This window comes from Moschus berezovskii, chromosome 8, assembly GCF_049115385.1.
Source record: "Moschus berezovskii isolate FMDL1 chromosome 8, NW_MosBer_1.0, whole genome shotgun sequence".
Taxonomy (NCBI): domain Eukaryota; kingdom Metazoa; phylum Chordata; class Mammalia; order Artiodactyla; family Moschidae; genus Moschus; species Moschus berezovskii.
This window is the reverse complement of record NC_142467.1, coordinates 25,432,706-25,504,794: the sequence shown is the minus strand read 5'-3', so window position 1 is coordinate 25,504,794 and position 72,089 is coordinate 25,432,706.

The window sequence follows — 72,089 nt, the reverse complement described above, 5'->3', positions numbered from 1 at the left end:
CACACACAGAGAGAAAATTACAAGCCAATATCACTAATGAACACAGGTGAAAAATCCTATGAAAATATTAGCAAGCAGAACTCAACAATATGTTAAAAGGCTCATACGTCATAAACAGTTTGGTTTAACCCCAATGATGGAAGAATGGCTCAATATCAACAAATTAATCATCATGACACTGCACATTAACAAATTGAAAAATCAAATAAAAATGATATGATCATCTTGATAGATGCAGAAAAACTGTTTGACAAAATTCAACATACATTTATGATAAAAATTCTCAACAAACTGGTAGAGAAGAAACATTCCTGAACATAAAAAAGTCTATACATGACCAAACTACAATGAACATCATACTCGCAGAAAGGATTGAAGCATTTTCTCTAACATAGGGAACAAGAGAAAGATGCTGCTTTTCACCACTTTCATTTTATTTAAATACTCTTTACTTAGTATTGAAAGTCCTGGCCAGAGCAATCAGATATGGAAAATAAATAATATAAATAAAAATTTCCAAACTGGAAAAGAAGTAAAACTGTCAGTGTTTTCAGACACTATATTTAATAAATCCTGAAGACATCACAAAAATGCTATTTGAACTAATCAAAGAATTTCAGAAAGTTGAAGAATAAAAACATGATCCACACAAACTTGTTGTATTTCTATACACTAACAAAGGGTTTCCCTGGTGGCTCAGAGGTTAAAGCGTCTGCCTCCAATGCAGTAGACCCGGGTTCGATCCCTGGGTTGGAAAGATCCCCTGGAGAAGGAAATGGTAACCCACTCTAGTATTCTTGCCTGGAGAATCCCATGGATGGAGAAGCCTGGTAGGCTACAGTCCACAGGGTCGCAAAGAGTCGGACACGACTGAGCGACTTCACTTTCACACACTAACAAAAAGTATCAGAAATTAAGAAACAATTCCATTTATCATTGCATCAAAGGATAAAGTACTTAGGAATAAGCCTAAAAATGAGGCAAAAAAGTAATTACTTCAGAAACTATAAGATGCTGATCAAAGCACAAGCAAATGGAAAGAAATAACTGTGTTTCTGAACTGAATGAATCAATATTGTTAAAATGACCATACTTCCCAAGACAATCTACAAATAAAATGCAACCCTTATGAAATTATCAGTGGTATTTTTCACAGAACTAGAACAAATAATTCTAAAATGTATATAAAAACAAAAAGACCCCAAATAGCCAAAATGATCTTGAGAAAGACTATAGCTGGAGGAATCACTCTTCCAGATTTCAAACTATACAAACTCTAGTAATCAAAATAGGACAGTACAGGTTAAAAAATGGACATAAAGATCAGTAGAACGAAATAGAGGAGAAGGCAATGGCAAGCCACTCCAGTGCTCTTGCCTAGAAAATCCCATGGATGGAGGAGCCTGGTAGGCTGCAGTCCATGGGGTCACTAAGGGTCAGACACGACTGAGTGACTTCAGTTTCACTTTTCACTTTCACACATTGGAGAAGGAAATGGCAACCCACCCCAGTGTTCTTGCCTGGAGAATCCCAGGGAGTGGGGAGCCTGGTGGGCTTCTGTCTATGGGGTCACACAGAGTCGGACACGACTGAAGTGACGCAGCAGCAGCAGCAGCAGCAGAACGAAATAGAAAGCTCAGAAATGAATCCACTCATATAGGCAATTCATACATGACAAAGGAGGCAAGACCATATCATGGGGAACAGATAGTTTCTTTAATAAATGTTGTTTAGAAAACTGGACAGCAGTATGCAAAAGAATCAAACTGAACTACTTTCTCACACCATATACCAAAATAAACCAAAGATGAATTAAAGACTTAGAGTAAGACTGTAAAGAACAAAGCTGCTTTCCTAGTAGAAAACATAAGCCATGCACTCTGACATTGGTCTTAGTGATATTTTCTTTTGGATTTGTCTCCTCAGGCATGGGATAAAAGGGGAAAAAAGTTAAACAGGGATACATTTAACTAATAAAAAAACTTTTACATAGTGAAAGTAACTATCAATAAAATAAAAAGGTACCCCACTGAATGGGAGAAGATATTTACAAAGAATCTACCCCTTCATCTTCAGGTTCACCTCTTACCAAGTTGATAGCCTCATGGGGAAAGTTTTGCGAGTACAACATGTGGAAAGATGTGACTTGTGTTCTTATCAAATCCAGATCTTCAACCAATCCTCTGGACAATACCTCACAGACAGTCCCTCAAGACTTCAATAGGTAACTTTTCACTTAATTTTCTAGAGACAGAAAAAGTTATGCAAAATGATAAAACAGTGGAATTTGTTTCCACTGAAAGAATAAGGGGGAAAAAAAACTGAAAAATACAATTAGTGAAACAGAAACAAGTTACCAGCTAAAGAGTTTGAAGCATTAGTAATAAGACTACTGATTGAATTTGGAAAAAGAAGAGAAACATCATGAGGATTTAAACAAGGAACTAGACAAAAAGAAGAAACAGAACAGAAGACTACAATAAGTGAAATTTAAACAGTCAAAGAAATTAACAGCAAAATATGTAATACAGATGAATGCATGAGTGCTCTGAAAGAAAAATAATAATAATCACCAACCAAAATGGCAAAAAAGAAAATAAATGACAAAATAAAAACTGCTTAAAAGATTTCTGGGATAACAATAAGCATAGTAACACTTGCATCAAAGGGGTCCCAAAAATGAGAAGAGAGAATGGGGTCAATAATATATTTGTTTTTTATTTTTATTTTTTAAATTTATTTATTTTAATTGGAGGCTAATTACTTTACATTATTGTATTGGTTTTGCCATACATTGACATGAAACACTCAACATTCAGAAAACAAAGATCATGGCATCTGGTCCCACCACTTCATGAGAAATAGATGGGGAAACAGTGGAAACAGTGTCAGACTTTATTTTTGGGGGCTCCAAATCACTGCAGATGCTGATTGTAGCCATGAAATTAAAAGACGTTTACTCCTTGGAAGGAAAGTTGTGACCAATCTAGACAGTATATTACTTTGCCAACAAAGGTATGTCCAGTCAAGGCTATGGTTTTTCCAGTGGTCATGTATGGATGTGAGAGTTGGACTGTGAAGAAAGCTGATCGCCGAAGAATTAATGCTTTGGAACTGTGGTGCTGGAGGACTCTTGAGAGTCCCTTGGACTGCAAGGAGATCCAACCAGTCCATTCTAAAGGAGATCAGTTCTGGGTGTTCATTGGAAGGACTGGTGCTAAAGCTGAAGCTCCAATACTTTGGCCACCTCATGCAATGAGTTGACTCACTGGAAAAGACTCTGATGCTGGGAGGGATTGGGGGTGGGAGGAGAAGGGGATGACAGAAAATGAGATGGCTGGATGACATCACCGACTCGATGGACATGAGTTTGAGTGAACTCTGGAAGTTGGTGATGGACAGGGAGGCCTGGCGTGCTGTGATTCATGGGGTCGCGGAGAGTCGGACACGACTGAGCGACTGAACTGAACTGAACTGACATGAATCTGCCCAGGGTGTACATGTGTTCCCCATCTTGAACCCTCCTCCCACCTCCCTCCCCATCCCATCCCTCTGGTTCATCCCAGTGCACCAGTTCCGAGCACCCTGTATCATGCATCGAACATGGAATGGTGATTCATAAACATTCTCCGACATAAATCACAGCAGGATCCTTCATGACTCACCTTCCAGAATATTGGGATAAAAAGCAAAAGTAAACAAATGGGACCTAATTAAAATTAATAGCATCTGCACAGCAAAGGAAACTATAAGCAAGGTGAAAAGACAGCCTTCAGAATGGGAGAAAATAATAGCAAATGAAGCAACCGACAAAGAATTAATCTCAAAAATATATAAGCAATAATATACTTGATGAAAAAAATTTAAATAATATATTTGAATATATATATATATATATATTTCTGAAATTATTGCTGAACAATGACCAACTTGAAGAATGAAACAAATATCCAAGTACAGGAAGTACAGAGGGTCCAAAAAATGATGTATTCAACGTTGCTGCTACTGCTGCTGCTGCTGCTAAGTCACTTCAGTCGTGTCCCACCAGGCTCCCCTGTCCCTGGGATTCTCCAGGCAAGAACACTGGAGTGGGTTGCCATTTCCTTCTCCAATGTGTGAAAGTGAAAAGTGAAAGTGAAGTCGCTCAGTCATGTCCAACCTTTAGCGACCCCACGAACTGCAGCCTACCACGCTCCTCCATCCATGGGATTTTCTAGGCAAGAGTACTGGAGTGGCTTGCCATTGCCTTCTCCGGTATTCAAAGTTACAACAAGACGTATCATAATTAAAATGGCAAAATTTAAAGATAATTCTAAAAGCAGGAAGAAAAAAAGTCATGTACAAGAGAACTTGTATAAGATTATCAAATAATTTGTCTGTAGAAATATTGTAGCCAGAAGAGAGCTTGGTAATAGAAAAACCTGCAACACATGATATTCTACTCCAATAAGATAATCATTTCGAATTGAAGGATAGATGAAAATAAGCAAACACTAAAAGAACTGATCAATATGAAACCTATCCTAAAAATGTTAAGGGTCTTCTATAAGTGGTGCTCAAGTAGGAAGTCAAGAAACACCTGGAGTAACTGGCAAATTTGGCCTTGGAGCACGGAATGAAGCAGGGCAAAGGCTAATAGAGTTTTGTCAAGAGAATGCACTGGTCATAGCAAACACCCTCTTCCAACAACACAAGAGAAGACTCTACACATGGACATCACCAGATGGTCAACACCGAAATCAGATTGATTATATTCTTTGCAGCCAAAGATGGAGAAGCTGTATACAGTTAGCAAAAACAAGACCAGGAGCTGACTGTGGCTCAGATCATGAACTCCTTATTGCGAAGTTCAGACTTAAATTGAAGAAAGTAGGGAAAACCACTAGACCATTCAGATATGACCTCAATCAAATCCCTTATGATTATACAGTGGAAGTGAGAAATAGATTTAAGGGACTAGATCTGATTGATAGAGTGCCTGATGAACTCTGGACGGAGGTTCGTGACATTGTACAGGAGACAGGGACCAAGACCATCCCCATGGAAAAGAAATGCAAAAGAGCGAAATGGCTGTCTGAGGAGGCCTTACAAATAGCTGTGAAAAGAAGAGAGGCGAAAAGCAAAGGAGAAAAGGAAAGATATAAGCATCTGAATGCAGAGTTCCAAAGAATAGCAAGGAGAGATAAGAAAGACTTCCTCAGCGATCAATGCAAAGAAATAGAGGAAAACAACAGAATGGGAAAAACAAGAGACCTCTTCAAGAAAATTAGAGATTCCAAGGGAACATTTCATGCAAAGATGGGCTTGATAAAGGACAGAAATGGTATGGACCTAACAGAAGCAGAAGATATTAAGAAGAGGTGGCAAGAATACACAGAAGAACTGTACAAAAAAGATCTTCACGACCAAGATAGTCACGATAACGTGATCACTGACCTAGAGCCAGACATCTTGGAATGTGAAGTCAAGTGGGCCTTAGAAAGCATCACTACGAACAAAGCTGGTGGAGGTGATGGAATTCCAGTTGAGCTATTACAAGTCTTGAAAGATGATGCTGTGAAAGTGCTGCACTCAATATGCCAGCAGATTTGGAAAACTCAGCAGCGGCCACAGGACTGGAAGAGGTCAGTCTTCATTCCAATCCCAAAGAAAGGCAATGCCAAAGAATGCTCAAACTACCGGACAATTGCACTCATCTCACACGCTAGCAAAGTCATGCTCAAAATTCTCCAAGCCAGGCTCCAGCAATATGTAAACCGTGAACTCCCAGATGTTCAAGCAGGTTTTAGAAAAGGCAGAGGCACCAGAGATCAAATTGCCAACATCCGCTGGATCATGGAGAAAGCAAGAGAGTTTCAGAAAAACATCTATTTCTGCTTCATTGACTATGCCAAAGCCTTTGACTGTGTGGATCACAATAAACTGTGGAACATTCTGAAAGAGATGGGAATCCCAGACCACCTGACCTGCCTCTTGAGAAACCTGTATGCAGGTCAGGAAGCAACAGTTAGAACTGGACATGGAACAACAGACTGGTTCCAAATAGGAAAAGGTGTACGTCAAGGTTGTATATTGTCACCTTGCTTATTTAACTTATATGCAGAGTACATCATGAGGAACGCTGGGGAAGAAGTACAAGCTGGAATCAAGATTGCCGGGAGAAATATCAATAACCTCAGATATGCAGATGACACTACCCTTATGGCAGAAAGTGAAGAGGAACTCAAAAGCCTCTTGATGAAAGTGAAAGAGGAGAGTGAAAAGGTTGGCTTGAAGCTCAACATTCAGAAAACAAAGATCATGGCATCTGGTCCCATCACTTCATGGGAAATAGATGGAAAAACAGTGGAAACAGTGTCAGACTTTGTTTTTTTGGGCTCCAAAATCACTGCAGATGCTGATTGCAGCCATGAAATTAAAAGACGCTTGCTCCTTGGAAGGAAAGTTATGACCAACCTTGATAGTATATTAAAAAGCAGAGACATTACTTTGCCAACCAAGGTCCGTCTAGTCAAGGCAATGGTTTTTCCCGTGGTCATGTATGGTTGTGAGAGTTGGACTGTGAAGAAGGCTGATCGCCGAAGAATCGATGCTTTTGAACTGTGGTGTTGGAGAAGACTCTTGAGAGTCCCTTATACTGCAAGGAGATCCAACCAGTCCATTCTAAAGGAGATCAATCCTAGATGTTCATTGGAGGGACTGATGCTAAAGCTGAAACTGCAATACTTTGGCCACCTCATGCGACGAGTTGACTCACTGGAAAAGACTCTGATGCTGGGAAAGGTTGGGGGCGGGAGGAGAAGGGGACGATGGAGAATGAGATGGCTGGATGGCATCACCGACTGTGTGGACATGAGTTTGAGTGTACTCCGGGAGTTGGTGATGGACAGGGAGGCCTGGCGTGCTGTGATTCATGGGGTCGCGGAGAGTCGGACACGACTGAGCGACTGAACTGAACTGAACTGATAAGTGATGCTCAGCCTTCTTTATGGTCCAACTCTCACATCTATACATGACCGCTGGAAAAACCATAGCTTTGTCTATTTGGCTATTTGTCGGCAAAGTTATGTCTATTAACACTATCTGTCAAGGTTTGCCATAGCTTTCCTTCCAAGGAGTAAGTGTCTTTTAATTTTATGGCCACAGTCACTGTCTGCAGAGATTTTGGAGCCCAAGAAAAGAAAATCAGTCACTGCTTCCACTGTTTCCCCTTCTATTTGCCATTAAGTGATGGGACTGGATGCACGATCTTAGATTTTTGAATGTTGAGTTTTAACTTTCCTCTCTCATCTTCAAGAGACTCTTAAGTTCCTCTTCACTTTCTGCCATTAGAGTGGTATCATCTGCCTACCTGAAGTTTCTGATATTTCTTTTGGAAATATTGATTTCATCTGTGATTCGTCCAGGAATTTTTCATGATGTATTCTGCAGATAAGTTAAATAAACAGGGTGACAATGTACAGCCTTGATGTCCTTCTTTCCCAATTTTGAACCAGTCAGTTTTTCCATGTAAGGTTTAAATCCTGCTTCTTTATCCACATACAGATTTCTCAGGAGGCAGGTACAATATTCTGGTATTCCCATCATTGTAAGAATTTTCCACAGTTTGTTGTGACACACACAGTCACAGGCAAAAAAGCAGAAGTAGATGCTTTTCTGGAATTTTCTTGCTTTTTCTATGATCCAGAGATGTTGGCAATTTGATCTTTGGTTCCTCTAGCTCTAAAACCCATCAGGTATATCTGGATGTTCTCGGTTCATGTACTACTGAAGCCTTGATTGAAGGATTTTGTGTATTGTATAACAAGGATGTGAAATGAGCACAATCGTATGGCAGTTTGAACATCCTTTGGCATTGCCTTTCTTTGAGATTAGAATGGAACTTGACATTTTTGAATCCTGTGGCCAATGTTGAGTTTTCCAAATTTGCTGACATACTGAGAATAGCACTTTATCAGAATAAATTGTTAGGATTTTATATAGCTCAACTGAACTGGAATTTCATCACCTCCACTAACTTTGTTTGTAGTAAAGCTTCCTAAAACCCACTTGACTTCACACTCCAGGATGTGTGGCTCCAGATGAGTGACCACACCATCATGGTTAACCAGGTCATTAAGATTTTCTGTATAGTTCTTCTGTATTCTTATGACTTCTTACTGTCTTCTTCTTCTGTTAGGTCTTTATATTTTCTGCCCATTACCATGCTCATCCATGTATGAAATGTTACATTGATATCTCTGTTTTCTGAGGATATCTCTAGTCTTTCTACTGTTTCCCTCTATTTCTTTTCATTGTTCATTTAAGAAGGATTTTTTATCTCTCCTGGCTATCTTCTGTAACTCTGCCTTTAGGTGGGTCTATCTTTCCCTTTGTCCTTTGCTTTTTGCTTCTCTTCTTTCCTCAGCTATTTTTAAAGCCTCTTCAAACAACCACTTTGACTTCCTGTGTCTCTTTTTCTTTGGGATTATTTTGTTCATTGCCTCCTATACAATGTCATGAACCTGCATCCGTAGTTCTTCAGGTACTCTGTCTACCAGATCTAATCTTTTGAAACTATTCATCACTTCCAGTGTATAATCATGAGATTTAATGTGGGTCATAACTGAAATGCCTTGAGGTTTTCTCTACTTTCTTCAATTTAAGCCTGAATTTTTGCAATAAGGAACTTTTGATTTGAGCCACAGTCAGCTCCAGATCTTGTTTTTGCTGACTATATAGAGGCTTCTCGATCTTCAGCTGCAAATAATATAATCAACCTGATTTCATTATTGAGGATCTGGTGATGTCTATGTGAAGAATCCTATCTTGTATTGTTGGTAAAGGGTGTTTGCTATGACCAGTGTGTTCTCTTGACAAAACTCTTTGCCCTGCTTCATTTTGTACTCGATGACCAATGTTGCCTGTTACTCCAGATATGTCTTAACTTCCTACTTTTGCATTCTAATCCCCTATGAAGAAAAGGAAATCGTGTGTGTGTGTGTGTGTGTGTGTGTGTGTGTGTGTGTGTGTGTGTATGTGTGTTTTAGCTCTAAAAGGTCTTCTAGGACTGTATCAGTTCAGTTCAGTTGCTCAGTCGTGTCCGACTCTTTGCGATCCCATGAATCACCTCACGCCAGGCCTCCCTGTCCATCACCAACTCCCGGAATTCACTCAAACTCACGTCCATCGGTGAGGCCATCCAGACATCTCATTCTCTGTCATCCCCTTCTCCTCCTGCCCCCAATCCCTCCCAGCATCAGAGTCTTTTCCAGTGAGTCAACTCGTCCCTTGAGGTGGCCAAAGTATTGGAGTTTCAGCTTTAGCATCAGTACTTCCAATGAGCAACCAGGACTGATCTCCTTTAGAATGGACTGGTTTGATCTCCTTGTATTCTAGGACTGTATAGAACCCTTCAATTTCAGCTTCTTCAACATTTGTAATTGGAACATAGATTTGGATTACTGTGATTTTTGGTAGTATGCCTTGGAAACAAACAGAGATCATTCTGTCTTTTTAAAGACTGTACCACATAATTCATCCTGGATTATTTTGTTGACTGTAAGAGTTACTCCATTTCTTCAAAGGGCTCCTAGCCCACAGTAGTAGGCAAGAATATAATGGTCATCTGAATTAAATTCGCCCAATCACATCTATTTTAGTTCACTGATTCCTAGTATGTCAATAGTCACTTGCCATCTCCTGCTTGATCACGTCCAATTTACCTTGATTCATTGACCTAGCATATCAGGCCCCTATGCAATATTATTCTTTACAACTTCAGACTTTACCTTCAACACCAGACATCCACAAATGAACATTGTTTCTGCTTTGGCCCTGCAATTTCATTCTTTCTGAAGTGGTTAGCAGTAGTACAAATTGAAGAGGAACTAAAGAACCTCTGAATGAGGGTTAAAGAGGAGAATGAAAATGCTGACTTAAAATTCAATATTCAAAAAACTAAGATCATGGCATCCAGTCCTATCACTTCACGGAAAATAGGAAAAAAATTGGAAAATTGGCAGATTTTAGTTTCTTTGGCTCTAAAATCACTCCAACCATGAAACTGAAAGATGTATGCTACTTGGAAGAAAAGCTTTGACAAACCTAGACAGCATATTACAAAGCAAAGACATATCTTTGCTGACACAAGACTGTATAGTCAAAGTTATAGTTTTTCAGTGGTCATGAACAGATGTGAGAATTGGATCATAAAGAATGCTGAGCACCAAGGAATCAATGCTTTTGAAGTGTGGTGCTGGGGAAGACTCTTGAAAGTCTCTTGGGGAGCAAGGAGATCAAACCGGTCAATCTTAAATGAAATCAACCCTGAATATTCATTGAAAGGGCTGATTGATGCTGAAGCCCTGATATTTTGCTCACCTGATGCAAAAAGTTGACTCATCAGAAAGGACCCTGAGGCTGGGAAAGATGGAAGGCAGGAGGAGAAAGGGGTGACGGAGGATAAGATGGTTGGATGGCAACACCAAGTCAATGGACATGAGTTTTAGCAAACTCCAAAATATAATAAAGGACAAAGATGCCTGGCATGCTGCAATCCAAGGGGTCACAAAGAATCAGATATGATTTAGCGACTAAACAACAACAACCACTTCCCCAATAGCATATTGGACACCTTCCAACCTGGGGAGCTCATCTTCCATTGTTGTATCTTTTTGCCTTTTTAAGCTGTTTATGCAAAACTAGTGGTGGTGACGGAATTCCAGTTGAGCTATTTCAAGTCTTGAAAGATGATGCTGTGAAAGTGATGCACTCAATATGCCAGCAATTTGGAAAACTCAGCAGTAGCTGCAGGACTGGAAAAGGTCAGTCTTCATTCCAATCCCAAAGAAAGGGAATGCCAAAGAATGCTCATACTACCACACAATTGCACTCATCTCACACGCTAGTAAAGTCATGCTCAAAATTCTCCAAGCCAGGCTTCAGCAATATGTGAACCATGAACTCCCAGATGTTCAAGTAGGTTTCAGAAAAGGCAGAGGCACCAGAGATCAAATTGCCAACATTCGCTGGATCATGGAGAAAGCAAGAGAGTTCCAGAAAAACATCTATTTCTGCTTCATTGACTATGCCAAAGCCTTTGACTGTGTGGATCACAATAAACTGTGGACAATTCTGAAAGAGATGGGAATCCCAGACCACCTGACCTGCCTCTTGAGAAACCTGTATGCAGGTCAGGAAGCAACAGTCAGAACTGTACATGGAACAACCGACTGGTTCCAAATAGGAAAAGGAGTGCATCAAGGCTGTATATTGTCACCTTGCTTATTTAACTTATTTGCAGAGTACATCATGAGGAACCCTGGGCTGGAAGAAGCACAAGCTGGAATCAAGATTGCTGGGAGAAATATCAATAATCTCAGATATGCAGATGACACTACCCTTATGGCAGAAAGTGAAGAGGAACTCAAAAGCCTCTTGATGAAAGTGAAAGAGGAGAGTGAAAAGGTTGGCTTGAAGCTCAACATTCAGAAAACAAAGATCATGGCATCTGGTCCCATCACTTCATGAGAAATAGATGGAAAAAAAGTGGAAACAGTGTCAGACTTTATTTTTTGGGGCTCCAAAATCACTGCAGATGGTGATTGCAGCCATAAAATTAAAAGACACTTACTCCTTGGAAGGAAAGTTATGACCAACCTTGATAATATATTGAAAAGCAGAGACATTACTTTGCCAACAAAGGTCCGTCTAGTCAAGGCTATGGTTTTTCCTGTGAGATCCAACCAGTCCATTCTAAGGGAGATCAATCCTGGGTGTTCATTGGAAGGACTTATGCTGAAGCTGAAACTCCAATACTTTGGCCACCTCATGCGACAAGTTGACTCACTGGAAAAGACTCTGATGCTGGGAAAGGTTGGAGGCGGGAGGAGAAGGGGACGACAGAGAATGAGATGACTGGATGGCATCACCGACTCTGTGGACATGAGTTTGAGTGAACTCCGGGAGCTGTTGATGGACAGGGAGGCCTGGCGTGCTGTGATTCATGGGGTCGCGGAGAGTCAGATACGACCAAGCGACTGAACTGAACTGAAGGTTTTTATGGGGTTCTTAGGCAAGAACACTGGTGTGGTTGCCATTCTCTTCTCCAGTGGACCATATTTTGTCATAAATCTTCACTGTGACCTACCTTTATGTCTTGGTTGGGCCTGCACTGCATGGTTTATAGCTTCATTGCATTATACGAGCCCCTTTGCCATGACAAATCTCTGACAAACTTTTAGCCAGGTTCATTAATAAAGAAATGGAGGACCTAAATAAATAAATCAAGAAATGAAGGAAGAGAAATAACAAATAGTATCACAGAGATATAAAATCAGAAAAGAATAGTATGAAGCATTATGTGCCAACAAATTGGACAACCTTGAAGAAAGGAACAAGATTCTAGAAATATAGAATCTTGCAAGATTAAATCAGGAAGAAATAGACAATCTGATGAGATAGATCACTAGTATTGAAAATAAATTTGTATTAATAGTAAATAAAAAAAAAACCTCTTAGCAAACAAAAGTGTATGAAAAGTCTTCACAGCAGAATTGTCCCTAAGACATAAAGTTAATACCTATTCTCTTCAAACTATTTCAAAAATATAAAGAAAATGTAACTCTGACAAATTCATTCTGTGAGGTAAAAATTACTCTGATACCTAAATCAGAAACAGATTTTACAAAAAATTATAGGCCATATACATAAATGCAAAATATACATAATATACATAAATTAAAAATCCTTGAAAAAATATTGACACTAAATTCAACCTTACATTAAAAAGTATTATAAACCATGATCAAGTATGATTTATTTCACACATGCAGTGCTGACTTAATATCCACTCAATCAATGTGATACACAACACTGATAAGAGGAAAAATTAAAAATCATGTTAAGATATTACTCTGAAAACTATAAAACATTATGAAGGAATTTGAAGTCAATACAAAGTAATGGAAAGATATCCTATGTCTTTGATTAGAAGAATTAATATTTAAAAACGTCCATATTACACAAATGGATATATAAATTTTATGCAAATATTATCAAAATATCCATGACATTTTTCACAGAACTAGAACAATTAATCTTAAAATTTATATTAGCTAAAAAGACTGCAAATTTCCATAGCAATTTTGAGCAAAAAATAACAAAGCTGGATGTATCACTGTTTTTGACTTCAGACATTACTATTAAGCAACAGTAATCAAAACAGCGCAGACGCGACGCGAGAGACGCCGGCCCGGGCGCAACGAACCACGCAAAGAGGTGCGGCCGTGAGGAGTTACCCCACGCCTGAGGCCAGGGCCGGCGGCCGAGAGGAGCTACCCCACGTCCAACAGGCGGTGGCTGCGTGGGCGCAGGAGGGCCGAGAGGAGCTACTCCACGTTCAAGGTCAGGAGGGGCGGCTTCGAGGAGATACCCCTCACCCAAGGTAAGGTACAGTGGCTGCATTTTGCTGGAGCGGCTGTGAAGAGATTTTCCACGACCAAGGTAAGAGAAACCCAAATAAGATGGTAGGTATTGCTAGGGGGCACCAGAGGGCGGACAGACTGATATCATAATCACAGGAAACTAGCCAATATGATCACATGGACCACAGCCGAATGTAGTCCACTGGAGAAGGGAATGGCAAACCACTTCAGTATACTTGCCTTGAGAACCCCATGAACAGTAACAAAGGGCAAAATGATAGGATACTGAATGAGGAATTCCCCAGGTCGGTAGGTGCCCAGTATGCTACTGGAGCTCAGTGGAGAAATAACTATAGAAGGAATAAAGGGATGGAGCAAAAGCAAAACCAGTACCCAGTTGTGGATGTGACCAGTGATAGAAGCAAGGTCCGGTGCTGTAAAGAGCAGTATTGCATAGGAACCTGGAATGTTAGGTCCATGAATCAAGGCAAATTGGAAGTGGTCAAACAGGAGATGGCAAGAGTGAACGTCGACATTCTAGGAATCAGTGAATTAAAATGGACTGGAATGGGTGAATTTAACTTAGACGACCATTATATCTACTACTGTGGGCAGGAATCCCTTAGAAGAAATGGAGTAGCCATCATGGTCAACAAAAGAGTCCGAAATGCAGTACTTGGATGCAATCTTAAAAATGACAGGATGATTTCTGTTCGTTTCCAAGGCAAACCATTCAATATTACAGTAATCCAGGCCTATGCCCCAACCAGTAATGCTGAAGAAGCCAAAGTTAATCGGCTCTATGAAGACCTACAAGACCTTTTAGAACTAACACCCAAAAAAGATGTCCTTTTCATTATAGGGGACTGGAATGCAAAAGTAGGAAGTCAAGAAACACCTGGAGTAACTGGCAAATTTGGCCTTGGAGCACGGAATGAAGCAGGGCAAAGGCTAATAGAGTTTTGTCAAGAGAATGCACTGGTCATAGCAAACACCCTCTTCCAACAACACAAGAGAAGACTCTACACATGGACATCACCAGATGGTCAACACCGAAATCAGATTGATTATATTCTTTGCAGCCAAAGATGGAGAAGCTGTATACAGTTAGCAAAAACAAGACCAGGAGCTGACTGTGGCTCAGATCATGAACTCCTTATTGCGAAGTTCAGACTTAAATTGAAGAAAGTAGGGAAAACCACTAGACCATTCAGATATGACCTCAATCAAATCCCTTATGATTATACAGTGGAAGTGAGAAATAGATTTAAGGGACTAGATCTGATTGATAGAGTGCCTGATGAACTCTGGACGGAGGTTCGTGACATTGTACAGGAGACAGGGACCAAGACCATCCCCATGGAAAAGAAATGCAAAAGAGCGAAATGGCTGTCTGAGGAGGCCTTACAAATAGCTGTGAAAAGAAGAGAGGCGAAAAGCAAAGGAGAAAAGGAAAGATATAAGCATCTGAATGCAGAGTTCCAAAGAATAGCAAGGAGAGATAAGAAAGCCTTCCTCAGTGATCAATGCAAAGAAATAGAGGAAAACAACAGAATAGGAAAAACAAGAGACCTCTTCAAGAAAATTAGAGATTCCAAGGGAACATTTCATGCAAAGATGGGCTCGATAAAGGACAGAAATGGTATGGACCTAACAGAAGCAGAAGATATTAAAAAGAGGTGGCAGGAATACACAGAAGAACTGTACAAAAAAGATCTTCACGACCGAGATAGTCACAATAACGTGATCACTGACCTAGAGCCAGACATCTTGGAATGTGAAGTCAAGTGGGCCTTAGAAAGCATCACTACGAACAAAGCTAGTGGAGGTGAAGGAATTCCAGTTGAGCTATTTCAAGTCTTGAAAGATGATGCTGTGAAAGTGCTGCACTCAATATGCCAGCAGATTTGGGAAACTCAGCAGTGGCCACAGGACTAGAAGAGGTCAGTCTTCATTCCAATCCCAAAGAAAGGCAATGCCAAAGAATGCTCAAACTACCGGACAATTGCACTCATCTCACACGCTAGTAAAGTCATGCTCAAAATTCTCCAAGCCAGGCTTCAGCAGTATATAAACCGTGAACCCCCAGATGTTCAAGCAGGTTTTAGAAAAGGCAGAGGCACCAGAGATCAAATTGCCAACATCCGCTGGATCATGGAGAAAGCAAGAGAGTTTCAGAAAAACATCTATTTCTGCTTTATTGACTATGCCAAAGACTTTGACTGTGTCGATCACAATAAACTGTGGACAATTCTGAAAGAGATGGGAATCCCAGACCACCTGACCTGCGTCTTGAGAAACCTGTATGCAGGTCAGGAAGCAACTGTTAGAACTGGACATGGAACAACAGACTGGTTCCAAATAGGAAAAGGTGTACGTCAAGGTTGTATATTGTCACCTTGCTTATTTAACTTATATGCAGAGTACATCATGAGGAACGCTGGGCTGGAAGAAGCACAAGCTGGAATCAAGATTGCCGGGAGAAATATCAATAACCTCAGATATGCAGATGACACTACCCTTATGGCAGAAAGTGAAGAGGAACTCAAAAGCCTCTTGATGAAAGTGAAAGAGGAGAGTGAAAAGGTTGGCTTGAAGCTCAACATTCAGAAAACAAAGATCATGGCATCTGGTCTCATCACTTCATGGGAAATAGATGGAAAAACAGTGGAAACAGTGTCAGACTTTGTTTTTTTGGGCTCCAAAATCACTGCAGATGCTGATTGCAGCCATGAAATTAAAATATGCTTGCTCCTTGGAAGGAAAGTTATGACCAACCTTGATAGTATATTAAAAAGCAGAGACATTACTTTGCCAACCAAGGTCCGTCTAGTCAAGGCAATGGTTTTTTCCCGTGGTCATGTATGGATGTGAGAGTTGGACTGTGAAGAAAGCTGACCGCCGAAGAATCGATGCTTTTGAACTGTGGTGTTGGAGAAGACTCTTGAGAGTCCCTTATACTGCAAGGAGATCCAACCAGTCCATTCTAGAGGAGATCAATCCTGGATGTTCATTGGAGGGACTGATGCTAAAGCTGAAACTGCAATACTTTGGCCACCTCATGCGACGAGTTGACTCACTGGAAAATACTCTGATGCTGGGAAAGGTTGGGGGCGGGAGGAGAAGGGGACGGCGGAGAATGAGATGGCTGGATGGCATCACCGACTCTGTGGACTTGAGTTTGAGTGAACTCCGGGAGTTGGTGATGGACAGGGAGGCCTGGCGTGCTGTGATTCATGGGGTCGCGGAGAGTCAGACACGACTGAGCGACTGAACTGAACTGAACTGAACTAATCCAAACAGCATGGTGCTGGCACAAAAACAGGCATGAAGATAAATGGAACAAAAGAGATAACCTAGAAATAAACATACTTATCATCAGTTAATCTTTGATAAAGGAACCATAAAAATAAATGGAATGAAGTCAGTCTCTTCAATGCATCTCTTGGGTAAACCTGACAGCTGCATGTTAAATAATGAAATTGGAGCTTTTCCTCACATCATATTAAACCAAACAAACAAAAAAACTTCAAAATGGAAAAAAGACTTAAGTGTGACCCCTGAAACCATAAAACTCCTAGAAGTGAATATGAACAGAAACTATTTGACATAAATTGTAACAATTGGATGTGAGAGTTGGACTGTCAAGAAGGCTGATCGCCGAAGAATTGATGCTTTTGAACTGTGGTGTTGGAGAAGACTCTTGAGAGTCCCTTATACTGCAAGGAGATCCAACCAGTCCATTCTAAAGGAGATCAATCCTGGATGTTTATTGGAGGGACTGATGCTAAAGCTGAAACTGCAATACTTTGGCCACCTCATGCGACGAGTTGATTCACTGGAAAAGACTCTGATGCTGGGAAAGGTTGGGGGCGGGAGGAGAAGGGGACGACGGAGAATGAGATGGCTGGATGGCATCACCGACTCTGTGGACATGAGTTTGAGTGAACTCCGGGAGTTGGTGATGGACAGGGAGGCCTGGCGTGCTGTGATTCATGGGGTCGCGGAGAGTCGGACACGACTGAGCGACTGAACTGAACTGAAGACAAAAGAAACAAAAGCAAAGTAGAAAAAAATAAGCAAACACCTATGCACCCCTTCAAAAACAAAACAAAAACCTGGAACTTCATTAAAAGCTTTTATGCATCAAAAGTGGAGAAGGCAATGGCAACCCTCTCCAGTACTCTTTCCTGGAAACTCCCATGGATGGAGGAACCTGGTAGGCTGCAGTCCATGGGGTCATGAACAGTCAGACACGACTGAGCAATTTCACTTTCACTTTTCACTCTCACATATTGGAGAAGGAAATGGCAACCCACTCCAGTGTTCTTGCCTGGAGAATCCCAGAGACAGAAGAGCCTCGTAGGCTGCCATCTATGGGGTCGCACAGAGTTGGACACGACTGAAGTTACTTAGCAGCAGCAGCAGCATACAGCAAAGGAAACCATCAACCAAAAGATGAGAAAATCTGCAGCTTTGGAAAATATTTGTGAATGCTATGACTAATAAGAGATTAATGTCTAAAATAGATAAACAGCTGTTATAACTCAAAATAAAAAAAAAAAACAACCTTATTAAAAAAATGATAGGAAGACCTGAATATACTTTTTTTCCCAAAAAAGATACAGTTAATGAACAAACACAGGAAAAAATGCTCAACATCACTGATCAACAGAGAAAGTATCTTAAAACTATGTGATATCAGCTCATACCTGTCAAAATGGTTATCTTCAAAAATTGTACAGATAATAAATATTGGCAAGGATGTGGACAATAGGAAACTCTACTACAGTTTTGAAGAAAATGTTTATATACACACACACACACACACAAACATACACACAATGGAATATTGCCTAAACATAAAAATCACTCTAATGACAGAAAGTGAAGAGGAACTAAAAAGTGTCTTGCTGAAGGAGAAAGAGAAAAGTGAAAAAACTGGCTTAAAACTCAACATTCAAAAACTAAGATCATGGCATCTAGTCCCATCACTTCATGGCAAACAGAGGGGGAAAAATTAAAACACTGACAGACTTTATTGTCTTAGGCTCCAAAAATCACTGCAGACAGTGACCACAGCCAAGAAATTAAAAGATGCTTGCTCCTTGGAAGAAAAGCTATGACAAATCTAGACAGCATATTAAAAAGCAGAGACATCACTTTTCCAACAAAGCTTCATATAGACAAAGCTATGTTCTTTGCAATAGTTATGTACAGACATGAGAGTTGGACCATAGAGAAGGCTGAGGGTCAATGCTTTAGAACTGTGGTGCTGGAGAAGACTCTTGAGTCCCTTGGACACAAGGAGATCAAACCAGTCAATCCTAAAGGATATCAACCTGGAAGGATTGATGCTGAAGCTGAAGCTCCAGTACTTTGACCACCTGATGTGAAGAGCCAAATCACTAAAAAAAAACCTTATTCTAGGAAAGATTGAGGGCAGGAGGAGAAGAGGGCAACAGAGGATGAGTTGGTTGGATGGCATCATCAACTCAATGGACATGAGTTTGTGCAAGATCCAGGAGGTAGTGAAGGACAGGGAGGTCTCACAAGCTGCAGTCCATGGGATTGCAGAGTCAGACAAGACAGAGAGACTGAACAGCAACAAAAAAAAGTGTAATGCTGTCATTTGCAACAACATGAATGGACTTTGAGGGTTATGCTTAATGAAAAGTCAGACAGAAAAGCACAAACAGTTTATGTTATCACTTGTATGTGAAATCTTAAAAATACAACACACAAATGAATATACCAATAGAGATACAGACCCACAGATAAGGAGGACAAAGTTGTGATTAGCAGTAAGGAGAGAAGGGGAGAGGGGCGAGATAAGGTGATGGGATTAAGGGACACAAACTACCATGCATAAAAGAAGTAAGCAACAAGGATATATTGCACAATTTGGAGAAATATAAGTATTATTTTATAATAATTGAAATATAATCTATAAAAATTGAATCACTATGGTATAAACTTATAAATCAATTAAAAAATATATAGTGACAATGCAAATTTTTATTTTTTTTATTTTTTTTAATGTAATTAATTTATTTTTTATTGGAGGCAAATTATTTTACAATATTATATTGGTTGGTTTTGCCATACATTGATATGAATTTGCCCCGGGTTTACATAAGTTCCCCCTCCTGAACCTCCCTCCCACCTCCCTCCTCCCTTTATCCTCCCTCTGGGTCATCCCCGCATGCCAGCCCCGAGCATCCTATAACATGCATTGACCCTGAACTAGTGATTCGTTTCACATATGACAACATACGTGTTTCAATTCCATTCTCCCAAATCATCCCACCCTCACCCTCTCCCATAGAGTCCCAAAGACTGTTCTATACATCTGTGTCTCTTTTGCTATCTCGTATACAGGGTTATCATTTGCATCTTTCTAAATTCCATATATATGCGTTAGTATACTGTATTGGTGTTTTTCTTTCTGGCTTACTTCACTCTGTATAATAGGCTCCAGTTTCATCCACCTCATTAGAACTGATTCAAATGTATTCTTTTTAATGGCTGAATAATACTCCATTGTGTATATGTACCAAAGCTTTCTTATCCATTCATCTGCAGATGGACATCTAGGTTGCTTCCATGTTCTGGCTATTATAAACAGTGCTGCAATGAACATTGGAGTACACGTGTCTCTTTCAATTCTGGTTTCCTCGGTGTGTATGCCCAGGAGTGCGATTGCTGGATCATATGGCAGTTCTATTTCCAGTTTTTTGAGGAATCTCCACACTGTTCTCCATAGTGGCTGTACTAGTTTGCATTCCCACCAACAGTGTAAGAGGGTTCCTTTCTCTCCACATCCTCTCCAGCATTTATTGCATGTAGACTTTTGGATAGCAGCCATTCTGACTGGTGTGAAATGGTATCTCATTGTGGTTTTGATCTGCATCTCTCTGATTATGAGGGACGTTGAGCATTTTTTCATGTGTTAGCCATCTTTATGTCTTCTTTGGAGAAATGTCTGTTTAGTTCTTTGGCCCATTTTTTGAATGGGTCATTTATTTTTCTGGAATTGAGCTGCAGGAGCTGCTTGTATAATTTGGAGATTAACCCTTTATCAGTTGCTTCATTTGCTATTATTTTCTCCCATTCTGAAGGCTGTCTTTTCACCTTACTTATAGTTTCCTTTGCTGTGCAGAAGCTTTTGATTTTAATTAGGTCCCATTTGTTTATTTTTGCTTTTATTTCCAATATTCTGGGAGGTGGGTCATGGAGGATCCTGCTGTGATTTATGTCGGAGAGTGTTTTGCCTACGTTCTCCTCTAGGAGTTTTATAGTTTCTGGTCTTACATTTAGCTCTCTAATCCATTTTGAGTTTATTTTGGTGTATGGTGTTAGGACGTGTTCTAGTTTCATTCTTTTACAAGTGGCTGACCAGTTTTCCCAGCACCACTTGTTAAAGAGACTGTCTTTTCTCCATTTTATATTCTTGCCTCCTTTGTCAAAGATGAGGTGTCCATAGATGCGTGGATTTATCTCTGGGCTTTCTATTTTGTTCCATTGATCTATATTTCTGTCTTTATGCCAGTACCATACTGTCTTGATGACTGTGGCTTTGTAGTAGAGCCTGAAGTCCGGCAGGTTAATTCCCCCAGTTCCATTTTTCTTCCTCAAGATTGCTTTGGCTATTCGAGGTTTTTTGTATTTCCATACAAATTGTGAGATTATTTGTTCTAGTTCTGTGAAAAATATCTTTGGTAGCTTGATAGGGATTGCATTGAATGTATAAATTACTTTGGGTAGTATACTCATTTTTACAATATTTATTCTTCCAATCCATGAACATGGTATATTTCTCCATCTATTAGTGTCCTCTTTGATTGCTTTCAGTAGTGTTTTATAGTTTTCTATGTACAAGTCTTTTGTTTCCTTAGGTAGATATATTCCTAAGTATTTAATTGTTTTCGTTGCAACAGTGAATGGAATAGTTTCCTTAATTTCTCTTTCTATTTTCTCATTATTAGTGTATAGGAATGCAAGGGATTTCTGTGTGTTGATTTTATATCCTGCAACGTTACTGTAATCATTGATTAGCTCTAGTAGTTTTCTGGTAGAGTCTCTAGGGTTTTCTGTGTAGAGGATCATGTCATCAGCGAACAGTGAAAGTTTTACTTCTTCTTTTCCAATTTGTATTCCTTTTATGTCTTTTTCTGCTCTGATTGCTGTAGCCAAAACTTCCAGAACTATGTTGAATAGTAGTGGTGAGAGTGGGCACCCTTGTCTTCTTCCTGACTTTAGGGGAAATGCTTTCAGTTTTTCACCATTGAGGATAATGTTTGCTGTGGGTTTGTCATATATAGCTTTTATTATGTTGAGATATGTCCCTTCTATTCCCACTTTCTGGAGGGTTTTTATCATAAATGGATGTTGAATTTTGTCGAAGGCTTTCTCTGCATCTATTGAGATAATCATATGATTTTTATTTTTCAGTTTGTTAATGTGGTGTATTACGTTGACTGATTTGCAGATATTGAAGAATCCTTGCATTCCTGGGATAAAGCCCACTTGGTCATGATGTATGATCTTCTTAATATGCTGTTGGATTCTGATTGCTAGAATTTTGTTAAGGATTTTTGCATCTATGTTCATCAGTGATATTGGCCTGTAGTTTTCTTTTTTTGTGGGGTCTTTACCAGGTTTTGGGATTAGGGTGATGGTGGCCTCATAGAATGAGTTTGGAAGTTTCCCTTCCTCAGCAATTTTCTGGAAGAGTTTGAGTAGAATAGGTGTTAGCTCTTCTCTAAATTTTTGGTAGAATTCAGCTGTGAAGCCGTCTGGACCTGGGCTTTTGTTTGCTGGGAGATTTTTGATTACAGTTTCAATTTCCGTGCTTGTGATGGGTCTGTTCAGATTTTCTATTTCTTCCTGGTTCAGTTCTGGAGAGTTGTATTTTTCTAGAAATTTGTCCATTTCTTCCAGGTTATTCATTTTATTGCCATATATTTCCTGATAGTATTCTCTAATAATCCTTTGTATTTCTGTGTTGTCAGTTGTGATCTCTCCATTTTCATTTCGAATTTTATTGATTTGGTTCTTCTCCCTTTGTTTCTAATGCAAATTTTTAAAGTCATATTTTTTGACAGCTCATAGTACAGCAGAGGTTAATAATCTGATATTCTCCTCTGTTGTTTTGATTATGTCCAGTAGGAAGCAGGGAGAAGCTGAAGAATGATGCATTTCTTAGAAAATAATGAATTCTTCAAACATGATTCTCTGGAGGAGGAAATGGCAAACCACCCCAGTATACTTGCCATGAGAATCTCATGAACTGTATAGGACAAAAAGATATGACATCAAAAGATGAGTCCCCCAGGTCTGATGCTCCTGGGGAAGATCTGAGAACTACTAATAGCCACAAAAAGTATGAAGCAGCTGGGCCACAGCAGAAACAATGCTCTGTTGTGGATGTATCTGGTGATGAAAGTAAAATCCAATGCTTCAAAGGACAGTTGCAGAGGAACCTGGAATGTTAGGTCTATGAATCAGGATAAATTGGATGTGGTCAAGCAGGAGATGTTAAGAATAAACATAGACATCTTAGGGATCAGTGAACTAAAATGAACAGTAATGGGTGAATTTAATTCAGAAGACCATTATATCTACTACTGTGGGCAACGATCCTATAGAAGAAATGGAGTAGTCTTCGTGATCAACAAAAGAGTCCAAAATGCAGTATTTGGATGTAACTTCAAAAACTACAGAATGATCTCGGTTCGTTTCAAAGGTAAGCCATTTAACATCAGAGTAATCCAAATCTATGCCCTTACCACTGATGCCAAAGAAGCTGAAATTGATCAGTATTATGAAAACCTAGAATTTCTAGTGGAGAAGGCAATGGCAAACCACTGCAGTACTCTTGCCTAGAAAATCCCATGGATGGAGGAGCCTGGTAGGCTGCAGTCTGTGGGGTCGCTAAGGGTCAGACACGACTGAGCGACTTTACTTTCACTTTTTACTTTCACACATTGGAGAAGGAAATGGCAACCTACTCCAGTGTTCTTGCCTGGAGAATCCCAGGGAAGGGGGAGCCTGGTGGGCTTCCGTCTATGGGGTCACACAGAGTCGGACACGACTGAAGTGACTTAGCATCTGCAACAGAACTTCTAGAACTAACACCAAAAAAAAAAGAAAAAAGATGTTCTGTTCATCATTGGAGATTGGAATGCTAAAGTAGGAAGTCAAGAGATACGTAGAGTAAGAGGCAAGTTTGACCTTGGAGATTAAAATGAAGCAAGGCAAACGCTAACTAAATTCTGTCAAGAAAATGCATTGGTCATAGCAAACACCCTTTTTCAACAACACAAGAGACCACTTTATACCTGAACATCACCAAATGGCCAATACCAAAATCAAATTGATACCTTCTTATAGCTAAAGATGGAGAAGCTGTATAAAGTCAGCAAAAACAAGACCTGGAGCTGACTGTGACTCAGATCATGACCTTCTCAAAGCAAAATTCAGGCTTAAACTAAAGAAGGTGGAGAAAATCACCAGGCCAGCCAGGTATGACTTAAATCAAATCCCCTACGAACATGCAGTGGAAGTAAAAGAGTCAAGGGATTAGTACTTGCAGTGTGTCTGAAGAACTATGGACAGAGGTCTGTAATATTGTACAGGAGGCAGAGAATAAAACAATCCCAAAGAAAAAGAAAAGCAAGAAGGCAAAGTGGTTATCGGGAGGGCGTACAAATAGCTAAAGAAAGAAGAGAAGAGAAAAGCAAGGGAGAAAGGGAAAGGTATATCCAACTAAATGCAGATTTCCAAAGAACAGCATGGAGAGACAAAAAGTCCTTCTTCAATGAAGAGTGTATGTATAAAACAATAAGAAAACAACAGAAGGGGAAATACTAGAAATCTCTTTAGGAAAATTTGAGATATCAAGAGAATATTTGCCCAAAGAAGGGCACAATAAAGGACAAAAATGTTAAAGACCTAGTAGATGCTGAAGAGATCAAGAAGAGATGGAAATAATACATGGACGAGCTGTACAAAAAAGACCCAAATAAACCAGATTATGACAATGGTGTTGTCAGTCACCCAGAGCCAGACATTCTGGAGAGTGAAGTCAAATGGGCCTTAGGAAACACTGCTGTTAATAAAGATAGTGGATGTGACAGCAATCCAGTAGAACTATTCAAAATCCTAAAGAATGTTGCCATCAAGGTGCTGTATTCAATATGTCAGTAAACCAGGAAGACCCAGAAGTGGCCACAGGACTGGAAAAGGTCAATCCTCATCCCAGTTCTCAAAGAGGGTATTGCTAAAGAATGTGCTAACCATCAGACAATTGTACCCCTCTCCCATGCTAGTAAGGTTATGCTTAAAATCTTGCAAGTTAGACTTTAGCATTATGCAAACAAAGAACATCCAGATGTCCAAGCGGGGTTGAGAAAAGGATGAGGAACCAGAGATCAATTGCCAACCTTTGCTGGATCATAGAGAAAGACAGGGAATTCCAGAAAAAACATCTACCTCTGTTTCATTGACTATGCCAAAGCCTTGACTGTGTGGATCATAATAAACTGTGGAAAGCTCTTAAAGAAAAGGGAATACGAGACCATCTTACCTGTGTCCTGAGAAACCTGTATGCAAGTCAAGAAGCAACATTAGAACCCTGTATGAAACAAATTATTGGTTCAAGATTGAGAAAGGAGTATGACAGGGTTGTCTGCTATCACTCTGTTTAATCTATAGACTTAGCAAATCATGAGAAATGCTGGGCTGGATGAGTTACAAGCTGGAAACAATATAGGTGGCAGAAATGTCAACAACCACAGATATGCAGATGATACAACTCTAATTCCAGAAAGGGAAGAGGAACTAAAGAGGCTCTTGATGAGGGTGAAAGAGAGTGAAGAGCTGGCTTAAAACTAAACATTAAAAAAAAATAATAACAATATTATGGCATCCAGTCCCATTATTTCATGGTGAATAGAGGAGGATATATGCAGAGTACATCATGAGGAATGCCGGGCTGGAAGAAGCACAAGCTGGAAGAAGCACAAGCTGGAATCAAGATTGCTGGGAGAAATATCAATAACCTCAGATATGCAGATGACACCACCCTTATGGCAGAAAGTGAAAGAGGAACTCAAAAGCCTCTTGATGAAAGTGAAAGAGGAGAGTGAAAAGGTTGGCTTAAAGCTCAACATTCAGAAAGCTAAGATCATGGCATCTGGTCCCATCACTTCATGGGAAATAGATGGGGAAACAGTGGAAACAGTGTCAGACTTTATTTTGGGGGGCTCCAAAATCACTGAAGATGCTGACTGCAGCCATGAAATTAAAAGACACTTACTCCTTGAAAGGAAAGTTATGACCAACGTAGATAACATATTAAAAAGCAGAGACATTACTTTGCCAACCAAGGTCCGTCTAGTCAAGGCTATGATTTTTCCCATGGTCATGTATGGATGTGAGAGTTGGACTGTGAAGAAAGCTGATCGCCGAAGAATTGATGCTTCTGAACTGTGGTGCTGGAGGACTCTTGAGAGTCCCTTGGACTGCAAGGAGATCTAACCAGTCCATTCTAAAGGAGATCAGTCCTGGGTGTTCATTGGAAGGACTGATGCTAAAACTGAAACTCCAATACTTTAGCCACCTCATGAGAAGGGTTGACTCACTGGAAAAGACTCTGATGCTGGGAGGGATTGGGGGTAGGAGGAGAAGTTGACGACAATGAGATGGCTGGATGGCATCACCAACTCAATGGACATGAGTTTGGGTGAACTCCGGGAGTTGGTGATGGACAGGGAGGCCTGGCGTGCTGTGATTCATGGGGTCGCAAAGAGTCGGACATGACCTAGTGACTGAACTGATCTGAAGGTGGAAGCAGAGGCAGTTTTCTTCTTCTTAGGCTCTAAAATCACTGCGGATGGTGACTTCAGCCATGAAATCAGAAGACTTTTGCTTACTGGTAGGAAACCTATGACAAACCTGGACAATGTTGAAAATAAGAGAGATTGTTCTGCTAACAAACGTCTGTATGGTCAAGGTTATGGTCTTCCTAGTAGTCAGGTATAGTTGTAAGAGCTGGACTGTAAAGAAGGCAGAGTGCCGCAGAATTGATGCCTTTGAACTGTGGTGCTGGAGAAGACTCCTGAGAATCCCTTGGACAGCAAGGAAATCAACCTGTCAGTCTTAAGGGAAATCAACCCTGGATATTCATTGGAAGTACTGATGCTGAAGCTGAAACGCCAGTATTTTGGTCATCTGATGCGAATAGCTGACTCATTGGAAAAGTCCCTGATTTGGGAAATACAGAGGGCAGAAGGAGAAGAGGGTGTCAGAAGTTGAGATGGCTGGATGGCATCACTGACTTAATGGACATGAACTTGGGCAAACTTCTGGAGATGGTGAGGGACACAGCGGCCTGAAGTGCTGCAGTCCATGGGGTTGCAAAGAGTCAGACATGACTGAATAACAATGCATTCTACAGAAGCCCCAGAGAAGTCTTAAAGCATTTGTATATTTGTGCTGCTCAGGCTATATAAATAGAAATGCCATTTTGTAGGGAGAAACATTAATCATTACTTTCATATATCAGCAGTTTTGCATATACATTTTCTGGAAAAGGTACAAAGGGAAATAACCTTGAACATATCATCTCAAATATACATAAAATTTTAACACATTAATGTATGCGTAAAGGGGAATATTCACATTCTGTTTGAATTCTTCTAAAAGTTTTAATCAAATGATAGAATTGCAGATAACTCATTGGTAAACAGAATTAATAGCTTCTTTCAGTCTACATAATTATGAAATTGTGTTATTCTTAAAATGATACCACTCATCATGCACTTAAAATATACTGCCATTCATTATCAGCTATATTTAATCATAAAATAAAAAAAAAATTTTAGAATTTTATGAAATTTATCTCAAGATGTTACTCTGATTGAAAATATGTTTTAATAGTATATTTTCTTTACCTTCAATATTGTAAATATATTTATTTTCTACAGATTTTCCTGGAACATATATGCTAAATTTAAAAATAAATTGTTTGGTATATAAACTGGTTTTGGTAAACTACAGTTCAGGGCAAAATTTGGGATGTTTGGACTTCAATTACTTTGAAATTGGTCCATTTAGCCAAATCTCCCTTCATTTTTCCCAGTATTAGAAGATAACTTGGGAGATATGAGTCAGGATTGAGTCTTCTATTTTAAGATAGCTCTAAGAGATTTTATTTTATTTTTTTTGCTTACTATGAATTTATTGATATATAGGATGCATAGCACATATGTGCAAATAATAGTAACAAACAATATTCTTTATTGCAAATTCCATAAAATCAATTGATTCTCATAGAATATGTTTGTTGATTTTTAAAAAATTATTTTTTCTGCAGATAACCTATGGTTGCCACTGATGACCAAAGACAATTTCAACACAAATATTTTTCAAAATTTTCTTTTCATAAAAGAGAAATATGAAAGTAAAACAACAAAAATATGTGTCAGAAATTTATTCTTTCATCAAGGACATGAGAAACTTCATTGTTGAGTCAAATAATAGTTTTTTAACAGTTTAAAAAAGATACTTCCTTAACTTTTTGCACTAATAACAATGTGAAAACTATAAAATGGCACACATAAATTGAATGAACGTTATTACTATTTTCTCTACTACTTTAAAAAGTCTAGACATATAACAAGACAAACCTTATCTCTAGGACAGAGTGGTGGTAGTGTGCTTTTTTGGATCAATCATCTAGCATGGAGAGCTAGTTATGTACCATGTATTCATGTGCTGAGTCTTGCAGAGGATTCAGAAAAAATTACATGATGATCAGTGCTTTGAAGTTTGCTTTCACTATATTCTATTCTTTCCTGGGACACATGGATTTACTAAGATTTTAGAAATGCAAAAATTACTTTTATTCATCTTTCTCTGAACACTACTGACTCAATGCATTCTGGTTTTCCCAGTTAATTTCTTTGAAATACTAAGGGGAATACAGATTAAAAATAACAATTATTTCTTATAGTCAGTTCATAAAGGTCAGTTTTCCTAAATCCTTAAGTGCAGAAGGAAATTTGTTTTTAATTTACTACATACAAAATGAATCAAAGAAGACATAACTAAATAGAGAGATATCCGATGTTTATGATACGAAAGTGAAAGTCACTCAGTTGTGTCCAACTCTTTGAAATCCCATGGATTATACAGGCCATGGAAATTCTCCAGGCCAGAATACTGGAGTGAGTAACCGTTCCCTTCTCCAGGAGATCTTCCCAACCCAGGAATCAAATGCAGGTCTTCCACATTGCAAGTAGATTCTTTACCAGTTGAGCCACCAGGAAGCCCCATCATGTAGATGATAGGAATATTCAATATTGTCAAGATGTTAGTTCTTTGCAGTTTGATTTATAGATTCAACACAATCCAAACCAAAATTTCATCAAGTAAGTATACAGACACACACAGAGACACATTATTTTTATCATTTAGTCGCTAAGTCATGAATGCTTTTTTTTGGAACCTATGGACTATAGCCTACTAGGACCCTCTCTCCATCAGATTTCCCAGGCCAGATTACTGGAGTGGGTTGCCATTTCCTTCTGCAGGGGATCTTCCCAGCTCAAGGATTGAACTCACAATTCCTGCCTTGGCAGGCAGATTCTTTACCACTGAGCCAACAGGGAAGTCCATATGTGTGTGTGTGTGTGTATAAATATATGCACATATATATTGGGTTAGTCAAAATGTTCATTTGAGTTTTTTGTATCATCGTATAGAAAAGCCCAAACAAACTTTTTGGCCAAACCTTTATATATAGTACTGGCTTATACGTGTATCTCAACAAACTCATTGTTGGAGGACTGATGCTACCCAACCTCAAGACTTACTACAAAGATATAGTGCTCGGGACAGTGTTGTCTGGTAACAGAGTAGAAAAATTGATCAATAGAGCAGAATATAAAACTTAGAAATAGGCCCATACAATTATACTAAACCAGTAAAATTATTCTAACAAAGAAGCAAAGCTAGTAAACTGGAAAAGAGATAATTTTTCTCAACTGGATATTCTCAAAAAAAAAAAAAAAAAGGAATCTATACAGAGACCTCACACTTTTCACAAAAATTAACTCCAAATACACGAGATATAAATGTAAATTGAAAACTGTGTTTGTTAGCCATCTTTATGTCTTCTTTGGAGAAATGTCTGTTTAGTTCTTTGGCCCATTTTTTGATTGGGTCATTTATTTTTCTGGAATTGAGCTGCAGGAGCTGCTTGTATATTTTGGAGATTAATCCTTTATCAGTTGTTTCATTTGCTATTATTTTCTCCCATTCTGAAGGCTGTCTTTTCATCTTACTTATAGTTTCCTTTGCTGTGCAGAAGCTTTTGATTTTAATTAGGTCCCATTTGCTTATTTTTGCTTTTATTGCTCAACATCCCTCATAATCAGAGAGATGCAAATCAAAACCACAATGAGATACCATTTCACACCAGTCAGAATGGCTGCTATCCAAAAGTCCACATGCAATAAATGCTGGAGAGGATGTGGAGAGAAAGGAACCCTCTTACACTGTTGGTGGGAATGCAAACTAGTACAGCCACTATGGAGAACAGTGTGGAGATTCCTCAAAAAACTGGAAATAGAACTGCCATATGATCCAGCAATCGCACTCCTGGGCATACACACCGAGGAAACCAGAATTGAAAGAGACACATGTACTCCAATGTTCATTGCAGCACTGTTTATAATAGCCAGGACATGGAAGCAACCTAGATGTCCATCTGCAGACGAATGGATAAGAAAGCTTTGGTACATATACACAATGGAGTATTATTCAACCATTAAAAAGAATACATTTGAATCAGTTCTAATGAGGTGGATGAAACTGGAGCCTATTATACAGAGTGAAGTAAGCCAGAAAGAAAAACACCAATACAGTATACTAACGCATATATATGGAATTTAGAAAGATGCAAATGATAACCCTGTATACGAGACAGCAAAAGAGACACAGATGTATAGAACAGTCTTTGGGACTCTGTGGGAGAGGGTGAGGGTGGGATGATTTGGGAGAATGGCATTGAAACACGTATGTTGTCCTATGTGAAACGAATCACTAGTTCAGGGTCGATGCATGTTATAGGATGCTCGGGGCTGGCGTGCGGGGATGACCCAGAGGGAGGATAAAGGGAAGAGGGAGGTGGGAGGGGGGTTGAGGAGGGGGAACTTATGTAAACCCGGGGCGAATTCATGTCAATATATGGCAAAACCAACCAATATAATATTGTAAAATAATTTGCCTCCAATAAAAAATAAATTAACTACTTAAAAAAAATAAAAAAATACAACTAAGAAAAAAAGAAAACTGTGAAATTCCTTGAAGATAACATGGTAGAAAACATAGATGATCTTAGATTTGATAATGACTTTTTACATAAAACATTGAAGGCATAATTCTTGAAAGAAATAATCGAGAAGCTGGACTTCATTAAAATTAAACATTTTTGATCTGGAAAAAATGTCTAAACATAGACTAAACAGAAATATTTGGAAATTATGAATTTTATCAGTTTATCATAAAACTAAATATTCTCCTACCTTATGATCCAGAAATTGTGCTCAATGGTAATTAACCATAGGAGTTTAGCACTTATAAACACACAAAAACTTACATGCAAGTTTATTATTGTAGCTTTAGTCACAATTTTCCATATTTGGAAGCAACTAAACTTTCTTTCAGGAGAAGGCAATGGCAAGCCACTCCAGTACTCTTGCCTGGAAACTCCCATGGATGAAGGAGCCTGGTAGGCTGCAGTCCGTGGGTCGGACACGACTGAGCGACTTCACTTTCACTTTTCACTTTCACACATTGGAGAAGGAAATGGCAACCCACTCCAGTGTTCTTGCCTGGAGAATCCCAGGGACGGGGGAGCCTGGTGGGCTTCCGTCTATGGGGTCACACAGAGTCGGACACGACTGAAGCGACTTAGCAGCAGCAGCAGCAGCAAGCTGTCTTTCTGTCAGTGCATAGATAAATAAATGGTTCTATATCCAAATAATGGAATGCTGTAGAGTACTGAAAAGAAAGAGATAAAGCCATGAAAAGATATGGAGGAATTTTAAATGTATATTACTAAATGAAAGCAGCTATATCTAAAAAGGCTATGTACTGTATGATAGCAACCATATTGACATTCTGGAAAAAGTGAAACCATGGAAACAGTAAAAAGATCAGTGCTTGCCAGAGGCTAGGAATGCAGAGGAATAGTTAGACAGAGCACAGAGGATTTAGGGAAGTGAAATTATTAATACTATGTATAATACTATAACAGTGGATACATCTGTTATAAATCCATCCAAAGCTATAGAATGTACAACACTAAGAGTGAACCCTAATAGAAGCTGTGGACTTTGTGTTACAATGATGTCAACATAGCCTTGTGAATTATTTAAAAAAAAATGTACCCATTGTAGGTATGAGGAATGCTAACTGTGGAGGATGCTATACATATTTGGGGCCAGGGTGTATATGGAAAATCTGTGTACCTTATTGTTAGTATTCTCTGAACCTAAAACTATTCTAAAATATGAAATATATTAAAGAACAAAAATATTTATGTCAAGTCATGCTTTGTAGCAAAGAAATTAAACTTCAACTTTACAAGGTATAGTCATTATAATCTCAAAAGTTTGCCCTATTCAGTCCAAAGCATACCTTATTATAGGATAATCTGCATACCAGTTTTTATTAGGAATTGATTTATTTTTCTTATCTTACCAACTTATGACAGATATGCACATAGTAAATATTTTCCTTTAGAATTTCTCAGTGGCCTAGTGACTTAAAAACATTTCTAAGTTTATCATGTTAATAACTAAGTGCAAAGGAGGTTATTAGATTGCATTCTTCTTCATTTAGAAATATAAATATCATTGATTTACAAAAATAAAACACCATAAGAAAAAATTAAGTAAATAATGATAGTAGATAAAATAAAGAAGGAAATAGGTGAATAGAGGAAAACTATAATTCTGAAATTTACTTCTAGCTGGATTTTTAAGTAGTGTGTTCTTTCTGAATTGATACTGACATAGCAACAGGACAGGATAGTTTGCAGGTAAAGATTTCTTGAGATTAATGGAACAAACTTGCAGTCTCTTCCAGATCTTTGATCTGCTAGTAAATAGTTCTGTTATCTGAGATTTATATCAATCTTTTGCTTTAAAGATCTTGGGCTTTAAATTCTGTTGAGTAACTCAACTGCTGTTTGATTTTCCTGAAATGTGCTTCCTAAAGAGAGTACGTATAAAAAGAGATGTAAAAGTCACCAGAATCAGGGTTCTATGAAATTTAAAACCACCAAGTCACCTGTACAAAATGTGAAAAATAATTATTTGAAATATAGCCTAACACACTGTGTTAATGAGGAGAAAACATATGAAACAAATTCTTGTTTAGCTGGCATTTCTTTATGGAGTAATTTCTTTTAAATCATATCCAACTTTCTACTTATTTATCAACTGGGGTGTATGGATCAATGCATTTCTCAACAGAATAAGACAGCCATACAACTCATTATTAAGATAGGTGGGACTACAAATCAATCATTTTTTCTCCTCTTATAACCCATTGTTTATAAAATGAATAATAGTACATTCTGAGGATGAAATAAACACTCAAGAATAATTTAGCAACTGTAAGATTTGTATTTACTCTGTGTTGTCCCAGGTTGGGCTATTCTAGAGAGATACTTGCATTAAAGAAAAAGAAAATCTCATACTTATGATATATAAATACTTTTTATAATGCAGTAAAAATGAATTACTATAAGAATAAAACAGGATATAGAAAATATAAACTCCAAATTATCAATAAATTCAACAATATACCTCACAATGTTTCCTAATGAATATGATCAGAACAAGCAAAATGTAGAAAAATTAGAAAGAAATCAATAAAAATGTACATGTTGCTTATTGAAAGTACACTTGTAGACAATTAATAAAAAAATAATTAACATATCACCTCACACTTATTGTAATCCTATATTCATAAGTAAATACAAATTACAAAGTGATAATTCTCTATATAAAATGCCTATATGCACATTTTGAAAAATGTGCAAATAAATATTAAATTTTAGGGTGACATATCTTGCCTGTTAATTTATCTAGTACAGATGAGACTGACAGCATGACTATTACCAATATCAAAATTGTTAACAACTTTACACTAGAGAAGCCAATCTTCCTGAATTACACTTATGGAGATAAAAACTAATAATTTTCTGAAAATTCAGGATATTTATTTTTAATTAAAAATTTAGCAGAAATGGTGTTCTCTTAATAATTTTTTTGGTTATTTATTACCTTGCTTAGGGAACAGTTCAGTGTTTCCCTAGAATATATAAGTAGAAACATATGCTTCCTGTTTATTAAACATATCCATTAGACCCAAAGAGCTTTTCCAATATTTTAATGAAAGTTATCTTGGAAATGCTCATAGAAAGTTATCTATGAGAAACACTAGGCTGCAAGGAGATCCAACCAGTCCATTCTAGAACTGATGCTAAAGCTGAAACTCCAATACTTTGGCCACCTCATGCGACAAGTTGACTCACTGGAAAAGACTCTGATGCTGGGAAGGATTAGGGGCAGGAGGAGAAGGGGACGACAGAGAATGAGATGGCTGGATGGCATCACTGACTCGATGGACATGAGTTTGTGTGAACTCTGAGAGTTGGTGATGGACAGGGAGGGCTGGTGTGCTGTGATTCATGGGGTCGCAAAGAGTCAGACACGACTGAGTGACTGAACTGAACTGACTGAACTGAGGCTGCATGAAACACAAGCTGGAATCAAGACTGCTGGGAGAAATGTCAATATGCAGATGGCACCACCCTTATGGCAGAAAGTGAAGAAGAACTAAAGATCCTCTTGATGAAGGTGAAAGAGGAGAGTGAAAAAGTTGGCTTAAAGCTCAACATTCAGAAAACTAAGATCAGGACATCCGGTCCCATCACTTCATGGCAAATAGACGGAGAAACAGTGGAAACAGTGGCAGACTTTATTTTGGGGGGCTCCAAAATCACTGCAGATGGTGATTGCAGCCATGATATTAAAAGATGCTTGCTTCTTGGAAGAAAAGTTATGAACAACCTAGACAGCATGTTAAAAGCCAGAGACATTACTTTGCCAACAAAGGTCTGTCTAGTCAAGGATATGGTTTTAACATTAGTCATGTATGGATGTGAGAGTTGGACTGTGAAGAAAGCTGAGCACCGAAGAATTGATGCTTTTGGACTGTGTGTTGGGGAAGACTCTTGAGAGTCCCTTGGACTGCAAGAAGATCCAGCCAGTCCATCCTAAAGGAAATTAGTCCTGAATATTAATTGGAAGGACTGATGCTGAAGCTGAAACTCCAATACTTTGGCCACCTGATGTGAAGAAATGACTCACTGGAAAAGACCCTGATGCTGGGAAAGATTGAAGGCAGGAGGAGAAGGAGATGACAGAGGATACGATGGTTGGATGGCATCACTGATTCAATGGACATGAGTTTGAGTAAACTCTGGGAGTTGGTGATGGACAGGGAGGCCTTGTGTGGTGCAGTCCATGGGGTCACAAAGAGACACGATTGATCGACTGAACTGAACTGAACTGATCTTAGAAATCAATTATACCAAACTTATCTTTTCCAGATGAGAAATATAGAATAAGTAAGTTAACTATCATGCATTGAGTGCCTGAGGAAGATTATTTTCAAAGATAGATGCCATGATTTCTCACTTTTGTAATTGAATTTGCTTTTCTTCTTGTTAGCAGGTGTAATATATGTCTCCCACGCTGAATATGGCTGGCCTGTGATTTAAGTAGGATGAGGTAGAATGACTTTGGAGACCAGGTTTTATGAAGTCTTATAACTTCCTTTCTCACCCTCATAAAAAGCCTCAGGTACCATATAAAGAAACCTAGATTGTAATACTGAGGAGGCTAGATGTAAATAAATACTCTGTAGAATGGAGGGTTGAAAAACCATACAAGGAAAGAGAAGTTCTTATGAATAATGGATTATGAGTGCAAAGTTGTCTCAACATTCCAAACATCCTAGATGTAGGATTAGACATATCAAGCCATATTAAGTCCTCAAACTCAATGAAGAGCAAAGAAAACCTATCAGTATTAAGCCCTCTTCAATGACTGCTCACAGGAAAAAACAAAATGACTGCTGTTTTAAGTCGTCAAGTTTGGAATAATTTAAGTCATTAAATTTTTTAGTTTGCTATTCAGTGGGTTTTCCTGGTGGCTCAGATGGTAAAGAATCTGCCTGCAATTCAGGAGGCCTGGGTTCAATGCCTGGGTCAGGAAGATGCCCTGGAGAAGGGAAGGGTGGCCCACTCCAGTGTTCTTGCCTAGAGAATTCCCTGGACAGAGGAGCCAGGCGAGCTACCGGTTGCAAACATTCGAACATGACTGAAAGACTAACACACTTTGCTCTTGAGCAATAAATGAGACTAAGAGTACTCATGAAGTAGGCAATTAAAAATAAAAGATAGCATATAATTACAAGTATACAGTTTAGAGGTGGTTAGTGATAAATTCATACTTAATTATCTTTAAAAACGTTATAAGCACCATATTGGCATAAATTCAAGATGTCACCAGAACAGTAGAAAGTACATAAAGCGTAATAGATTAGAAAATATTTTACAAAAGGAGTGATAGTGGAACCAATTTTCACTCAATTCCTCATTTACTCATCAAATATTTAATGGGCACATCACCTGTGCATTGTAATAATAAAAGAAGTGCAAAATCTAATGTTTTGTCACAAAAGAAATGATGTTCTAAAAACTGGATTGAAGAATCCTGTGAAGAAATGTTATGACCTTGAAGAATTAGGTAGGAATTATATCACAGAAGATTATCAAATGATTCTAAAGACTTTAGATTTCTGTCTTTGTAAAATGGGAAAATACTCCATTTATCTTGGAACAAATCATTTGAAATCTAAAGAATGAAAAAATTAAACTTCTGGGCTCTTATAAGAAAGGATCAGCTATTTGGTGGTTGAATGGATCTACTAAAGGAAGAAGATTAATGAAAAGCACACAACACTCCATGAATAATAGACTATCATTTTAAAATTACTTATACAAAATCCAAATGCCAGATTTTAATAAATGCATCAAAATCAGTTTAAATCTGTTTCCTAATGCAATGCTCCTAAGCTTGATTACAATAAAAGCATCCATTAAAATACTAATTTGTAAATCAATATTTGTGCAAAATTTCTATTGACATACAAAATTATAGAATGCCCCTTTGATGTGAAATAAAGCTTTTAATATGTTTCAGGGCAAGAAAAACTAAGACTTAATTGTATAGATCTTTGTTTTTTCTTTGTACTCCAAGGTTTATTTTATTCAACAGTTAATCATTACTTTATTTAATATACATTAAATATTAAAAAGAAAAAATTTATCTTTTCCTTATATAAAAATAAGTTTCAAGTTAGATATAGAAGAATTATGACTCTAATTTTCCTTTTCACAAGTTAATACACTAAACAATGAATCATTCACAAAGGTGCTGTACTTCTAATATCACAGATTTATTTTGGTTTTTGACATATAATAAATGAAGTTTGCTTTAGGAAGAGTTTCATATTGAAATTAATAAAACTGAATTTTTACTCAATAAAACTTTAATTATGAAGAGAACTTTGATTTCTGGTTGGGAAAAAAGAAACCATCCATCATTTTGAAAATTTTATCAGTTATTAGTTTTATCAAACTAAAATATTTTCCCTACATAATATGAAAGTTTAAACATAACATAAAGTTCTAACAAAACTCCAAAGTAGATATCATCATGGATTTAGAATATACTTGGCTCAACTCACAGTCTTATCTACAATGAAAAATTTGGAACTACTAGAACATGATTTCTAGGGAAAACATTTCAGAATTTGTTCTATAAAATCATTATTGTACAATCTATTTTTACCATTTCAGTTCAGTTCAGTCAGTCAGTCGTGTCCGACTCTTTGCGACCCCATGAATCACAGCATGCCAGGCCTCCCTGTCCATAACCAACTCCAATAATTTATTAAACAAACCTGTTTTCTCCTTTTGAATATGTGAAATATTTCTCCTTTTATACTCACATATGTGAACTGTGAAATTCCAGATGTTCAAGCTGGTTTTAGAAAAGGTAGAGGCACCAGAGATCAAATTACCGACATTCACTGGATCATGAAGAAAGCAAGAGAGTTCCAGAAAAACATCAATTTCTGCTTCATTGACTATGCCAAAGCCTTTGACTGTGTGGATCACAATAAACTGTGGAAAACTCTGAAAGAGATGGGAATACCAGACCACCTGACCTGCCTCTTGAGAAATCTGTATGCAGGTCAGGAAGCAACAGTTAGAACTGGACATGGAACAACAGACTGGTTCCAAATAGGAAAAGGAGTATGTCAAGGTTGTATATTGTCACCCTGCTTGTTTAACTTCTATGCAGAGTACATCATGAGGAATGCTGGGCTGGAAGAAGCACAAGCTGGAATCAAGATTGCTGGGAGAAATATCAATAATTTACCTCAGATATGCAGATGACACCACCCTTATGGTAGAAAATGAAGAGGAACTCAAAGGCCTCTTGATGAAAGTGAAAGAGGAGAGTGAAAAGTTTGGCTTGAAGCTCAACATTCAGAAAACAAAGATCATGGCATCTGGTCCCATCACTTCATGGGAAATAGATGGGGAAACAGTGGAAACAGTGTCAGAGTTTGTTTTTTGGGCTCCAAAATCACTGTGGATGCTGATTGCAACCATGAAATTAAAAGATGCTTACTCTTTGGAAGGAAAGTTATGACCAACCTAGATAGCATATTAAAAAGCAGAGACGTTACTTTGCCAACAAAGGTCCATCTAGTCAAGGTTATGTTTTTTCCAGTGATCATGTATGGATGTGAGAATTGGACTATGAAGCAAGCTGATCGTCGAAGAATTGATGCTTTTGAACTGTGGTGCTGGAGAAGACTCTTGAGAGTCCCTTGGACAGCAAGGAGATCCAACCAGTCCATTCTAGAGGAGATCAATCTTGGGTGTTCATTGGAAGGACTGATGCTAAAGCTGAAACTCCAATACTTTGGCCACCTCCTACAATGAGTTGACTCACTGGAAAAGACTCTAATTGGGATTGGGGGCAGGAGGAGAAGGGGACGACAGAGAATGAGATGGCTGGTTGGCATCACTAACTCGATGGACATGAGTTTGAGTGAACTCCGGGAGTTGGTGATGGACAGGGAGGCCTGTCGTGTTGTGATTCATGGGGTCGCAAATGTCAGACACGACTGGGTGACTGAACTGAAATGAACTGAATCATAGTCCACTAAACTTATTTTCCCCTGCTTTATGGAGATATAATTTAAGCTATGCTGCTACTGCTAAGTCACTTCAGTCGTGTCCGACTCTGTGTGACCCCATAGACGGAAGCCCACCAGGCTCCCCCGTCCCTGGGACTCTCCAGGCAAGAACACTGGAGTGGGTTGCCATTTCCTTCTCCAATTTAAGCTATAAAACATGTTAATTTTACACATTTGATATTGCAAAATGGTTGTCACCATAGCACTAGCTAACACTTCTATCACTTTACATAACACCATTTTTTGCAGTGAAAACATTTAAGATCTATTCTCTTAGCAACTTTGAAGTGTATAATGCAATATTATTAAGTATAGTTACAATACTTTACATTGATCCCCAGAACTTAATTCATCTCCTAACTGGAAGCTTATACCTTTGACCAACATCTCCCAAATCCTTCACCCACAGCCCCTACTAATGTGAAGTGTCAGAGAATGACAAACGCTGTATGATCACATTAATACATGATATCTAAAAATGCTTCACTCCTAGAAACAGAGAGTAGAGTGGTAGTTATCACAGAATAAATCGATGTTTTAATCTCTGGAGAATCTGAACATTATCTTTATATTCTGAAATTTGTCTACATTCCAAAAAATAACTGGATTCCCATCAGCACACTCCATGGAAAAACCCACCTCTTCACAAGTTCCACCAATGCACACAGAGCTTACAAGTAATTATTTAGCATCTTATTTAAATATGATTGTACTAACAATAATCACCAGGCATTCTAGGAAATATTGTAATATGAAAAATAAGAAGTGGGCGAGTGGGGAGGGAGAGAGAGGAAGAAATCATACAAGAAAGAAAAACAATAAGGAAATATTTAAATTGTATAAATTGCATAATCAGAAAAGTAATTTGATACTGATCATGAAATTTGAAAAAGATTGACAATGAATAAAAAGAGAAACTAATGATCTCTCATATATTAAATCCATAACAGAGATACAAGGTGCTGAGGTTCAAATTATAAGAAATTTAAAGAATATGAAAGAAAAAGAGAAAGGAATTAAATTTTTTAAAAATACCTACCCTATATGCTACTAATGAGAATTCTAGAAACTGAGAGTAAAGAGACTAGAAGGGAGTAAATCAAATAAGAAAATGTCCTAGAACTATGAACATAAGCATCCATGTTAAAATAAGTTACTGACTATATGATCAATGAATTAACATATGCACATATAAAAATAAAAATAGCATGATTATGAACTTTCACATCAACAGGGAAATTTTCAGAAAAAGAAGGAAAGAAAAAAAATGTCAGTGAATAAGAATTTTAATAGTATTCTCAGCAAGAAAGGTAGATGTAAGAGTAAATAAATGGACTTCAAAAGTTTGGAGGGAAACTAGTTCCAACTTTTCCAAACTGATATCTCAATTAGGTACAAATTTGTTTGTTTGCTTATTTTTCTTTTTAATGAAAATTTCAGGTAATTTATATCTTAAAAAAAAAAAAAAAAACTTTGTGATATGTACCATTTTTTTCATAACAAACCAGAGACTGTACTTTGTTCAAACTAAGGAATAAAAACAAGAAGAACAAGCCATGTGATCCAGGATACAGAGGAATCAATAAAAAGAGTGACCAAGAAAATTCCCAGGATACCAGGCCAGATCAGAGGACAAAGTATTTCAGGAGAAAGAGCTCAAGGACCGGGTAAGGAGTTGGGTAACAATTACTAACTCTAGAAAACAACAAACAAATCAAAGACCATGTAACTGCACTTGACTCCACTGAAGAATATTTTCATAATCAAAACTATAAAATTTCATCAATTGTGCACTAGAAGGTAAGAAACTGGGAAGTAATACACAGGTTGAGCCCAAGAGGAAAAAAATGAATTACAACAGAATGCTGCTGTTTTTCTATCATAAGCTTTAGTTTCATTGGGACAGTTACTCTAAATTAAAAAAGAATAAGTTTGCAATCATGAAAACTAAGGTATTTGGACAATCCTCTTAATGAGTAAAACTAAAAATCTGAAAAATATTTTTAATAACACTTTTTAGAACAGTTTTAAGTTCACAGCAAAATTGTATAGAAAGCACAGAGAGCTTCCATATACCCCCTGCCTTAAAAATCTGTGCTATACCTGAAAACATACATTTTTAAAATCAGTTGAAGCTATCATAGAGTTAACAAGATAGTGAAAAATTACTGAGCCATGATGTAGAAAAAGAGAAACCCAGAGAAGTGACTACAGCTTTGTGGTTACCTTACCTATAGAAATATCTTTCTGGAAGGGGCAGCTGAGAGACTGAAAAGCTGAGCAGCATTTTTTAAAGCCCCCAGTGCACTGGGCCATGGACTTTCAGCCCAGGGTCTGCCAAGCGGAAAATAGAGTTGAGTGTACACACAAGGAATATCAGTGAATCAGAACTATATTAGCCCTCACAAGAACTGTACCCAATCATTAAATCATACCTACTCAATTTCCAATCTGCTATCATTTTCTTTGTGTAAAAAAATTCTTTAAAAGTGTTAAAGAGGATTCTGACTGCAATAAATTCTCTCAACTCTTTTAGACTCTGAAAATGTCCTTATTTTACTTTTGAAAGATACTTTCAATAAGTGTAGAATTGATTTTTGTTTGTTTGTTTGTTTTTTAGCACTCACAACTGTTAGTTTTATTGTTTCTGGTGTATCTAGTTTCTGATGAAAAAATCTAAGGCATCATCCTCTTGAGTACTTTTCCTCAGTGCTCAATATATTATGAAGCCACTTCCCTCTGATAAGAAAGCAAATTCTTTTCAGCCTGTGTAAACTCTTGGAATTATTCTATTTCCAGCTTCTTATTTGTATTTTATGAAACATGAAGAACTATATTATTTTATCCAACTATATAAATTATTACATTTGACACCCTTCCTCCTTTCTTCTAAAATTACTTCAATCTTTTTCTCTTTATACTTTCTCTCTGTGTGTGTTTTTCCCTCTCCTCTCCCTTCTCCTCTTCCCACACAAATCTTTGTCTAACTAACCTCTTTATCTCTACTTGGAAGGTAACCCATCAGTCTTGTTCAAACAAAGGAATAATGACAAGGCTATCTCTGTAGTGGGCACTCTCATTGTGTTTGTTCAGTCACAAGAGTGTTTTTCTAGAGTAACTTACAGGTACAGAGTAAAAGCTCCAAGGCAGTGCTTCACAAGCACAGTGGCTCATGGTGTTGGCACATTCAGGATCAGAAAATAAAAAATGGTACTATTCACCATACTGCTGAGAATTGGGCATGTACTTAGTCCATGATATGTTGCAGATGTGCTATTTAACCTGAAATGAAGGATGCTGGGCTTCCCTGGTAACACAGTTGGTATGGAATCCACCTGAAATGCAGGAGACCCCAGCTCATTTCCTGATTCAGGAAGATTCCCCAGGAGAAGGGACAGGCTACCCACTCCAGTATTCTTGCCTAGAGAATCCCCATGGACAGAGGAGCCTGGTGGACTACAGTCCACGGGTTTGCAAACAGTTGGACATGACTGAGTGACTAAGCAGAGCATAGCACATGAAGGATGCTGAAAAAAGAGTGAGTAGGAAAATCATAAAATTCAAAAATATTAAAACAAAAGTATAGGAAATATATATATACATATATATTTAATATGCTGCTAAGTCACTTCAGTCGTGTCTGACTTTGTGTGACCCCATAGACGGAAGCCCACCAGGCTCCCCCTTCCCTGGGATTCTCCAGGCAAGAACACTGGAGTGGGTTGCCATTTCCTTCTCCAATGTGTGAAAGTGAAAAGTGAAAGTGAAGTCGCTCTAGGGACACCCAATTGAGATTTTCTGATCTTCAGAGCAAAAATTGGTGAGAATTGCAAATCTAAGAAATATTGCTATAATATTAAAGATATTTACATATATATTTGAATGTGTTTACATTTCCTCTTAACATATATGGTAAACTTTTAACTGAAATTTTTTGATGGTCATTAGGATATATATCAGAGAAGGCAATGGCAAGCCACTCCAGTACTCTTGCCTAGAAAATCCCATGGATGGAGGAGCCTGGTAGGCTGCAGTCTGTGGGGTCGTTAAGAGTTGGAACCGACTGAGCAACTTCACTTTCACTTTTCACTTTCACACATTGGAGAAGGAAATGGCAACCCACTCCAGTGTTCTTGCCTGGAGAATCCCATGGACGGGGGAGCTTGGTGGGCTTCCGTCTATGGGTTCACACAGAGTCGGACGTGACTGAAGTGACGCAGCAGCAGCAGGACATATATCCATAGAAATATGGCTTAATGTCCACCTTTCTTTTTTATGGTCTTTTCAGGGCTTCCTTGGTAGCTCAGCTGGTGAGGAATCCACTTGCAATGCAGGAGACCCTGGTTCGATTCCTGGGTCAGGAAGATCCTCTGGAGATGGGATAGACTACGCACTCCGGTATTCTTGGGCTTCCCTTGTGGCTCAGCTGGTATAGAATCCACCTGCAATGCAGGAGACCTGGGTTGGATCCCTGGATTGGGAAGATCTCCTGGAGAAGGAAACAGCTACCCACTCCAGTATTCTGGTCTGAAGAATTCCATAGACTATATAGTTAATGCAGTCACAAAAAGTCAGACACGACTGAGCAACTTTCATTCACTGGGGCCTCAGTGGTAAAATCCATCTGAAAATACAGGAGATGGGAGTTTGATCCCTGGATCAGGAAGATTTCCTGGAAAAGGAAATGATAACCCTCTCCAGTATGCTTACCTGGGGAATCCTATACACAGAGAAGCCTGTGGCTACCATCCATGAAATTGAAAAGAGTCAGACATAACTTAATAACTAACCAACAACAAAATAATGCAGTTCTGAACAACACCAAGGCTGGGAGCTGACTGTGGCTCAGGTCATGAACTCATTATTGCCAAATTCAGGCTTAAATTGAAGAAAGTAGGGAAAACCACTAGGCCATTCAGGCATGACCTAAATCAAATCCCTTATGACTATACAGTGGAAATGAGAAATAGATTCAAGGGACTAGATCTGATAGACAGAGTGCCTAATAAACAATGGATGGAGGTTCATGACATTGTACAGGAGACAGGAATCAAGACTATCCCCTCAAAAAAAGAAATGCACAAAAGCAAAATGACAGTCTGAGGAGGTCTTACAAATAGTTGTGAAAAGAAGAGAAGTGAAAAGCATAGGAGAAAAGGAAAGATATACTCATTTGACTGCATAGTTCCAAAGAATAGCTGGGAGAGATAAGAAAGCCTTCCTCAGTGAACAGTGCAAAGAAATAGAGGAAAATAATAGAATGGGAAAGACTAGAGATCTCTTCAAGAAAACTAGAGATACCAAGGGAAAATTTCATGCAAAGATTGGCACAATTAAGGACAGAAACTGTATGGACTTAACAGATGCAGAAGATATTAACATGAGGTGGCAAGAATACACAGAAGAAATATACATAAAAGATCTTCACAGCCCAGATAATCATGATGGTGTGATCACTCACCTAGAACCAGACATCCTGGAAAGTGAAGTCAAGTGGGCCTTAGGAAGCATCACTACAAACAAAGCTAGTGGAGGTAATGAAATTCTAGTAGAGCTATTTCAAATCCTAAAAGATGATGCTGTGAAAGAGCTACACTCAACATGTCAGCAAATTTGGAAAACTCAGCAGTGGCCACAGGAATGGAAAAGGTCCATTTTCATTCCAATCCCAAAGAAAGGCAATTGCAAAGAATGCTCAAACTACCACACAATTGCACTCATCTCACACACTAGTAAAGAAATGTACAAAATTCTGCAAGCCAGGCTTCAGCAGTCTGTGAACTGTGAAATTCCAGATGTTCAAGCTGGTTTTAGAAAAGGCAGAGGAACCAGAGATCAAATTGCCAACATCCACTGGATCATTGAAAAAGCAAGAGAGTTCCAGAAAAACATCTATTTCTGCTTTATTGACTATGCCAAATCCATGACTATATGGATCACATTAAGCTGTAGAAACTTCTGAAAGAGATGGGAATACCAGACAACCTGACCTGCTTCTTGAGAAATCTGTATGCAGGTCAGGAAGCAATAGTTAGAACTGGACATAGAACAACAGACTGGTTCCAAATAGGAAAAGGATTATGTAGATCAATCCTGGATGTTCATTGGAGGGACTGATACTAAAGCTGAAACTGCAATACTTTGGCCACCTCATGCGACGAGTTGACTCACTGGAAAAGACTCTGATGCTGGGAAAGGTTGGGGGCGGGAGGAGAAGGGGATGACGGAGAATGAGATGGTTGGATGGCATCACCGACTCTGTGGACATGAGTTTGAGTGAACTCCGGGAGTTGGTGATGGACAGGGAGGCCTGGCGTGCTGTGATTCATGGGGTCGTGGAGAGTTGGACATGACTGAGCGACTGAACTGAACTGAACTGAAAGGCTGTATACTGTCACCCTTCTTATTTAACTTATATGCATAGTACATCATGAGAAATGCTGGGCTGGAGGAAGCACAAGCTGGAATCAAGATTTTCGGGAGAAATATCAATAAACTCAGATATGCAGATGACACAACCCTATGGCAGAAAGTGAATAAAAACTAACAAGCCTCTTGATGAAAGTGAAAGAGGAGAGTAAAAAGGTTGGCTTGAAGCTCAACATTCAGAAGACAAAGATCATGGCATCTGGTCCCATTACTTCATGTCAATTAGATGGGGAAGCATTGGAAACAGTGACAGATTTTATTTTGGAGGGCTACAAAATCACTGCAGGTGATGCCTGCAGCCATGAAATTAAAAGATGCTTACTCCTTGGAAGGAAAGTTATGGCCAACCTAAACAACATATTAAAAAAGCAGAGACATTACTTTGCCAACAAAGGTCCATCTAGTCAAGGCTGTGCCTTTTCCATTAGTCATGTATGGATATTAGAGTTGGACTATAAAGGAAGCTGAGCACCAAAGAATTGATTCTTTTGAACTATGATGTTGGAGAAGACTCAAGAGTCTTCTCCAAGTCTTCCCTTGGACTGCAAGGAAGTCTAGCCAGTCCATCTGAAAGGAAATCAGTCCTGAATATTCATTGGAAGGACTGATGATGAAGCTGAATCTCCAATACTTTGGCCACCTCATGTGAAGAGCTGACTCATTTGAAAAGAACCTTATGCTGGAAAAGACTGAGGGCAGGAGGAGAAGGGGATGACAGAGGATGAAATGGCTGGATGGCATCACCGACTCCATGGACATGAGTAAACTCTGGTATTTGGTGATGGACAGGGAGTCCTGGTGCTGCAGTCCTTGGGGTCGCAGAGTTGGACAGGACTGAGCGACTGAACTGAACTTACTGAACTGAACAAAAGCAAAGTCTATCACTGTATTTAAAAGTGTTTTTTATGGAGTACAAACTGAATTTCATAGATATATATTATATCTCTAAATATACAGTAAGCTGTCCAAGATTTCAGATTTTACTTCTTCTATTTGAATGGTCACATCAAATTCTGTCTAAATAAAGTTTTGTTTCGTTTTAACACAAGCCCCAAGGTTTCAATTTTCAGTGTTCTATATTCAGATTAATCATGAAATTGTGTGATATTATAAGAAATAAATAACATCAAATAAAATACTATTATCCTTTCAATTTCTCTGGGTTTGTCTCACCATATATTACTCGTTTGGTTGATACTTATTTCTAGAGTAACCAACTTCAGGAGTAGCAGTCAGGGATCACATGCACCAAAACTTCACTATAAATTAGACCTCGATCCTGATAAATGCTCATTATTTCTCTCTAATATTGTGCAAACTACCCAGCTTGCACAGAAGGTCAGAAAGCATTAAACCAAGTTCGGTTTTGCACAAAAAGAGTGAAATGTGGAATGACATAACTCCTAACACAGTCAGCTGTGATTCAAGATAACTGATGTCCAAGGGCAAAGTTATCAACTTGCTGAAATTGAACTAGGCTAAATCACTTTACTCCCTCTGAGGCAAGGAAACCAGCAAGGAGACTATAATTCATTATCCCAAACATGGACAAAATGGACTCTACATGGAATTCTAACTTCAGACCAAATATCTGTAGGCAATAGCCAGGCATCCAAACGTCACTCTAGTGAATAAATAAAATTCAGTTTGAAAACTGAATCATGTCACGGGGGGTGGGGTGTAAAGAGTATTTTCTGTGATATTTAACTTCATAATTTTTATATTTTAAAATCATATACTTTTGCTTTATATATTTCCATGAGTGTAATCAGGTAATTTAGGCTGAGTGTTAATAGAGTGAATTTTTGAAATCTTTGAAATGTATATTCTGGTGAATGGAATCGAAAGAGAAATTTACTATGTAGAACAAAATGCATTTGTGTCAATGTTTATTAATGACTCTCACTTTGCCAGGTATTAGCTTATTTATATTACAGGATTATTCACTATAAATGGTTAATTTTAAGTAGACCAATAGAAGATTTTAAACTATGGGCCACCACCAAAATGTTACATCCATGTTATTACACAGAACTCTTCAGCATTGTGGTATTTACCCTACTGGGAATTCATTTATGATTATTAGGTAACATTTATGGATTTTAATATTAGAATAGGCAAGCTAAACAAAAATGTTACCTAAATAAGATCATTAAAATAATATTTCAAAGATTCATATTAAAACAATGAAATGAAAGTCCAGCTATTTGACTTCACCAAAAATGGAATAATTATGGCAAAATTATTGGCAGCTGGTAAAATATGTTTATCTAGATTCAATCAGAGTGCCAAATTTTTGTTACTACTAATACAAAAGTTATTTCAGTAGGAAGTATATAAAATTTGCTTAAATATTATACCTCATTATTTATATGGTGGCTTCCCTGGTGGCTCAGTCGGTAAAGTGTCTGCCTATAACGCAGGAGACCTGGGTTTGATCCCTGGGTCAGGAAGATCTTCTGGAGAAGGAAATGGCAACACACTCCAGTACTCTTGCCTGGAAAATCCCATGGACAGAGGGGTTGCAAAGAGTCGGACATGACTGAGCAACTTCACTTCTACTTTCACTATTTATATAGAGTATACTTACTCCTTGTAGGAAGACAATGCATGTATCTCTCCCTCATGAGGTAAATTAGTTGCCTTAGGAACTGTTCTACCTCTTTTCCCAGATTCCATTGTAGTAGTTAGGATTTGATCACAGCAAAATTCGGCATGTCACGTGTTCAGTCTTATATGAGAAAAAAAATGACTAGATGACAAAGAAGCTATAAGGGTTAACCAGCATGTACCAGCAGGTGCCAAGAGAGTATGATTGATACAGGATCTTGAAGGTGTTTGATTAAGAGGGCCAGAACACAAATCTAAGGTAGAATTTATTAAAATTTGGACACTCTCTCAGGATATGAAATTGTATACGTTGGCAAGAACCCCATGTATGTGTGCTCAGTTATGTCTGACTCTTTGCAACTCCATGGACTGTAGCCCTCCAAGCTCCCCTGTCCATGGAATCTTCCAGGCAAAAATACTGGAGCAGGTTGCCATTTCCAGCTGCAGGTGATCTTCCTGACCCAGGGATTGAACCAGAGTTTTTTCTGTCTTCTGCTTTGGCAGGTAGATTCTTCAACACTGTGCCACCTGGGAAGCCTGGCAAGAATGCTAGGGGATGATAAACATCCTAGTGCTAGGTTGGCTTCTAGAGATCTAAAAAAGAGTATAGCTTGCAGTGAGCAAAACCAAAAGGCCTACAATTTCAAGTGTAGGAAATTATTATAATAATCAGGGAAGCAAGGATGCTGGAGTGGACATATTACATGAGGACAATTGTCCCACCAGATTTGTTTCATAGGAAGGCCCAGAGGATCTCTGCTGCAGACCAGGGCGGTTTGAGGAAGAGGGTGATGTAGAGCCTCACCTCTTGATACCAGTGAGGATGAGTGGCTCTGGACCAACTGGCATCAGGTGAAAGTGAAGTGAAAGTCAGTCATGTCCAACTCTTTGTGACCCCATGGACTATACAGTCCATGGAATTCTCCAGGCCAGAATACTGGAGTGGGTAGGCTTTCCCCTTCTCCAGGGAATCTTCCCAACCGAGGGATCAAACCCAGGTCTCCCACATTGCAATCAGATTCTTTACCAGCTGAACCACAAGTTTAAATTACAATAGCCAGGAGATCACAATTAGCATAATGACCAGCGAGTCAGGAGTGTAAGACAGAGAGGTCTGACCTACCAAGAGATGTAAATACATTTTATAAAAACTAGAATCCTAAAGACAAAATAAATGGGAAACAAACTAGGAATCAAAAAAGCAAGAATACATGAGCATGAAGCTGAAGGCAGTGTCTCTATAAAAAGTCGCACATCCTTGGAAATTTCCCAGATATGAACCACTTTGCTGTCACATTCACTGAAGAGAAAACTGAATCCCCAGGACAAAGAACACTACTACTACACAACAAATACATGCAGCAATGATTTCCCCTTTTATTTCTTGAGACCGCATGTAGGTGAAAAGGAATTACTTTTTGAGGTATATTAGATACAGGATCTGAGTTGATATTGATACCTGGAAAAATGGACTGTCATTATAGCTTTCTGGTTAGATTGGAGGCTAGTTAAAAACTTGCTAGTTAAAAAGTCTAGCTAGCAGGAATTACATTGATTCCATAGACCCACCTGGTCTTGTTTCATCAGGAAATTAATGTATAATTTGGATTGAGGTAGTTAACAATTGAGTGCTTCCCAGGTGGTGTCAGTGGTAAAGAATCCGTCTACCAAGCAGGAGACCTGAGTTCGATCCCTGGGTCAGGAAGATACCCTGGAGGAGGGCATGGCAACCCACTCCAGTATTCTCGCCTGGAGAATCCCATGGAGAGAGCAGCCTGGCAGGCTACAGTCCATGGGGTCACAAAGAGTCAGACATGACTGAGCAACTTAGCACGCACGCAACCTAACAACTGAAGTAAATCTCACTTCATGGATCATGGTCTGTGTGAGGAGAACTATCATAGTTGAGAAAGCAGAGTGGGAGTCTCAATGACTGGTACCCCACAGAGACAAGTTAACAAATCAAAGTCAATATTGCATCTTGGGAAGATGAGAGAGACTGGTGCTGCCTTTAAAGATCTAAAGGATGCAGCAGTAGTAGACCCTATTGTACCTTTGTTTAATTTATCAATAGAATCCTTGCCAAAGCAGGTGGTGATCAGAGGGTGGTTGTAGACCATCAGAATCACAATGAAACAGTAGTGCTTTCTGAGACCATTTTACATGCTGGATATGCTACTGTTGCTGGAGATTAATGCAGCTTCTGGAACATGGTATACAAACACTGTTTTTTATTACATGTGCACTTTTCTTTCACAACTTGGAAAATGGGTCAGAAAATTACATTTATATGAAAGAACAAAAATATACACTCCCAATTTTGCCTCAGGGCTATGTTAAGGTTCCCAAACTGTATCTTGAAATAGTTAAAAGATATTAGGACCACCTGGATATCCAAAAGAATATCACATTGATTTACATATTAATGACACCATACTGATAAAGTAGGATAATCAAGAAGTATCTTGCATGCTGGAACTCTTGGTATGATACACACACTCCAGAAAGTTGGAAATAAACTCTGCAAAAATTTAAGAACTATCCATTTCAGTTAAGGTTGTAATGGACAATTAGTCCAGGCCACTCAGAACATCCCCTCTAAAGTAAAAGAAAATTTGCCTCAGTTTTAATACACTTCCACAAATAAAGAAGAACAATGAACTATGGGGCTCTTTAGATTCTGGAGGAAACACATAACAAATCTAAAATTACTGCTCTGGTATAGTGACAGACAGTGGTAGGTGCCACAGTCTTCCCTGGTGGCTCAGATGGTAAAGAATCTGCCTGCAAGGCAGGAGACCTGGGTTTGATCCCCAGGTTAGGAAGATTTCCTAGAGAAGGGAATGGCAAACTATTCCAGTGTTCTCATCTGGAGAATCCCATGAACAGAGGAGGTTGTCAGGCTAAAGTCCATGGGGTCACAAAAGTCAAATATGACTGAGAACCTAATACTACCACTACTACTATACACACTAGGTAACGCAAAAGGTTGCCCCTATTGAGTGGAGCCTGGAGAAGAGAAGGATTCTGTATCAGCTCAGTGTCCCAATTCTTGCTTCTGGGATTAAAAAGAACCAACAAGCCTACTGTGATGGAGGTGTCAGTGTAAACACTGATGCCAAGCAGAGTTTACAGCAAACTCCAGCAGGAGAATCACAGAACAGGGTTCTGTGTTTCAGGCAGATGTGGCATGTTTCCTTGCCATCTAACAGTAATTTCACACTTGATACAGCTCTTGGTGCATTTGGGTCCTGTTAAAAATGAACATGCGACCATATGGCATCAAGTGTTCATGAGTTTTGAACTGCCCACTAATAAAGGTAAGCTATTGGACACATCAAGGCATTTATTCAATTGTGCCTGGGAGCATTCTGTTATAGGATTGACCTCTGCCTGGCAGTATTCTGTTGTAGGACTGACCTCAAGCTAGACCAGAGGGAATATGTAAGCTATATTAGCAGGTAACCCAGATTTTCCAAAAACCACCACAGTAGGATCAATGTCCTTCCCTGAGCTCACAACTAAATACACATGGCACATCTCATACACTCTACTGGTGGAAAAGGGTACAGCTCAGACTTGATTTACAGATGAGTTGGTACACTTTGTACATGAAAGTAAAAAATGGATGGTGGCTGAATTGGAGGATACTCAGTCAGAGCTTTGAACAAATTGGTGAGAAAAAAATAAAAATCTTCCCAATACGTGTAGCTTCGGTAAGTGTACATTTTCATTTATTTTGTATGGAAGGAAAAGCGATCCAGGCTTATGGACTGTATAGCAACAGTTCTGGGAAACTGAAAGGCAAACATTTGGAAGACTGCAGGTGAAGACATCTTGGATACAAAGGATAAGGATGGTGGTGTACACAAAGAGTGAAGTCCTTTGAAACAAATATTAATACTCACTAGAAAGCATCCACCATAGAAAAGTTACAGTATAACTGAGTAGACCAAAAGGAAAAGATTAGTTGACAACAGCTAGCATTGTTTTGATCAGTGGGTAATCCAATTACAACATTATGGACCAACACATTAAGTGTTACAATTAAGCTAATCACCATAGAAGACCACTTATCAAAAGTGATCTAGCTGGATTCACTCCAGTATCCAACATGTCTTTAATAAACACCAATGCAAATATATTACATTATGACTTATGGAGAGAAATTGGGTGGGCACTTTGTGGAAAGTGGATTGACTACATCAGGCTCTTCATATCCTAAAAATACCAATTATTTTTTCTCACAAGAATGAACACTTATTCCAGGTGTAGAATAATGCTCACTGAGCTTCAACCAGTAACACTATCTGGGAGAATTACCAAGTGCCGGATTCATACTCATTGAATCTCAAACAACATAGCATCCAAACAGAGATCTGTTTGAACTTGAAGAAGGTCAGGAGGTAGGTCTACCACATAAGATGCATTGGTAATATCATATAATACACTAAACAAAAACATGCCTGAAAGAGCCCTGGGATGGCATTCTCTGGATATAATTAAAGCACTAAGGACTGAATCAATATTCTACAAACATAGGGGGAGGGCAATATTCTCCAGATTTCAGTACATAAACTAAATCAGAAATATCTATATGATACTATATCCTCAATAGAAAGTATCTAGAATTCAAAGATTCAAAGCAGGAATGGCTCCACTTTTCATTTCCAAAAACCTACTTAGAGATGTTGTGTTCTCCATATCTGCAACTCCAGACCCTGCAGTATTAGACAACCCAGATTCCCCAAAAGGTAAACTTCAGACAATATAAATTGCAATGATTCCATTTAATTCCAAGCTATGTGTACAGCCTGAACATTTTAGATTGCATCCATAAACAGATAATAATTAATTCTAAATTTGTAGTCAGAGAAGTCTTACAAAACATCACCTTAATTTAAGGTAGATTTTGAATATTATTTATTTCTAATAAGGTAAAATATGAATGACTACTGGCTTAATTTTAGTAAAAGTAGAAAGAAGAGTAATAACATTTCTCTTCCCTGAGAAGCTAAAGTTGCCAGCCTCTGCAGAAGAGTGTTAGGGAGGTCGGGGAAGAAAAGCTCATAGTTTTGAATCACACTATCTTCTGTGAGGCAATTCTAAGGTCTAATTTGAGAAATTAAAGACTAATTTTTATGCATACATCAATTAACTGAGGTCTTTAGTTATAGACCTAAGAAAACTACTGTAGTAAAATACTAAGAAATATGCATGAGTCAATATTTTATACCACATCTTTCTTTTTCTTGTTAGAATATGTTAAAACATTTTAATGTTAAAAAAAAAAGGCCTTTTCAACCATATGTTGTTAATAATAAAGCATACTGAAATGGATTCTCAATCAGCAAAATACATGCTATTTTTCCACTAATTTCTTGCTTCCAATAGGTTCAGCCTTCTGTAGATTTGTATTTACATGAAATTAAAAAGCTGTTTTAGCCCTCACTGTCTGCAGTGATAGCTATCCTTGGAACAACAGCTACACAATGTGTCCAACCTCAGATGAGTTTACCTATTATCTTTGTATTTGAAGAAGTCAGCTTTAGTGATATGATAATTGTATTAACTATTCAACAAGCTTTGCACTCTTTGACTCAATGAAGGAAGATAACAGAAGTGCAAAAATGCTTGGGTTTCTCTAAAACATCCTGCTTCAAACTGGTAAAAATCTGTTGCTGCTGCTGCTGCTGCTGCTAAGTTGCTTCAGTCGTGTCTGACTCTGTGAGACCCCAGAGACGGCAGCCCACCAGGCTCCCCCGTCCCTGGGATTCTCCAGGCAAGAACACTGGAGTGGGTTGCCATTTCCTTCTCCAATGCCTGAAAGTGAAAAGTGAAAGTGAAGTCGCTTAGTCGTGTTCCACTCTTAGCGACCCCATGGACTGCAGCCTACCAGGCTCCTCCATCCATGGGATTTTCCAGGCAAGAGTACCAGAGTTGGGTGCCAAAAATCTATTACCAGCTAGGAAAGCAGTAAAAGTGTATTTATTTTAACATTAATTATGTTAAAGCAAGGCAAACATGAGTTGGAAGACAAGAAATAACACAGATGGTGTAGAATTATTTCACTAATTGTTTTGGCTTCCAATAATGCAGTACAGTTGTTTCAATTCCCACCTAAACAGAAAGACTTATGGGTTTTGTTATCTTGAGAGAAGCATATTATCTGCTGTATTTGCAGCTTCATAGATTATTTAGATGAATTGAAACGTGTCTGGACTTAGAAAGCACCAATTCCTGATTTAACAATTTCACAAGATTTAGAAAGAATTCAAAGGCAACTGTTTAACCTTAGAACTCTGAGGGGGGGGCAAAAATAGATCAAGACTAATGGAAGAAGAACCAATTAAATTTAACCACAGTGCTCAAAGCTATTGTCCATTATTCTCTCTTTAGACTAATAGTGAACAATAGGAAAGAAGACAGCATCCATAGTTCCGTAATTCAGTATTGATATTATGTTTATTATTGGCATAAATTTATAAGGAAATGATTTGTTAATTCTTATTGGTCATATGTAATCATATGTAAGCTTCTTATTTTTAAAGTAAATCCATAAGAATGTCAATGTATGGCAAAACCAATACAATATTGTAAAGTAATTAGCCTCCAATTAAAATAAATAAATGTATATTAAAAAAGAATTAAAATAATCAGTTATTATATAGCTTTTATATTTTGATTTTTTAAATGTTCATTTTGTTATTATTAATTTTATTTGAGTATGTCTTGCAGCATGCAGGATCTTAGTTCCCCCTTCACCCACCAGGGATCAAATCCATGCTGTTTACCATGACGCACAGAGCTCTAACCACTGGACAGCCAGGGAATTCTCTTATATAGATTTTAACATCACGTGACTGAGTGACTGAACTGAACTGAACTTCACTTTAGTGTCTATTTTATGTTTTTATAAATTAACCTTAATTTAACATTTTTGTGGAAAAAAATTCCTATATTGTAAATAGTTTCTGTATTTAGGAGGGATTATTCAAATTAGAATAATTATTAAAGGATATAAAACATGATAGAGAAGCCTGGCTGGCTACAGTCTATGGAGTCTTAAAGAGTTGGACACAATTCAGTGACTAAAACTTTCACTTTCATGAAAAGATATTAGGTTATTAGGATACAGCAGATGACTAGTTTCCTAGAGAAATTTTGCAATTTTGAGATTATAGAATTTAAATGATTTAGGTCAGTACACAGGGCTTCCCAGGTGGAGCTATTGGTAAAGAATGTGCCTGCCTATGAAAGAGACATAAGAGAAGTGGGTTTGATCCCTGGGCCAGGAATGTCCCCGGAAGAGGAATGGCAACTTACTCCAGTATTCTTGCCTGGAGAATCCCCTGGACAGAGGAGCCTGGTGGGCTATGGCTCATAGGGTCACAAAGAGACAGGACTGAAGTGGCTTAACACATACCCAGGTCAATATATATGAACTGAGATCACACTACAGTCCAATTTTAAGGGAGCCACACGGGCAGTATTGAAGGGATATTGTCGCAGGTAAAAAATGAGTTTTTGATATTTGATTGTTTAGATATTTGATGAGCTCCTGGTTAACATCATATAGGGTAGGAAACAGGATACTACTAATCCATATAATACAATAAAATGAAAACTACTCAGACTATTAGAGGTTATTTCATGAAGCACAAGTAGGAACAAAAGCTTTAAGAGATCAAGTGGTTATGGTACTTAACAACTGTGGTGACAAGCAGTGACTACAAAGACATTGGGGATGGATTTGTTGCCTGAATGCTTTTGAATAACTTTAAAAGTACAACTAAAAGAATTAAAAAAAAAAAAAAAAGGAGGAAGAAAGGAAGGAGAAGAAGAAAAAGAAAGAAAAGAACTTAACGACTTGACTTTCCAAATCAAATTTCAAGTAAAACAACAGATTTGTAAGAAAATAACTTAGACTTGAATTTCCAAACCAAGTCCTAAGTAAAGCATCAGATTTGTGGCACCTTAAAAAAAGTTGCTAATGTGGCAAGACAGACAAGGCTGAGGCTCAAGCTCACAGCTTGGTGGTAGAGTGCAGAATTGGTAAACCATTTAAATGTGCAATTGTAATAGATTGCATGCTAAAGTAAGTAAACTGTTTATACAAAAATAAGGCTTTGAGATTTGGGTTGGAGACATTTGGACAGACTCAGATGAGGTTGAGAGCATTGACATCCTAATATCCCTTGAAATATATTGAACATTGAAAAAAAATTACCCTTTCCCCTTCTAAGAGACCATAATTTTCCTGCATTAAAATAAACAGCTTTTAGTTACTCTCCTTAGTGTACTTGCCCTAAAAGGAAATCTATTTTATCACTCTCCCTCCTTCATATTGAGATCTAGACACCAGCATCACTCAAAAGTGGGGCTCCCCTGGTGGCTCAGTGTTAAAGATTTCATTCTCCTGCCAATGTGGGTTTAATCCCTCCTTTGGAAAGACCGCCTGGAGAAGAAAATGACAACTCACTCCAGTATCCTTGCCCAGGAAATCCCATGGCCAGAGGAGCCTAGTGGGCTACAATCCACAGGGTTGCAAAAAAGAGTCAGACAAGACAATGACTAAATAGCAACAACATCACTCAAAAACAGAAGAATTGGAACTTCTTGGGAGATCAGATATGTCAAAGAAGTTGTAGGGTGTTGATTATTCACATTAGAAAAATTCTAAAAGACAAAAATGGTGATAGACTGTAACAGAATTCAATCACTAAAGTATGAGATTGGATCAGACCAAATTTAATGATATGTATTTACTACCAAAGGGATTAAGGATGTAATGTGTTGAGAATCGAGTTAACAATTGGCTAGACTGGCTAATTAAGTCTGGACTTAACAGATCTGTTTCTGTGACTTTTCCCCACTTTTGTTATTATAACAAACATAATGGCCTGCCTCAGGGAATCCTGGCCCCATATGCCTGAAAGTGAAAGTTGCTCAGTCATGTCAGTCTCTTTGCAATCCCATGGACTATAAAGGTCCATGGAATTCTCCAGGCTAGAATACTGGAGTGGGTAGCCTTTCCCTTCTCTGGGGGATCTTCCTGATCCAGGGATCAAACCCAGGTCTCCTGCATTGCAGGCGAATACTTTACCAGCTGAGCCACAAGGGAAGCGTAAAAGTGTCTTTGTTTAGCTAACAGGGATATAACGTGACTCTGCCCACCTGTGAGTGACTGTGGTGTTCTTGAGTTCCTTTTGGGGGAAATGGCACTGCTCCTCTGCTGCTTGCTGGCATGGCTCAGAAACTCACATTTTGTTGGGGCTGGAATTGCAGATAGTTGTGGCATCCTTGTTTAGTGATATGAGAGGAGATATTCTGTTTCACACCACCCCTGAAATGGCTGAAAGGAAGTGAAACTATCACATCCCCCTGTCTGAGGCTTGCTATTCTAGAAGAAATTTGGAAGAATTAAATGGCATTTTAACTTTGTTTCTTCACCCCACCCCCATCTCTGATCCATAAAACAACCCAACACCCTGTTCCTGAGAAAGCTAGTTTGAGACATTAGTCTACCATGTTCTTGGTCAGCTGGCTCTTTGAATAAAGTTGTATTCCTTGCTTGAACACCTCGTCTCCCAGATTTATTGCCCTATTGTGCAGCAAGCAGAGTGAGCTTGGACTCAGTAACATATTTACAGAATTTGACTCTGCATTCTAACAAGATCACCAAGAGATTTATATGCATATTAAAATTTAAGAACCACTGACTTTAAGTCAGTGAGACTCCCTAGTCATTTGATAGAGGAAGGAGTTCTAAGAATCAGGAATCATGAGTGTTAGAGTAGGTTCACTGTACTTGTTCAGATATTTTCTAAATATACCCTGCAGGAGTGTTCATGGACACTCTCTTCATTAAAACATTATGAAGTGTATGATGAGAAAGCCAGCATGCTTGAAATGTATTGAAAAATCTTTGTTATAATTTAGGTATTACCATTCATTAGGCAGAGGACTGCAGGGGGAAATGTTGCCATAGATGGTCTAAAAATATAATAGCTAATTCGGTTTCAGATTGATTAGTACTTTCAATATTTATTTTTCCTCCTCTATCCCTTTACTCTTTCTGCTACTTTATATAATGAACAATATTAATAGAGAGTACCGTAATTTAGATTTTAATAGTGAGTGTGACTAAATGGCTGCTTTCATTCTACAACAGTAGAGTCAAGAAATTATGACGGAGACTTGTGTGATCAACACAAATATTGGGTGTCTTTAGAGAAAATGAAAAAGTTGGCTTAAAGCTCAACATTCAGAAAACTAAGATCATGGCATCTGGTCCCAACACCTCATGCAAATAGATGGGGAAACAGTGAAAATGGTGGCAGACTTTATTTTGGGGGGCTCCAAAATCACTGCAGATGGTGATTGCAGCCATGAAATAAAAAGGTCCTTACTCCTTGGAAGAAAAGTTATGACCAAACTAGACAGCATGTTTGGAGAAGGAAATGGTAACCCAGTCCAGTATTCTTGCCTGGAGAATCCCGTGGACGGAGAAGCCTGGTAGGCTACAGTCCATGGGGTCGCAAAGAGTTGGACATGACTGAGCGACTGAACGGAACAAATGGAGACAGCATGTTAAAAAGCAGAGACATTACTTTGCCAACAAAGTCCATCTAGTCAAGGCTATGGTTTTTCCCGTGGTCATGTATGGATGTGAGAGTTGGACTGTGAAGAAAGCTGAGCACCAAAGAATTGATGTTTTTGAACTGTGGTGTTAGAGAAGACTCTTGAGAGTCCCTTGTACTGCAAGGAGATACAACCAGTCCATTCTAAAGGAAATCAGTCCTGAATGTTCATTGAAAGTGTTAGATAGTTAGAATAGGAAACAGTAGTCCAAAATGGCGGTGACTAAAAGACAAGGAAGGAAAAAGTCCGCCAAAATAGAACAAAGGAAAGTCAAAGGAAGGTCCGAGGACCAGAGTGAGGAACTCAGGTAGAAAAAACAGCACTCCTGGCTAGCCCAATTTGCATAGGGCAGGCCTGGGGGGGGGGGGAGGCAGTGTAGGAAAAATCATAAAAAGAGGAGCCAGAGGGCCAGGTCTCCCTCTCCCATGTGTGTGCACTCTCTGCCTCTGTCTCTCTCTCTGTCTTCTCTTCCTGTCTTTGGGTCGCATTCCCTCACAACTCAAGGATGTATTTTCCTGCTATTTTCTAAACAAAACTGAGCTGTAACACTGATCTGTCTAAGAGCTTTAACACGGTCTGTCCAAGAGCTGTGATGGGCTGAGGGCTTTAATGTCTGTCGCTTCAGATCTTTGTTGTGATGAGACAGAACCAAGGAGAATACACTCGCCGGACAGAAGGACTGATGTTGAAGCTGAAGCTCCAGTACTTTGGCCACCTGGTGCGAAGAACTGACTCAGTGGAAGACATTGATGCTGGGAAAGATTGAAGGCAGGAGGAGAAGGGGACGATAGAGGATGAGATGGTTGAATGGCATTACCAACTCATTGGGCATGAGTTTGGGTATGCTTCGGGAGTTGGTGATGGACAGGGAGGCCTAGTGTGCTCCAGTCCATGGGGTCGCAAAGAGTCGGACATGACTGAATGACTGAAATGAATCCAAGCAAACCATAAGACTAGAAGTTGAATGATAAAAGATTTGCCTGTGCTATTGTAACAGACAAGAGTTAAACATAATTCCAAGTTGGATCTTTGTTACTTTACCCTTTGCTTTTGTTATTATAAGACTGAGCTACTGGAGAAGGAACAAGATGGCGGAGGAATAGGACGGCGAGACCACTCTCTCCCCCACAAATTCATCAAAAGAACATTTGAACGCGAGTAAAGTCCACAAAACAACTTCTGAATGCTGGCAGAGGACGTCAGGCACCCAGAAAAGCAGCCCATTGTCTTCGAAAGGAGGTAGGTAAAAACATAAAAGATAAAAAGCGAGACAAAAGAAGTAAGGACGGAGCTCCGTCCTGGGAAGGGAGGCTTTAAAAAGAGAGAAGTTTCCAAACACCAGGAAACACTCTCACTGGCGAATCTGTGGTGAGCCTTGGAAGCTCAGAGGGCCACATAACCCTCTTTTTTTTTTAAGATTTTTAAAAACGCACAGATTACCTGCCAAACGGTAACTCCCAGTGGAGAAGCAGCGCAGACGCCTGCAGACGCCATTAGCAAGTGGGGGCTGGGCAGGGAGGAGCCGGCTGAACTGCTTAGAGAGAGGACTGGGCTTGAATGCCGCAAGAACAATTTGAGAGAACTGGGGAGAGCAAAGCAGACTGTGGGATAGCTTCCCCACGAAAAGGCGGAAAGCTCTAACCTACGACTCGGCCAGCCCCGCTCACAGAATAAAGGACTGAGCAGAGTGAGCCGGCTTCGACTGGCCCATCCCCCATCCCCCGCCGAGACAGGCAGGGAGCGCAGCCAGAGCCGGAGCGGGCAACCACGGCCCCAGAAAGGCATCGGATACAAACTGCAGACAGGCTTGTTGTTAATCAGGACTTCTTGGGCTCGGGCCGGTCGATATCTCCCTGAGAAGGTGCGCCGGTGTACACCCAGAAAACTGAGTGGCGGGGACTGGGGAGGCGATAAGTCGCAGAGACAGCCCTTGCCAAACACCTGGTCCCCTGAGCTGCTCGGACCGGGGAAGGCACAAAACGCAGGCCCAACCAAGTCTGCGCCTTTGTGGAGTACCTGAGAACCTGAACTTGAGCCGCTCAGACCTGGGAAGTGCATACAACCCGGCGCCGGCCTCGGACAGTTCCCTGCAGAGCAACCTAGAGCCTGCGCAGTGTAGACTGGGACAGCATACGTGCTGTGAGCAGGGGCAAACCCAGTGTGGCCGAGACACTGCGAGCACTCCCCACAGATGCCAGAGATATTCGTCTGCAGCGTTCCTCCCTTCCCAGAACAGGACTGAACAACTGAGCCTTAAAAAGTATCCACCCACCCCCTAGTATCAGGGTGGAAATTAGACACTGAAGAGACCAGCAAACAGAAGCTAAAACAGAGGGAACCACCTTGGAAATGACAGATAGAGACGTCTAGAGACTACTCCAAGAATAAGACCAAAAACCAGAGGCAAGAGGCCTAAGCCCGAATCCTGAGAACACCAGAGAACTCCTGACTCCAGGGAACATTAATTGATAGGAGCTCATCAAACATCTCCATACCTACACTAAACCCAAGGATCAACAAGTTCCAGAGCAAGACACACCACGCAAATTCTCCAGTAACACAGGAAACTAGCCCTGAGCTTCAATATACAGGCTGCCCAAAGTCACTCCAAAACCACTGACATCTCAAAACTCATTACTAGACACTTCATTGCACTCCAGAGAGAACAAATCCAGCTCCACCCACCAGAACACCGACACAAGCTTCCATAACCAGGGAACCTTGACAAGTCAACTGTCCAACCCCACACACAGCAAGGAAACTACATAATAAAGAGACATCCACAAACGGCCAGAAGAGGGAAAGGCCACCCCAAGCAAAGCATTATAAGCAAGATGAAGAAGCAGAGAAATACCCAGCAAGTAAAGGAACAAGATAAATGCCCACCAACACAAACAAAAGAGGAAGATATAGGGAATCTACATGAAAAAGAATTTCGAACTTTGGTGGTGAAAATGATTCAAAATCTTGAAAGCAAAATGGAGTTACAGATAAATAACCTGGAGAAAAGGATTGAGAAGATGCAAGAAAGGTTTAATAAGGACTTAGAGGAAATAAAAAAGAGTCAATATACAATGAATAATACAATAGATGAGATCAGAAACACTCTGGAGGGAACAAGCAGTAGAATAACAGAGGCAGAAGACAGGATAAGCAAGCTAGAAGATAGAATTGTAGAAATAAATGAAACAGAGAGGAAAAAAGAAAAACAAATTAAAAGAAATGAGAACAATATTAGAGACCTCTGGGACAATGTTAAACGATCCAACATTCGAATCATAGGAATCCCAGAAGAAGAAGACAAAAAGAAAGACCATGAAAGAATACTTGAGGAGATAATAGTTGAAAACTTCCCTAAAATAAGGAAAGAAATAATCACCCAAGTCCAAGAAACCCAGAGAGTCCCCAACAGGATAAACCCAAGGCGAAATACTCCAAGACACATATTAATCAAATTAACAAAGATCAAACACAAAGAACAAATATTAAAAGCAGCAAGGGAAAAACAGCAAATAACACACAAGGGGATTCCCATAAGGATAACAGCCGATCTTTCAACAGAAACTCTTCAGGCCAGGAGGGAATGGCAAGACATACTTAAAGTGATGAAAGAAAATAACCTACAGCCCAGACTACTGTACCCAGCAAGGATCTCATTCAAATATGAAGGAGAAATCAAAAGCTTTACAGACAAGCAAAAGCTGAGAGAATTCAGCATTACCAAACCAGCTCTCCAACAAATGCTAAAGGATCTTTTCTAGACAGGAAACACAGAAAGGGTGTATAAACTCGAACCCAAAGCAATAAAGAAAATGGCTACAGGATCGTACTTATCAATAATTACCTTAAACGTAAATGGGTTGAATGCCCCAACCAAAAGACAAAGGCTGGCTGAATGGATACAAAAACAAGACTCCCATAAATGCTATCTGCAAGAGACCCACCTCAAAACGAGGGACACATACAGACTGAAAGTGAAGGGCTGGAAAAAGATATTCCATGCAAATAGAGACCAAAAGAAAGCAGGAGTAGCAATACTCATATCAGATAAAATAGACTTTAAAACAAAGGCTGTGAAAAGAGACAAAGAAGGAAACTACATAATGATCAAAGGATCAATCCAAGATGAAGATATAACAATTATAAATATTTATGCACCCAACATAGGAGCACCGCAATATGTAAGACAACTACTAACAAGTATGAAAGGGGAAATTAACAATAATGCAATAATAGTGGGAGATTTTAATACCCCACTTACATCTATGGATAGATCAACTAAATGGAAAATTAACAAGGAAACACAATCTTTAAATGATACAATAGACCAGTTAGACCTAATAGATATCTATAGGACATTTCACCCCAAAACAATGAATTTCACCTTTTTCTCAAGCGCACATGAAACCTTTTCCAGGATAGATCACATCCTGGGCCATAAATCTAGCCTTGGTAAATTCAAAAAAGTTGAAATCATTCCATGCATCTTTTCTGACCACAATGCAGTAAGATTAGATCTCAATTACAGGAGAATAACTATTAAACATGCCAACATATGGAGGCTGAACAACACGCTGCTGAATAATGAACAAATCATAGAAGAAATCAAAAGAGAAATCAAAATATGCATAGAAATGAATGAAAATGAAAACACAACAACCCCAAACCTCTGGGACACTGTAAAAGCAGTGCTAAGGGGGAAGTTCATAGCAATACAGGCACACCTCAAGAAACAAGAAAAACGTCAACTAAATAACCTAACTCTACATCTAAAGCAACTAGAAAAGGAAGAAATGAAGAACCCCAGGGTCAGTAGAAGGAAAGTAATTGTAAAAATTAGGGCAGAGATAAATGCAAAAGAAACAAAAGAGACCATAGCAAAAATCAACAAAGCCAAAAGCTGGTTCTTTGAGAAGGTAAATAAAATTGACAAACCACTAGCCAGACTTATCAAGAAACAAAGGGAGAAGAACCAAATCAATAAAATTAGAAATGAAAATGGAGAGATCACAACTGAAAACACAGAAATACAAAGGATTATTAGAGAATACTATCAGCAATTATATGGCAATAAAATGAATAACCTGGAAGAAATGGACAAATTCCTAGAAAAGTACAACTTTCCAAAACTGAACCAGTAAGAAATAGAAAATCTGAACAGACCCATCACAAGCACGGAACTAGAGGCTGTAATCAGGAATCTTCCAGCAAACAAAAGCCCAGGTCCAGACGGCTTCACAGCTGAATTCTACCAAAAATTTAGAGAAGAGCTAACACCTATTCTACTCAAACTCTTCCAGAAAATTGCTGAGGAAGGGAAACTTCCAAACTCATTCTATGAGGCCACCATCACCCTAATCCCAAAACCTGGTAAAGGCCCCACAAAAAAAGAAAATTACAGGCCAATATCACTGATGAACATAGACGCAAAAATCCTTAACAAAATTCTAGCAATCAGAATCCAACAGCATATTAAGAAGATCATACATCATGACCAAGTGGGCTTTATCCCAGGAATGCAAGGATTCTTCAATATCCGCAAATCAGTCAACGTAATACACCACATTAACAAACTGAAAAATAAAAATCATATGATTATCTCAATAGATGCAGAGAAAGCCTTCGACAAAATTCAACATCCATTTATGATAAAAACCCTCCAGAAAGTGGGAATAGAAGGGACATACCTCAACATAATAAAAGCTATATATGACAAACCCACAGCAAACATTATCCTCAATGGTGAAAAACTGAAAGCATTTCCCCTAAAGTCAGGAACAAGACAAGGGTGCCCACTCTCACCACTACTATTCAACATAGTTCTGGAAGTTTTGGCCACAGCAATCAGAGCAGAAAAAGACATAAAAGGAATCCAAATTGGAAAAGAAGAAGTAAAACTTTCACTGTTTGCTGATGACATGATCCTCTACACAGAAAACCCTAGAGACTCTACCAGAAAACTGCTAGAGCTAATCAATGATTACAGTAACGTTGCAGGATATAAAATCAACACACAGAAATCCCTTGCATTCCTATACACTAATAATGAGAAAATAGAAAGAGAAATTAAGGAAACTATTCCATTCACTGTTGCAACGAAAACAATTAAATACTTAGGAATATATCTACCTAAGGAAACAAAAGACTTGTACATAGAAAACTATAAAACACTACTGAAAGCAATCAAAGAGGACACTAATAGATGGAGAACTATACCATGTTCATGGATTGGAAGAATAAATATTGTAAAAATGAGTATACTACCCAAAGTAATTTATACATTCAATGCAATCCCTATCAAGCTACCAACGATCTTTTTCACAGAACTAGAACAAATAATCTCACAATTTGTATGGAAATACAAAAAACCTCGAATAGCCAAAGCAATCTTGAGGAAGAAAAATGGAACTGGGGGAATTAACCTGCCGGACTTCAGGCTCTACTACAAAGCCACAGTCATCAAGACAGTATGGTACTGGCATAAAGACAGAAATATAGATCAATGGAACAAAATAGAAAGCCCAGAGATAAATCCACGCATCTATGGACACCTCATCTTTGACAAAGGAGGCAAGAATATAAAATGGAGAAAAGACAGTCTCTTTAACAAGTGGTGCTGGGAAAACTGGTCAGCCACTTGTAAAAGAATGAAACTAGAACACGTCCTAACACCATACACCAAAATAAACTCAAAATGGATTAGAGAGCTAAATGTAAGACCAGAAACTATAAAACTCCTAGAGGAGAACGTAGGCAAAACACTCTCCGACATAAATCACAGCAGGATCCTCCATGACCCACCTCCCAGAATATTGGAAATAAAAGCAAAAATAAACAAATGGGACCTAATTAAAATCAAAAGCTTCTGCACAGCAAAGGAAACTATAAGTAAGGTGAAAAGACAGCCTTCAGAATGGGAGAAAATAATAGCAAATGAAGCAACTGATAAAGGATTAATCTCCAAATTATACAAGCAGCTCCTGCAGCTCAATTCCAGAAAAATAAATGACCCAATCAAAAAATGGGCCAAAGAACTAAACAGACATTTCTCCAAAGAAGACATAAAGATGGCTAACAAATACATGAAAAAATGCTCAACATCCCTCATAATCAGAGAAATGCAAATCAAAACCACAATGAGATACCATTTCACACCAGTCAGAATAGCTGCTATCCAAAAGTCTACATGCAATAAATGCTGGAGAGGATGTGGAGAAAAAGGAAACCTCTTACACTGTTGGTGGGAATGCAAACTAGTACAGCCACTATGGAGAACAGTGTGGAGATTCCTCAAAAAACTGGAAATAGAACTGCCATATGATCCAGCAATCGCACTCCTGGGCATACACACCGAGGAAACCAGAATTGAAAGAGACACATGTACTCCAATGTTCATTGCAGCACTGTTTATAATAGCCAGGACGTGGAAGCAACCTAGATGTCCATCTGCAGACGAATGGATAAGAAAGCCTTGGTACATATACACAATGGAGTATTATTCAGCCATTAAAAAGAATACATTTGAATCAGTTCTAATGAGGTGGATGAAACCGGAGCCTATTATACAGAGTAAAGAAAGCCAGAAAGAAAAACACCAATACAGTATACTAACACATATATATGGAATTTAGAAAGATGCAAATGATAACCCTGTATACGAGACAGCAAAAGAGACAGAGATGTATAGAACAGTCTTTGGGACTCTATGGGAGAGGGTGAGGGTGGGATGATTTGGGAGAATGGCATTGAAACACGTATGTTGTCATATGTGAAACGAATCACTAGTTCAGGGTCGATGCATGTTGTAGGATGCTCGGGGCTGACATGCGGGGATGACCCAGAGGGAGGATAAAGGGAGGAGGGAGGTGGGAGGGGGGTTGAGGAGGGGGAACTTATGTAAACCCAGGGCGAATTCATATCAATGTATGGCAAAACCAACCAATATAATATTGTAAAATAATTTGCCTCCAATAAAAAATAAATTAATTACCAAAAAAAAAGAAAAAAAAAAAAAAGACTGAGCTACTGAACAACAACACAACAATATCTGTAAGTATACATAAAGAACTGCTTCAGGGAACCTACCCCTCTGCCTGAATGTAAACTAAAGTGTCTTATTCAGCTCACAAATGAATGGCTGCCCACCTGTGAATGGCTACAGAAAGGAAGAAATGAAAGTATCCTCTCCCTGATGCAGGCCAAACCCACCCAGAGCTTGAAAAGATGGTTTTGGAGGAAAGTAGTACACCATCTTGTTGGTCTTCCAGCTTTCCAAATAAAGTCACTATTCCTCACCTCGACACCCTGTCTCCTGATTTATAGGCCTGTTGTACAGAGAGCAAATCGAGCTTGGACTAGATAGCACTAACTAATCCCTGATGGCACAGAGGGGAAATAATTTACCTGCAATGCAAGAGACATAGGAGACCCTGGTTCAATCCCTGGCTTGGGAAGATCAACTGGAGAAGGAAATGGCAGCCCACTTCAGTATTCTTGCCTGAAAAATCCCACGGACAGAGAACCCAGACAAGTTATGTCCATGGGGTCACAAAAGAGGAGAACTTAACAACTAAACCACCCCCACCAAAAACCTTATAAGTGACTTTTCAGTTCCCTTAGCCCTAATCACAATTGTGGAAAGAGTCCCTTCATTATACTTGTTTCAAATACAATTTTAAATGTTGTATTCATCTCCTTTTGGCAACACAAATGGATTCATAATGCTATCAGCTATTCACTGTACTGAAATTTTACTGCTTTGATATATCAATATATGAATAGGTTTACTTCTTAAAATTCTTTCAACTTCACTGGTCAATTTATTTATTTTTTTTTAATTTTCACCTGTAAAGTACTAACTTAGGTGTTCCAACTTTATAATGAAGTAGTAAGACACTAAGAGGGTAGTGCTTGGGAGATATTGATCTTTGCATGGAGGAGAATTTTTATCACTGATACGGTTTAGAATTGCCAATTGTGTTGTTAATACAAAAAAAAAAAACTCAGTTTGTTATATATCATGAACATTTTATTGTCTGCAATGAGTACAATCAATCACCCCCTAAAGACTTTGCAAATCAAAATGATTAAGTATGAAAGTGTAGGACAACTTGCCCACCTTTTTCTTCTTGAGAAGGATTTTCCTACTCTCACCATTTTAATTCCTTTTGAAAATAAATTTTAGGGCCAGTTTATCATTATTTGGCTTTGGTTTAAATTACATTGGATTTATTGGGTTGGTTTTTTGTCAAATTTTATATTTTTATATTATTGGGTCTTAAACAAATGAAGATGAGCTGTCTTGTGGTTAATTTTTCAATAAAATTTATAATTTCCCATTAGTCTTGAATATATGTTTTATGTTTCTTTCTAGAACATAAAGGTCATTAAGGTCATAACAGTGTAGTCTTTTTAAAAATGTTATATACTCTGCGTTTGATGATATGTAACTATTAAACAAACATTTTTTTTTTTTTGGCCTACTGAGCTCATGTAAAATTTGTTAAATTTCCAATATTTCTAATAATATATATGTAAATTTTCTAAGAGACCTTCTACCTAGAAAATTGTTACTTTTTAATAAAGGTTTTTCTGTTTTTCCTTTCAATCTTTATGCCTTTATTTGTTCTTTTACTTCTTGCTATTTTCCTTGGTCAGAGGAGCAGATGATGATGAATGAAAGTGGTGATAATAGGCATTCTTGTTTTTGCTTTTCTTGATTTTAAAGGGAATGCTGCTAATGATTCCCCCTTAACAACATGTTTTGCTGTAGGTTTTTTGTAAAACTATTGACACCACCCTTATGGCAGAAAGTGAAGAGGAACTCAAAAGCTTGATGAAAGTGAAAGAGGAGAGTGAAAAGGTTGGCTTGAAGCTCAACATTCAGAAGACAAAGATCATGGCATCTGGTCCCATCACTTCATGGGAAATAGATGGGGAAACAATGGAAGCAGTGTCAGACTTTATTTTTTGGGGCTTCAAAATCACTGCGGATGCTGATTGCAACCATGAAATTAAAAGATGCTTACTCCTTGGAAGGAAAGTTATGACCAGCCTAGAGAGCATATTAAAAAGCAGAGACATTACTTTGCCTACCAGGGTCCGTCTAGTCAAGGCTATGGGTTTTCCCGTGGTCATGTATGGATGTGAGAGCTGGACTGTGAAGAAGGCTGATGGCCAAAGAATTGATGCTTTTGAACTGTGGTGCTGGAGAAGACTCTTGAGAGTCCCTTGGACTGCAAAGAGATCCAACCAGTCCATTCTAGAGGAAATCAATCCTGGGTGTTCATTGGAAGGACTGATGCTAAAACTGAAACTGCAATACTTTGGCCACCTCATGCAACGAGTTGACTCACTGGAAAAGAGTCTGATGCTGGGAGGGATTGGAGGCGGAGGGAGAAAGGGACGACAGAGAATGAGATGGCTGGATGGCATCGCCAACTAGATGGACATGAGTCTGAGTGTACTCCGGGAGTTGGTGATGGACAGGGAGGCCTGGCCTGCTGTGATTCATGGGGTCACAAAGAGTCAGACACAACTGAGTGACTGAACTGAACTGATTATGGTAAAATCCAATTTTACATTTTCTAGTGACAAACCCCCTATGTTTCAGGATAAACATATTTTGGCCTTGGTATGGTGCTGGGAGCGATTGGGGGTAGGAGGAGACTGGGAAGACAGAGAATGAGGTGGCTGGATGGCATCACCGACTCGATGGACATGATTTTGAGTGAACTCCAGGAGTTGGTGATGGACAGGGAGGCCTGGCGTGCTGTGGTTCATGGGGTCGCTAAGAGTCGGACACGACTGAGTGACTGAACTGAACTGAACTGATGGTATACTGATGGTATATATATATATATATAATGTAGTTTTGTTTGTTTCTTTAATTCCTAACAATCTACATTTATGAGTGAGTGAGATTGGCTTGCTCAAACTATTGCACAGTTCTTGTATCAGAGATCTACTATCCTCATAGAAAAAGCAATTGCAGGCTTTCTTATCTCTCCTTGCTATTCTTTGGAACTCTGCATTCAAGTGGTTATACCTTTCCTTTTCTCCTTTGTCTTTAGCGTCTCTTCTTTGCTCAGCTCTTTGTAAGGCCTCCTCAGACAACCATTTTGCCTTTTTGCATTTCTTTTTTTGGGGTTGGTCTTGATCACTGCCTCCTGTACAGTGTCACAAACCTCCATCCACAGTTCTTCAGAGACTCTGTTTATAAGATCTAACCTATTGAATCTATTTGTCACATCCCCTCTATAATCGTAAGGGATTTGATTTAGGTCATCCCTGCATGGTCTAGTGGTTTTCCCTACTTTCTTCAGCTTAAGTCTGAATTTGGCAATAAGGAGTTCGTGATCTGAGACACAGTCAGATCCTCCTTTTGTTTGTGCTGACTGTATAGAGCTTCTGCATATTTGGCTGCAAAGAATATAATCAATCTGATTTCAGTATTGACCATCTGGTGATGTCCATGTGTAGAGCCTTCTCTTGTGTTCTTGGAAGAGGGACTTTGCTATGACCAGAGTGTTCTCTTTGCCAAATTCTGTTAGCCTTTGCACTACTTCATTTTGTATTCCAAACCCAAATTTGCCCGTTACTCCAGTTATCTCTTGATTTCCTACTTTTGCAACCCAGTCTCCTATGATGAAAAGGACATTTTTTGGGGTGTTAGTTCTAGAAGGTCTTATAGGTCTTCATAGAATCATTTAACATCAGCTTCTTCAGCATTACTGCTTGGGGCATAGACTTGGATTACTGTGATATTGAATGTGTTGCCCTGGAATTGAACAGACATCATGTGCAGGAATAGAAATCAATCACTGTAGTCTCTAATTTGTGCTATAATGCATTTTTTATCTTCATAATATTCATTTGTTTTCTCCCTCTGTGTCTCTGTCTCCATCTCTGTCTCTGCCTCTCTCTTTTTCTCTCCATCCCCTGCTCTCTCTTTCTCATCTCACAAAAAGCTTCTTTTATTATGCTTTTCAAATTTGGATTCATTGATTCTTTTATTATGTAATCTCATTTCTTTGTAATTATATTTATTTTTCTGAAAGTTCCCTTCTGTTGTTTGCTTCTTATTTTTAACTTCTGAGTTGGATGCAACTCACTCATTTTGTTTGTTTTGATTTTATTGTTAATTGTAATTTATTTTCTAATTCAAGTATTTGTTATAAATTCCTTTTATTTACCAACTTTACTTCATTCCACATGATTCAGTAGCATTAAAATTGTTCTACTGTTTTTTCGTTTTTAAAATTTGTGTCATGACTTCTTTTTTTACTCTTGAGATATTTATAAATTATTTTTTATTATTTTCTTGATGGTGCACAGGGATATCTTGTTTTGTGCACTTCATTTCATTGCACTTCATGGACATTGCATTTTTTAAAAATAAGCTGAATGTTTGTGTCAATCCTGAATCATACCAGTCTACTGGTGCCATTTTTTTCTCAATATTTGCTCACTTCATGCCTCTATGCCACATTTTGGTGAATCCTGAAATATCTCAAGCTTTTTCATTATTATTATAATGGTTATGGGCTTGATGTTACTACTGTAATTTGAGTGGGAACCTAAAATGGTGTTGTCCACCCATTAAATTGTGTCCTATTCTGTGTGACCCCATGAATTACAGCACACCAGGAGATAGTAGAGTTTACTATCTCCTGGAGTTTACTCAAATTCATGTCCATTGAATCGACATTGCTATCTAACCATCTTATTCTCTGCCACCCCCTTATCCTTTTGCCTTCGATCTTTCCCAGCATCAGGGTCCTTTCCAATGAGTCAGCTCTTTGCATCAGTTCTTCCAATGAATATTCAGGGTTTATTTCCTTTAGGATTGACTGGTTTGATTTCCTTGCAGTCCAAGGGACGCTCAAGAGTCTTCTCCAGTACTGCAATCTAAAAGCATCAATTCTTCAGCTTGTAGCCTTCTTTATGATCCAACTCTTACATCCATATATGACTACTGCAAATACCATAGCTTTGACTATCCAGCCATTTGTTGGCAAAGTGTTGTCCCTGCTTTTTAATATGCTTTCTAGCTTTGTCATAGCTTTCCTTTCAAGATTCAAGCAACTTTTAATTTCATAGCTGTGCAAGCCACATTTACAATGTAAACAACTATGTGAGGCCTAAAGCTACAAGTCTAATAAATACGACTGTTTCACAGAAAGACTGGGGCTTTGTTTCAGACTTCTGTCTGTGCAGTACCTTGGGGGTGGTAGCCTCCCAAAAACTGTCTCTGTGATTGTCCCTCCATTAGACCTTCTACCACAAGCATCCCTGGCCACCAAAACCAGGTAATCAAGGAGTATTCACTATGTGGCAACTAAGGAAACCAGGGTATCCCATGTACAAACAGAGACATCAGGACATGTTAGAGCTACTCTCAAAGATATAGATATATCTTTTTTTCAGTTCACTATGGCATTGTGGGTTTCATGGATGTAAAACCTGATTCTTTTCAAAGCCAGATGTTTAAGGGGTCCATCAATCATTGCAATCTTAAGAGTTTGGGTGCCTGGTGTGGGGTACAAAGTATTCACTCGTTGGGGAGAGATT